Source organism: Lygodium microphyllum, chromosome 13, assembly GCF_053477565.2.
Source record: "Lygodium microphyllum isolate KBCC chromosome 13, Lygodium_microphyllum_v1.1.10, whole genome shotgun sequence".
Classification (NCBI taxonomy): Eukaryota; Viridiplantae; Streptophyta; class Polypodiopsida; order Schizaeales; family Lygodiaceae; genus Lygodium; species Lygodium microphyllum.
Window position 1 is genome coordinate 89,957,159 of NC_141147.1, and position 72,089 is coordinate 90,029,247.

A 72,089-nucleotide genomic window follows, 5' to 3' on the forward strand; every position below is an offset into this window, starting at 1 on the left:
GTCCTTATCAGAGGACATAAACCAACTTCCTTTTGGTCCCTAGAAACCCTAGATCCGAAAACCACCACTTATAAGAAGTACAAACGGTGCAACTAAGTGTACAATCACGAACATTCCAGTGGTCCTTTGTACAGCCAACTGCTAAGGTGTGATTCCTTCTCCCCGAATGCTTCGAGCATTCGATCTTGGATCCATCGTGACTTGGCAAGATCCCAAGGGTTTCGTAAGCTGAGTTGCTTGTTTACCTCTTTTTCCTTGGGTTAGGGTTTATACCCTGTTGACCCAAATTGTCTCTACCTTAGGTTTCCTTAATTTATAGACAATAAATCATGGGCACGCGCACCGCCCTAACTTGGTTGGTCAATTGCTTTCTTGGAAATTCATTACTACCCTGGCTTCGCAAATCAGTCTTCAAGGAAGAGTGTTGAAGCATGACGACTACTCAATTTCTAGAAAATTAGACTTGTAATTAGAACTCATCAACTTGGTCTAAGGTGTAGCACTGCTAACTTGTGATTTAGTCGCAAGAGCATATGACGTTGCAGCTTTGTTGCACGAGATAGGTGTTAGTACCTAACTTGTGCGATTATCTCTCTCATCATACAGTATTTCTTGGTCAAGAATACCTTTGATCAAGATAAAGGGTTTGGGAGTCTTATTGGCCCAATCCAAAACCTTGACCCGACTAGGCCGATAATCGTTTTGGCCCTAGGGTCCCTAAATTCCTTGTGAAGGTCTAGTATTTGGTCAATTGATCCTTAGGATGAGAACCCTAGATCATTCTTGCACGGCGTTTAAATAATCCTAACATTTCATGGATGTGGGTAGGACCTTTAAGATCAGAAGTATTAAATCAGCATCCAAGTGCGGTACTAAGTAGAATTTTGTCATAGCTTAACCCTACCTAGCACATTGAGGTCATCGTCATATGCTAACTAATCATACCTTAATGATTTTCATGTAAGCTACTCAATTAAATGCGAATTACTTAGTTGATCTATCCAACCCACGATTAAAGATGATCTTCCCTTTAAAGATGCAAATACTTTCTTTTAAATTTACAAGTACTTTCCCCTAAAAGATGTAAGTAACTACAAGATGAGTGAGATATATCATTCCATGCAATTTCGAGACCATAGACCCTTTTGCCTTTATGGAATTAAAGGATCTACAGAGATCATTCTTTTCCTCACCCTATATTATAATGATTGACATTCAGAGCTAACTCTTATAAACCCTACGTTGATACATCGAATTCAAAGCTTTAATATTTTAATGAAGATGCATCCTTTCCCAAATTCAAGCTTTGATAAAAGAACTCCATGCATGAGCAAATGCCATGAGTCTATCATTGATTTAATCCTTCCTTTAGCACTTAACCCAACCTAGAATGTAACTATCATCGCATGCGATTTGCAAAGTTCATAAATCCTTTCCATGCATTGCAACTATTCAGACATCATTTAATGACCGTCTACGATTATCTTTGATGGGATCTGAAATGGGCCGGCACTGGTTATAGCACTAGCCGGACCTCATGCTCATGACACACAAACACCCTCACGGCCTCGCGGACCAGGAGCGACAATCTAATGCTGAAGGAAAAACTGCCCTAAAGCTTAATTCCTGCGTTTATAGTTCATAGTCCAATGTTTCCCTAAAATTCCTCAGAGGGAGATCCCAAATACATAAGCATAATGCCTTGTCACACACACATAGGAGGCACTCCACTGACTAGTAGTCGGAGCCCCACTGTAGCTCTCCTACATCTCAGGGATTGGCCCTTTGATGCGCTGCTAGACATATAACACATACGAGCACAAACTCCTCTCTTTTATATTTCTCATATTTCCAGGAGATATACCATGCTTCCTCACTTCACAGTCCCTTAGGAAACCGACCCTCTACCCTATGGCAAGGGATAACCTCACACTCTCAAACGTGGGTCAAAGTCCTAAGAAAACAATTGCTATGCAGTCAAGGAGATTTTTCCTTTGATACCATGAACTATGTATAGTGCATAATGTGAATGGTTTAGTGCACAAACAATAGAAAATCAACATTGTGTATCGTGCGAAACCAATCTTTTCATTATTTCCATGCTATCGTTTATGTACTGAAATGAGGAGACACACCGAGCCTTACGCTCATGCTGCCTTTTCATTTATTTTAAAACAAAGTCCTATAGCCATGATGCAACACATAAATCAGATTTAAGATTGTACTTTAATGCTTAAACTCCCCTCTCACCCTACCGTTTAATGTTTTGCAATCGTTGATAGGTGTAAGAGTCATTTTATGTGTATTTCTTTGTAGATAAAGCAATAAATACGGACAAAAATATAGAAATGAGGGTAAACCGAGGCTAACCTCGTGCTCTACCTTCATTATACATTGCAAAAACACTTATGTAATTTTTTGGAATTTTGCTTTTATCGTTTCCTAATTTTCTCCCATTTAAAACCCATTTTCACCATTTTTTGGTATTTTTCCTCTATTATTTTCAATAAAAAATAACTAAAAATTGAAATTGATTGTGGGCTGTGGCCCTTAGGTTTTTTGACAGCAAAATTTCAAGTTTTATTGATGTTATATCTCATGTTTCCCCTTTATTTTGCAAAAATACCCCATTTTGCCTCTTAAACGCATGTTTTACGGGTTTTATACCATTAATTTCAGTCATAACACTTATAATTTTCTGATTTTCTGAGCATAAACTGATCAAACTCATAGCAAACAACAACATAATGCATAATCAGCCCATCGGAACAAATATTCATGAAGCAAATTGCATAAAACATCAAATCCCTTTGTAAAAATAAAATTACCGTTCTTTGCAGGTAGCGGGTTTTTACTTGCCATGTTTCGGGACTGATTTCCAGTAGCCATTAATGTCCATGACAGTCCGGAATTAGCAATCTACCCTCCTCTTGCATCACGGAGCAATCCCCTCTCGGTTGGACAAGCATCCGTCGATCCTTCTTCTTTCCACATGAATCTGCCTCTAGAGGAGAGAGAGGGAGGAGAGAGAAAGACTGAAATTAGGGATTTCCATTGAGGCCACCATTGCACGAGCGAAGGGTGGCGAAATGATCAGCAGGCAGAGGGGAATCAATGTCAATGATCATGGGGGGGGGGGGGGGTTTGCTCATAGGCAGAAGATTGCATCTCAAAGATCCAAGCGCAAAAATCGGCGCCATATTGTCACGTTTTCTTCATCCCCTTCTCTCTCCACGATTTGCATGCCACATTTCATGTGGCATAAGTTGTCCAATGCCCAAAGGTCACCACTCATTTGGCCAAACTTTTGTCCACCTCTTCGCATCTTGACCGGTTCCTTGGCCATTTCCTCGTCCGGACTCCGAATTGAGCTCTGAAAAATCTTGGGTGTCCGACTTGACATCCCGCATTGGCCAGTAACTCTTGACAACCCGCACGACAGTCTGAAAAATTATCAAAAATCAACAAGTGTCGCTCGGGCGCCTTTAAAGCACATTGATGTTTAAAATCGTCCTAGATCGAGCCGTCGCCTTCGATGTTGAATATTTTTCCCTTGATATTTGTAAATTTTAGCTATTTTTAAGCACTTCTTGGCATCAAAATTCGACACTCAATCTTACAACCAAGAAATTATTACATAAGTGCATTATGTGTTATATGCCCTGTCCTTTGCGTGATGCAACAAGGACGCCTTTGCACAATTCCATCTTTTAACTTATGCATCATATGTTCAGAAATGCAACTACCCTTGACCATGGAAGTGCAAGCAATGCAAGTGCTCGTCATGCAACTGAACTTCGTAAATCAAACGAGTATATAAATTTTCCAATGCATGTAAGTTTCCTATGTGAATTAAAACATGCTTTATGCAACCTTTCCATGCGAAAATATTATTTGGAACTTGGGAATTCAATATCGGGGCGTTGTCCACTCTCACACTTTGGGTGGAAGCTCTCACGTGTGCTCCTCTCGACTTTTGCTTAGGAGCCATTGATGCAGTAGGTTTTGACTCAGCGAACTCTCCTTGGTCCCCTTTTTCAATTTCAGAAATTGCCTTGAGTCCGGGATCTCCCTCGCGGCACGGGAAATAGGCCTTGGGGAACACGGATTAAAAATCCGGGAGGCACGGGTGAACAAGGCCTAGAGAAGCTTCAATAGAAGCTTCTCAAGCTTTTGGAATACAGGGAGATGACGTGGAGAAAATGATTGGAGATGATGATGATGGTGAAGATGATGATGAGGGAGATGACGACGACGACGACGACGATGATGATGAAGATGAAGACGATGGGGGCGGCGGCAGCAGCTTGATGGCGCGACAGTATGGTGGTGCCAGGCAGAAGGCAACGGGCAGCTCCATGATCAATCCCCCCTCACGAAGCTTGGGAGGGGGGGTTTATATGAAAGGAAGGTGGGGGGGGAGGGGGGGGGGGGGGGGTGGCCACACAAGTGGCAGGGTGCATGCTTCCCTCCCCCATGCCCCTCCATACACCTACTCCCTCTCTCTCTCCCCGCCATGCAACGGGTGAAGGAGAGGGAGTTATTAAAAAAATTTGCAAACAATTCATTATCTTTTTTTCCCATGAACGGGTGTTCCCGCGGTGGGCTACGTTTTTTAGCCACGGTCTCCTATGTACAACACGGGTTGGTGTTTGTTAGTGCACGAAGATGAGCACCCGCGAAGCGTGTTTATTGAAAAAGGGAAAAAAGAAAGTGCAGTGAGGGGAATTATTTTAGTGAAGGGTTTGTTTTAATAAATGATTAAAAATGGGTGAAATTTTATTAGATTTTAAACCTTAGAAAAGAAAACGATGGTTCATTTTTAAATTATTATTTACAATTTATTAAGGTGGAATGGTGCTTTTAACGAATCCCGGACTCTGATACCTAGATTGGGTCTCTAAATGCAGATTCATGAATTAAGAATTTAATGTGTTTGAAGTGCTCTTCTTTTGCAAGCGCGTGAATTTTTATGACGACTGGTTCATTTGATTTAAAATTAAGGTGCCTCTGAAGCGCAAGTAGCGCGTGCAAAGTGAATGATAGGTTGAGTTTTATTTTAATATAAAAAAAATATAATGAGCATGAATGTGCGTGCCATGGTGGTGATTAGGGTTCATTTTAGGAATTAATATGTGAATTTTGGGGTAATGGAAAAAATAAACGAGAAGGAGAAAAGAATTACTTGAGAGAGAGAGAGTGTGTAAGGATACTAAATGTGCACATATCAATCCCATGATGCAAATGAGTCTCAAAAGAGAAAAGTCAACAACTGAAAAGATTTGAACATGGTAAGCGCATAAAAAACCAAACCAACACCTCATTAAGAAAAATCAAGAAACATGTAGTGTTTGGTTAGATTTTTGGCAAGACAATACTTTTACCAACAAGATTAGGGTGGGTATATTTAATTTGATTGGGGTTAGTGTTTCAGTAGTGTGTTGACTTTTGTTTTGTTGTTTTTAATGAACAAACCCCCCAGGTTGAAATGTTTAGGTGTGAATCCAATTTAAAAGCATGGGAAGCTTGCTTTTTTTTTTCAAAACCTGTTAGGTTAGACACATAAAAAAGGTTTCGAGTTTTAAGTATGATGTTTCAACCATCCAACATGAGGGAAAATTGAACCAACAAATTTCAGCAAGGTGTCTAGATTTTTCCAATATTTTTTCACTTATGTTTGGCATTTAACATCTTTTTTTAATTTTTTTCCCAAAAATAAAAATTTGACCATTTTGTAAAGCATATTCAGCTTTGAAGAAATTTCAAAATTAAAGTAAAAGATGGATGGAATTTTTTTTTGAAATTTTTTTATTTGATTTATTTTTAAACGATTTTTACTAAATTTTAATGGATTTTAAATGAATTTTGAAGTTTTTGAAATTTTTACAATTAATTTTTGAAATTTTAACTTTGAAAAATAATTCAAAAATTGTCTAGTTGGTCAAAGGAAATTTCAGCTATTTTTGGTAAATTTTTATGAATTTCTTGATTTTTATATGTTTTATAAGGGTTTTGACAGTTTTTAAATGAAAAATGGGGTAGCCGATTGCGTGTGAACAGCAATTGTCCACACCCACTAATGAGTCCTTGTGCGTGAACACCTGTTCGAAAAACCACAAAGACTCGCGCGCGAAAGCATGCATGCGCATATACAAACACACTACCACGTTTACTGGGGGGTGGGTTTAGGCCAGGTGGGGGGGGGGTTAAGGGTTTAGGTAAGGGGGTTAGTGAGAATAGGGTTTAAAGGGGGTTAGGTTAGTGGATTGAGTTGGGGGGGGGGTTGGTGGGAATGGGGTGGGGGTTAGTTAGGGTGGGGTTAGGGGTAATGGGAGGGTAGTGGGTTAATGGGAATTAGGGGGGGACGGGTGGGCAGGGGAGGGTACGAGGGTAGTGAGGGCGGGTGGGGGAGGGGGGTTATGTGTAGGTGGCAGGCACGAGGACCAGCGGTGGGGAGTGGCGGGCGAAATGGTGGTGCGGTGAACTAAGGCACACGACGGCGGTGTGGTGGTCTGAGTGACGGGCACAACGTTTGCAACCGGCGGCGGCTAGGCACCAGGAGGCCACTAGTGATGCGGGAGGGGGACCCGGTGGGGTAGGTGGCTGGAGAAGGGGTGGAGGCAAGGAGGTAGAGAATGGAGGGGAGAAGGAGGAAAGGAAGGGGAAGAGGGGGGAGGAGGAGGAGGGGGAAGGAGGAGATGGGGAGAGGGAGAGGGAGGGAGAAGAAGAAGGGCGGGGGAGGAGGAGTAGGGGGGAGGAGAAGATGGAGTTGGGGAGAGAGAAAGAGGAGAGAGAGAGAAGGAAAGAAAGAGAGAGGGGAGAAGGGGGGGTTAAAAATGTTTTTTAAATAAATAAAAAGAAAGAAAAAAAGAAAGAAAAATGGGGTGCCGCTCCCTTCCCGCGCGTGTGCGTGGGGCGGGGGTAAAAAAATTTGCATGGACAGAAAGCAATGGGGGTCAGGACGGTGGCAGGGTGCGGGATGACACGATGGACGTGATGTTATGATTAAAAATAAAAAAAAAAGGGTGGTCACACACGACGTGAGAGGCACGACAGGTGCAAACAGACGGAAAAATTCATAAAACCCAAACCGTGTGTCGTAATGAAATGCCATAAAAAGGAAAACTGTGCCAAAAGGCGAGGGAAAGACTGTGGAAAAGTGCAATGGGATGGCCGAGAACAATTCAGGGCGTTCACATTGGAAAAACACAAAAATCTTGAAAACGTATATGAAAATTAATTTTGGAAAATCCATTCATCGAAATGAAGTGCGAGAAAAAGGAAAAATGTACAAAAAGTCATGTCGAACAGGTCTAATAGGTCAAAACACAGTTTTGATGAAGATAAGACCCATTCACATGGAAAAAACAAAAAAAACACTAGCGAAACGTGACACAAATTAATATAAGAAGATCTGAGCACTGGAATGAAGGGTAGTAAAAAGGAAAAATGTCAGGACACAGATGATCTTTAGGGATGTCACATTGGAACACAATTTTGATGGGGTTAGGAGGCGTTCACATAGAAAAAACAAGAAAATGGAGCTAAAAAATACTAATAAAAATTAATAACAAAAAATCCAGAGGTTGAAACAGGACAGAGGACAATGGAGAAATGTGCAAGAAGGGTGGCTAGACAAGGCTATCCAGTCATAATTGAATTTCGAGGAGAATAGGGTAGGTTCCTATGGAAAAATGACAAAAATATGCACGAAAAAGACACAAAAACCCACAAAAATTAATAATTGACAAATTGTACAGCAGAATAACAGGTGAGTAAAAGAGAAAACGTCCAGGGGAAGGTGTAGGATAGGACTGGTATGTCAGATCACTATTATGAAGCGATAAGGGCACGTTCACATGAAAATACATCCAATTGTGCGAGAAAAGCTTAAAAAATTAACAATGCAAAAACAGTAAGCCAAAACAGGGGTTGTAAAAAGAAAAAGTGTGTCATTCGAAGGGACAAATGGGGCTATAAGGTTGGATTAGGATTTTGGTGAACGTAGGGGATGTTCACATAGAAAAGGAAAAAAATTACGCAATAAAAGCAGCCACAAGGGAAACGACCGCGATGACAGGGGAGACAAGGGTGGGCGGGTGGGGAAGGGACCCCATCAGGGCACAACTAGTATGTGGTAGACACACATGATTGGTTAATGACATATGAAGGCGAGTATGCACATTCGACGTGCAGGGACGCGTCCCCATACTTAAGACCTTATCGGGTAGGGTAGATTAATCGATATGGCCTAGGACTTGTCAATCGACTGGATGCTGACGTCCCCATACTTAAGACATAACATGCACTTGCAAACAGAAAGGTAGGGTTAGAAACACTTGGCCCATTTGGTAGATGGTTGAAGGGAACTATCGTTGTTGATACATGAAGATCGGAGCCGTCGACAGGAGGTACCAAGGCTCGCCATAGAACACGTCCAGCATGGCAAGGACCATGCAACAACACCCAGGGAGGTAGCTTTGTCAGTAAAGTCCATCGATTCAAGTGTCGATGATGAAGAATAGAACTCTCAGCTCTTGGGCACTTAGGAGGATGATAGAATAGTCACTCGCCCCATGATGCACATTGCTCAATGAATAAGCATGAAATCCCATAACTCACGCCTGGTTTAGAATTGAACAAGGGGAAAATGATTTTGAGGGAGTATGCCAATGTGCACAATTGATGGTGCATTTGTGCATTCCACTCGGTGTCGGCATACGGTGCGAAAAGGAAGACCAAGGAGGCTTGTCGTGTAGTGTACAGAACACGGTGACGTGGCCTGTGATGGCGGCAAAGACCCATCCCTTGGGTGTATAGGGAAGTGAGAATGTACCTGACTCCAATGGTCGTAATGTCCCTCAATCCTCACCTCTTAGTGATTGTTTGGAGGACACAATAGTCACACTCTAACCCCCCTCTATCACACGCTGTTTGAGCATACAAGAGGGCAACCCGTTCCTTACATCAATCTGTAATCCTCACTTGCACTTGTGCAAAATTTTGGTATGAATTGTGTGCATTTGATGGTGCAACTGTGCATCCCGCGACATACGGTGTGAGAAGAAAGGCTAGGGAGTCTTATAGTGCAGTGGACAGGAATAGATAGTGCTTTGTGTATTGAAAGGCCCAACCCGTGCGTGCAACACTCCATTCCACATAACTCACCTCTCATTTGAATTGAAGGAAAAGGACTGGTCACTTGGCCCACCCTTTTTCTTGCACTCATTGATAGATACAGAGGGCAGACCGTGCTCACATCCCCATCCAGTTAGAATGAAAGCTCACATCACTCAATGGGTTGTCGATGAAGATCGCTAGTTGGTTGTCGACAAGATACCGATGAAGAGGCATACCCAGTGAGGTAGCCAACAGATCTGGTACTTGATTTTATCTATAGAGCATGTTGTCTTTGGAAAAGATAGTCTGTTGTAGGGAATCAGTACTTTGAATGGGACTACTGATACAATGCACCAAGGGAGGTGGCTTTGGAAAGTTGTGTTTGAAAAGGTTCCGGCTAGTGATTCAATTGTTCTGGACTGCGGGGTGTTTCCACTTTTTCCACAGCCAGCTTCTCGCACAAGGGTTTTTAACACCTTTTCTTGGAACGCGGCGCTTGTTATGATAGGGAATTGTTTCCGTTTCTCCCATAGCAGTTTGTTTGTGTGGTTTTTTTTCTTTTGTTTTTTTTGTTTTGTTTTTCTTTACTACTCAAACTCTAGAGGGTGTTTCCACATTTTCTCAAAGAATCGGTCCACATGACAGGGACCTAAGTCCTTTTCTCCCATATCTATATTTGTTATTTTTTTCCAAAATAAATGGAATGGTTGAACTGCCAAGTTTTAGAACCATCCTCACCCAAATTGTTGGTTGAAAATGGAAGAGAGGAGAACAGGGGTGGGAGGTGGAGTTGAGGGGACAAAGGGATCATGCCACATCATCAGCAGGAACAGAATGGCTATCAGAAATAATATCAGGAACAAAAAGTGACATACCAGAGGGGGAGGGATTGTCAACTATGATTGTCAAGATCCCCAAGGAGGGAAGTACTTATTCAGGTGATAGCCATTAATCAGAAAGGGATTCTCAGAAGAGTTGACGGCTTCTTGCACTTGGATAGAGCCATTAGGATTGGCAGCAAGTATCTTATAGGGACCCATCCAACGTTGTTGAAGCTTGCCAGGAAACTTTCCAAATCATGAATCATAGGCCAGGACAAGATCACCCTCCTTGAACTCCTTGTGCTTGATGAAATTGTCATTATAGGACTTGCGTCACACTTGAGTGGTGTCCATGCATTGTAGGGCCATCCTGCAGATCTCATCAAGACACTTCACGTGCAAAAGATGCAAGGACTTGCCATCTCCCAAGTGTTCGTTGATGGCCACATGTAGAGAGGGTAGCTTGAGTTCAATAGGAAAGATGACTTGTGTTCCATACACCAACTGGAAAGAAGTTTGTCCTGTAGCTGCCTTATGGGAAGTTTTGTACGCCTAGAGGGCCTCTATAAGTTGATCATCCCAATCACGGCGATATTCGGCAATGGTCCTTGTCAGGATCAAGCAGAGGATGCGATTGGTGACTTCAACTTGGCTATTGCCTCTGGGGTAATAGGGGGTGGACTCGTGATGGCAGATCTTATATAGTTATGCCAACTCTTCCATAATCTTGTTACGGAAGTGTGTACGTTGGTCACTTATGAGCTCTAGGGGACAGCCAGAACGGGTGATGATATTCTCGTATAGAAACAAGGCCACAATATTACCATCATCCCGCTTTAGAGCTTTAGCTTCACATCACTTGGTGACATAATCCGTACATACCAGGATGTATCTTCTCTACTTCCGTTTGGTGGGTGGATCAATGGGACCCACGAAATCAATTCCCCACTTCTCAAATGACTTTAGGGGAAGAATAGGCTACAGTGGCATGGCACTTGTTTTGGTGGATTTCCCCATTCGTTGACAAGCATCGCATCTCTTGCATTGGTCATAGGCATCCATTTGGAGGGTCGGCCACCAGTATCTTGTGAGTAGAGCCTTTTTGGCTGTTGCTTCTCCTGCAAAGTGTCCACCACATGGCTCATCATGACAAGCCTTAAGAACAATCCCGATCTCGTCTCCTACAACACATCTTCACAACACTTCATCTTTGCCCTTCTTGTACAGTGCACCACCTAGCAAAGTGTAGGGGGCGGATTCCAACAAAAGATTCTTCTTCTGATGGCTCGAGATGCCAGGGGGATATTTTTGGGTTGTCAGGAGGTTAGCTATGTCTGCTACCATGGGGTAACTATTTTGACTAGAAATAAGGAAGCATCAAGAAGGTTTGGATCATCTTGCGCTTCTTCATCACCACTTTGAGGGATTCGCGAAAGGTGATTAGCCAGGACATGAGAGAGACAGGGTTTGATAATCACTTTAAAGTTAAAATCTTGAAACAAAAGGAGCCATCTCATCATTCTTCCCTTTACATCGGCCTTGTTCATCAGGAAAGACATGGCTTCATGGTCCACATAAAACTTGAAATGGGTTGACAGTAGATAGTGTTGAAACTTCTCCAATGCAAACACCATTGCTAAGCACTCAAGCTCTGTCACTATATAGTTCCGCTATCTATCGATTACTTTCTGACTTGCATAATAGATTGGTTGATCTAATTTAGAGGGGCCCTTTTGGCATAAAACTACACATGGGCCTTCAATTGATGCATCAGTGTGAACATGGAATCCCTTCGTCCAATCAGGAGGCTGTAGGATGGCTGCTTCAATCAAACACTGCTTTAGGATATTAAATGCCTCGTCACAATTAGTGGTCCACGTAAACTCAACATCTTTTCTTAGGAGTTTATGCAAAGGAGCTGCCTTCATCACAAAGTGTGCCATGAACCTTTTGTAGTAGCCCACAAGGCCAAGAAATCCCCTCAATTGCTTAAGGTTAGTTGGGGCTGTCAAGTTGGCAATCTTCTCAATCTTTGACGGGTCTGTGGCTATCCCTTGTGCAGAGACGATGTGGCCCAAAAGAAATCTTGATGAGACACCAAAAACACATTTTTTGAGGTTGAGAGAAATCCCATACTCTGGGCATTTGTCAAAACATTGCTCCAGGTGTCCCCAATGCTCACAAATTAGGCTATATACATCGAAGTCATCGAGATACACCTCAATGAAATCATGCAGATGGTTCTGGAAGGCAGCCATCATTACTTGTTGGAAGGTAGCAAGAGCATTACAGAGCCCGAAACGACATCTTTTTGCAAGCATAGGTTCCCCATTCTGTGGTGAAGGCTGTTTTGGATTAGTCCTCTTCTGCGATTTGGACTTGGTTGTATCTAGTGAATCCATCCAAGAGGGAATAGAGCTCATGACCTGCCTATTAGAATATCAAACACCCCTTACTCTTCAGTCAGTCTATCTTTATGTGTGTGACCAACATTAGTTGGATACAATTGTACATGTGTGTGACATTCAATAAGTCGGTGTAGTCAGTGACTTAACCATAGTTAGTCTTGGTTAGTTATATCTATGTGTGTAAGTCTCTTTCAGTTAGTATGATGGAAGAATAATGAAAGAAGAACAACAATGAATTGAGGCTCATCTTCTGCTCCACTCTATCTCTCTCCCTCTCTCTCTCTTCCAACATGGTATCAGAGCCTGAACGCATGAATCCTGAAGGCTTGGCAGTGGCCATTTGACATCAAGACATCAGATTTGAAGAAAACATCATCAAAGGAGGCTGTGCATGCAACTCATTTTTTTGCAGAAGAAATGGTTTTTGGAGAAATGGCTCGCGATATTTGATTGTTTCGATGTGGTCTACAACTTTGTAGAAGAAAGTTCTTTCAAATTTCTCACAGATTTGAGATATTCAGCACAAACCTGTGCAGACTGACTGTTTACTGCAATAAATAGTAGGTGATTCTAGGGAATTGGTGGCTTTCATCCTAACAATGTATATGCCCTTATTATCATGCATTTGAGCATGATATTGGAGTGTTAAATGCTTAGTTTTGGAGCTTATTTCTAGATTGGAAACAGTGAACTAGTTGCGATTCTGAATTTGGAAACAATAAACCTATAGGATTGAAGTATTTGCGATGCTTATTTGCTACTGAAAAGTACTTGGATCATACCACTTGAGTGGTAGATGCTTTTTGGGATATTGTGAGTGCTAAAAGTCCAAATTTTGGACTGATTTGTTGCTGGTTATACCAAGGTATTGATTGGTTATTGTTTGCAGGAAGGATACCTATTATCTTCACTTGACATACATGCAATATATTTTGACCGATTGGAGATGTATCAACTCTTGCATAGAGTGGAAACTAAATGAGATGTTTTGGGACTATTTTGAGGTCTGAATACTCTTGTTTTAATAGAGAAGATACTGCTGGTTATAGCAGTGAGCTGACTGTATTTGGTACTGCTACTTGCATACAGTACAAACATTGATACTTGTATGGACATAGTTTGTTGCTGGGATGTTTTGCCACTACCATGGAATGTTTTGAATTGATTTGAGCTTGGTTTATGCTCAGTTAACTGTGTTTTTTCATTGTTGGAATACAGTTTACAGCAAGTAGGTTGTTAGGAAAACTATCCTAAATTGCAAGAAGTTGTCCTGAATAGCAAGAAAGTGGTCCTAAACTGTAGGAAAAGGAGTCAGATACTTACAGGTTATATATATCACTGAATACCTAAGATGCAACTATGGCAAATACTCAAGGCACTCACAATATCACTCAAATTGTGGAAGAAAAGCTGGACAACAAAAATTTTGCTTTATGGAAGTTTTGTATGAAGAATTTTTTGGTTGGTAGAGGTTATTGGGACTTATGTACAGGTGATGAAGTTGAACTTGAAATGCATGAAAGGTATCAGACAAATGATTAGAAAAGGGCTCACAAGCTATGGACTGAGAGAGCATGCAAGGTGTTACATTGGTTTTTCTTATGTATATCAGATGCTATGGTTATACAGATTACTGGATGCAGTTCTCCAAAGGATGCATGGGACATACTCATGAAGAATTATGGAAATGTAACACATGCAAGAAAGATTCAGCTAAAGCAATAGTTCAATAACATGTCTAGGAATGACAGAAGCATTCAGGCCTACACTACAGAGATCAAGAACATAGTGGATCAGCTTGCCACCATTGGATCTTCAGTGTCTGAGGATGATATGATTGCAATGACATTGAATGGACTTGGCAAAGAGTATAAAGCATTTGATATATCTATTTGTGTGAGAGGTGAATCCCCTAATTGGGATGAGCTGATTACTTTGCTGTTGCATGAGGAAGTTAAGCTTGGGCTGAATACAGGTTCTAGTACATCTCAAAGCAGAGACACTATTCTTTACTCTAGCCAACGTAGTAGAGGCGGCAGAGGCCATGGGTCTTTTCGAGGTTGAGGAGACACTTGAAATGCTTATGGACAACATCAAAAAAATGCATGGTATGGCACAAATACACAGGGCCAGCATGGCGGCTTTAGAGGCAGGGGAGATCACCCCATGGTAGAGGTGGTGGATTTGGTTCATGATAGTCAAATGATTAGTCAATTAGAGATAGGGACTGCCATTACTACAATAGATATGGACACATTGCAAAGGATTGTTACAAGAAGCAAGGAGATATGAAGGAAAAGGGCAAACAAATGGGCACTATGCATCTTCTAGCAGTGCTTATGATGAGTAGGTTGACAGATTTTTTGCCATGTAGCATGTGTCCAAGAATGCATCTAGGCAGAATAGAGATGAGAGATGGTACATTGATTCAGGGGCTTCAAATCATATGATACCCCATGAAGAATGGTTTGATGAGATGGTTGGAGACTCACATGGTTATGTGTGTACTAGGGATGACACCCAACATGACATTCATCACAGAGGAATTATTCCGTTGTTGATGCTTGATGGCAAGAAAAAGAGCCTACATGATGTACTACATGTACCTATAATAACCAAGAATATTTTTTCAGTTGGACACATGGCAGAACAGAATCTGCAGGTGAGATTTAACAGAGATGGATGCTTTGTTGAAGAATATGGTAATGGCTACAAATTGATTGCTAGAGGTCGAAGATATGGCAGAATGTTTACTCTTGATGTGTCAATTCCAGAATTGAAAGCAGCCATGTTTGCACATGATGATGGTGCTATACAGGATGTTGAGATATGGCATAAGCGGATTGGCCATGTGAATGTACAAAAGCTGAAATCTATGCAACAGAAGGAGATTGTGCTTGGACTGCCTAAGTTCAAGTATCATGACTTTGGACATGTATGTGATGCATGTTAGTTTGGAAAGAAAGTACAGTTTCCATTTATGAGACATGTACATAATAGCTCACGACCCTTGTAGTTGGTACATCCAGATGTATGGGGTCTCATAATGCTTCATTTGGTGGTGATCATTACTATGTATCCTTCATTGATGATTTCAGCAGGTATACTTGGCTTTACATACTAAAACATAAGGATGATGTGTTTGATGCATTCAAGGACTTCAAGAAGCATGTTGAAAATGAGTTGAGCTATAAAATTTCATGTCTTAGATCAGATGGAGGTGGAGAATATATCTCTAATTACTTTGACAGGCACGTGCTAAACATGGGATCAGAAGACAGTTAACTTGTAGCTATACACCACAACAAAATGGTGTAACATAAAGGAAAAATAGGGTACTGATGGAATCAACAAGAGCTATGTTGAATGAGAAGAGTTTGCCAAATGGTTATTGGACTGAAGCAATAGTGACTATTGTCTATGTGCTGAATAGAACCCCTATAGTAGGGATTCATGTGATGTAACTCCATATGAGAGGTTGTATGGTCATAAGCCTGACATTTCACACTTGAAGGTATTTGGCAGCATTGCATACGTGCATGTTCCTGATGAAAATAGAAAGAAATTGGATCCTAAAGCTGTCAAGAGTGTGTTCCTTGGTTATGCACAAGACCGAAAAGCTTAAAGTGTTATGTATCGGGTACACATGAGACATTGATTAGCAAAGCTGTTGTTTTTTATGAGCTGGCATCATGGTATGGAAATCCTGTTGCAGTGGCTACTGATGGATTAGCGAGCACTAGTAATACTTAAAATACACCTACATTGAGTACATCTATGAGTGGTCCTACAGGTGATGGGTCACTTATAGTAAGTCCTTGGTCAGGACGCTTGCAGAGTCATACTCCCACGTCCACTGATACGGATATGTCAATGAGGGTGATTGGATAAGGGAAAAGAAAAGATGCTTGAGGATGTGACAGGTCCACTTACAGTAGGTTATGAGTCATCTAACAATGACAGTTTGGATAGTGAGTTGGGCATTCCGTCTATTATGATGCCTGGTGCAAGGTAGAGTCGTTATGTACCACCTTATGAGAGGTAAGCTTAGAGTGAGCCATAGTTATGGAGATCTGAGAGAGTCAAAAAACTAGTTGAAAGGTTTATATACACTGGTTATTCAACCCACCATGATTCATATATGACTAGCGTGACAGGTTACAAAGAACCCACAAAGTTTGATGATGCAGTTACAGATGATAACTGGTGTACTACCATGGATGAGGAGTATGCAACCCTAACTGAAAATGAGACATGGGAATTAGTTGAATTTCCTGAAGGAAAGGTCCCCATTGGTTGTGAATGGGTGTACAAGGTTAAGTGTAAGCCAGATGGTTCGTTAGAACGCTATAAGACCAAGCTGGTTGCAAAAGGGTATGCATAGCAATATGGCCTTGACTATGAGGAGACTTTCAGTCTAGTGGCTAAAATGGCAACAGCTAGAACTATTGTCATTGATTTGTCAACATGCAAAGGATGGAAATTATGGCAAATGTACGTCAAGAATGCTTTCTCAATTGAGGAAGTATATATGGAGCAGCATGAAGGCTATGTTCACCCGAACTTTCCTACACATGTATGTAAGCTGAAAAAGGCTTTATATGGATTGAAATAGGAACCTAGAGCATGGAATGCTCGAATCGCGAGTTATTTATAGCAACATGGATTTAGATTGGGTGATGCAGATCACAGTCTGTTCACGAAGAAGATAGATCATGGATATGTGTTTCTAGTGGTTTATGTAGATGATCTTATCATCACTGGAGATGATAAAGAGGGCACTGCTGAAATTAAATCATGTTTACAGGCTGAATTCAGAGTCAAAGACCTTGGTGAACTAAAGTATTTTCTTCAGATTGAGGTAGTCTCTATGCCTCAAGTTATATGGCTGTTACAGAAGCAATATGCTCATGACATGTTACACAAGTATGGTATGGCTGAATGCAAGCCTATGGAGACACCTCTTGATCAGAATGTCAAGCTATAGATTGATTTTGGGAATGACATAGAGAATGTGACCATGCATCGACAGATGGTGGGCAACTTGATATACTTGACTATTACTTGCCCTGACTCATTATGTAGTGGGGCTGATTAGTCAATTCATGCAGAAGCCTCGCAAACCACATTTAGATGCAGTCAAGAGGATCATGAGATATGTAAAGGGTACTACAGATTATGGGCTATTTTATGCATATGGAAAATCCCTTGACTTAACAGGGTTTACTGATGCTGATTGGCCTAGTTGTGCCTATGACTGGAGGTCAACCAATGGTTATGCATTTGGATTGGGCAACAATATGATTAGTTGGCAGAGTAAGAAACAACCTACTGTTGCATTGTCTAGTATAGAAGCTGAGTATAGAGAAGCTGCCTTAGTGGCTTGCGAAGCAGTTTGGTTGATGAAATTGTTGAAAGACTTGGGAATATAGCTGGAAAGCAGAGTGAGATTGCATTGTGATAACCTCAGTAGTGTTATGTTGGCTAGCAATCTTGTCTACCATGCTAGGTCGAAACATATTGGGGTTCACTACCATTTCATCAGAGAAATGGTTCTTACAGGGCAGATTGACTTGATTCATGTGAAGATTGAAGACTAGGTAGCAGACATATTTACCAAGTCTCTTGGTAAAAAAAAGTTCATATACTTCAGATAGCTACTTGGAGTTTATCAGATGGTTTGAGCTTGAGGGGGAGTGTTAGAATATCAAGCTCCCGTTACTCTTCAGTCAGTCTATCTTTATGTGTGTGACTGACATTAGCTAGATACAACTATACAAATGTGTGACATTCAATGTGTTGGTGTAGTCAGTGACTTAACCACAGTTAGTCTTGGTTAGTCATACCTATGTGTGTAAGTCTCTTTCAGTTAGTATGATGGAAGAATAATGGAAGAAGAAAAACAATGAGCTGATGCTCATCTTCCGCTCCACTCTGTCTCTGTCTCTGTCTCTGTCTCTCTCTCTCTCTCTCTTCCAACACTACCATTGTGTCCAATAGTTGGTCTGTGAAAGGGATAGGGAAATGATCCTTCTTCCTCTTTGAGTTCAGCTTTTGAAAGTCCACACATATTCGAAGTTTCCCGTTCTCCTTGGGTACTACCACAATGGGTGAAACCCATTCATTGTTTGCAACTGGGTAGATGAACTCGACCTCTAGAAGCTTTAGCAAACAACTCTGTCTTTACCAAGGTTGAGTAGTTTAGGCTCATTTGCCTCTGACATTGCCTTACTGGTTTGACATCTGGTTCAAGGTCAATGTGATGTTGACAGACTGTAGGGTCAATCCCCTTTAGGTCTTTGTACGACCAAGAAAACACGTGTAAGTTCTCCTTTAGTAGGTCTCGCAGGACCACTAGTTCTTCTTCTAGAAGATTTAGACCCACTTTCAGGCGACGTTCAATACCATCAATATCCAGGAACGTCAATTCCCTTTCACCTTGCACTTCACAGATAAATGTTCCATGGATTGCTTCTGGGTAGAGATCCGATTCCTTCAAGGGAGTGGTCTCATCTTCTGATGATGCACTAGAACTACTGTTGTCTTTTAATGGAGGCCTAGCTTGCTCTTTGGGAGGTTGAAAGGGTATCATTAAGGTTTCGAGTTTGGGTTGGGGATGAGTTACTTCTTGGCTCAAGAATTGGTCTTCTGAAGATGCATCCAAGAATGTCACATAATAGAAACTTCCTGCATTCTGTTTAAATTGCAAGACTAGGGGTTGTTGGCAGGGTGCATCGTCATCATTTTCTTTAAGGAAGGGTAACTTTGGATGACAAGAGCCACTGCCGAAGGAAGGCCTATTCTTCTTAATCCATTTCTTATAAAGGCTTTGCATATGACATGATTCCTGGATCAGTCCAAAGGGCATCACAATCATTCTGTCAAACATAAAGGGATCTTCTGCTTCTAAGGCTTCAGGAACATCTTCCTCATCTCTGTCTTTTGTGAGTAGGATAGATCCTTCTAGCTCGCTTTCATAATCTTCGTCTGCATTATCATTTTCATCCTCTTCAAGTGCTGTTTCAACATCTGTGGGTGTTCTGTAAGAGAAGAACAAGCTCTCTCATGTCCTCTACTTCTACTTGTACTTCTGCCTCTGCTTCTATCTTTGCCTTTGCTTTTGTCTCTGTCTCTGACTCTACGACTACCATGTAATAGGGAGAACAATACATCCATGCTTCTATTTCATTGTCAAAGGTGATTTCAGAAGTCAATTTGAGTCTAGGCAGGGGGCATTCTCCTATGGACAAAGACTTTGCTTCACTCGGTAGTTGGCTTACAGTGCCCACTGTTAGGGACTGTGCCTCTGTTTTCTTGGGAAAGATCTATTTGACAGTCTCTTTGTCTGCTCCTGATGTACCATTTGTTACTTCATTGGAGGAGTATGTTATGACTTTGATAGATGTAGATTCATTATCTTTTTGCGATCCATACAACTTCAACACCACTTTATTAGGTCCTCTGCCTAGGGTTAGGGTTACTTTGAACCAGTCCATCCTTGATCTTGCTTCAAAAAGCCAAGGCCTTCCCAATAGTAGAGGGTATGAGGTCCCGTAGAAATTTGGTTTGCCCACCAAATATATCAGCCAATAGTCTCTTCATGCAAGGGTTGTTTTACATATGGGAGGATGCCCAATGGTTTGATTCTGCTTTGATATGCCAATTTGATAAGCCATTGCGTAGGTTGCATTCCTATCCATACTCCAATCTCTGGGGTTCTAGGATCTAAGAAGGCGTTAGCCACATCTACTTTGTTCATGGGTTTTGAGGCTCTATTGGACTTTGTTGTTATTGGGGGAGCAATCCTTAGGCCGTGTCTTCTTGTCAAGAAGCTTTTGAATCTTTTTCGGCAACTAGGAGACAACATCAACAACTGTCAGAAGGTTAGGTTAGGTTTAAAGGTGTCTAGGTCTTTGACCAAATTATACTCTTTAAAAGGATCCACAAGCTTTTCCAATCGACTAGGAAATGGGGCCATGCCCACTTTTATCTACCCTTTTTCTTCTAGGAGTGGTAACATTTGCACTTCTTCTTCATGAAGAGGTACTTCTATATCCTCTATTTCCTGGACCTCAGGTCTTGTCTCTACAACTATCTCTATAGCTCTCTATGTCTCTGTAGTGCTATGTACTACATTGTTCTGGACTGCATTGTTCTGTTTTTCCCAAGGGAGGTTGAACTTCACAGTCTTGGCAGAAGGAACGTTCTCTTTTGGAACTATGGGTTCTCCTTTCTTTGCTCGCGTTATTGTTAGAAATCAAGCTCCACCTGTCAGTTTGTCTTGGTGTGTAACTGACATCTGTGACAGCTACTGTGTACAGCTGTCTCCATGTGACTACATTAAATAAGTCATGTTAGTAGTTAGTCAGTGACTTGACTAGAGTTAGTTAGTCTCTAGTTTACTTTACATTTGTATTGTGTGGTGGTGTGTCATTCTGAAGAATGAAGAAAAGACTTTGAGAGCCTGAAGGCTCATGGATATGGTGTTTCCCTATCTCTCTCTCTCTCTCATCTTTGAACATGATATCAGAGCATCCACAAGATTGGGCTCTATGGAGTAGAGCATTGTAGAAGAAGACTTCAAGACTGACTTGAAGGGCTGGAAAAAGAAGAGGACTGACTGTCATTTTCACTATTTTGGTCACACAGAAGTATGCATTGTTGAAGGAGAGTAGCCATTGGTCAAGAGGCTGCTGGAGACCCTGCTAGAGCATCTGAAAGGCTCTATTGAGCCTATGCAAGACTTGTATAGGCTTAGATCAGCAATTGTATATAGCAGCAACCCCCGCTGAATCAGCGTGAACTACGCTTATTGAGCTGGATGGATTGCAACCTATCAAACATCAAATGGGGTACTTGGACAAGACTCATAAGGCATGTATGCTCACTCTTGAAGGTATCTGAAGAGTACAAGAGGTAAATGCTTGTGTGGGAGCTCTGTTATGAGCTGGAGTAACAGACACATATTTGTAATCAGTTTTGAACTGCTGTGAAAATGAATGGACAGCATGCACAGAAGCCTTGTACTACACTCAGAAGGCATCTTTGAAGCACAAGAATGTGTCAAAGCATGTATACATTGGATCAAATGTCTTGGAGTTGAGATTTCTTGCTCAGAACACTCAGATTTGAAAATCATTGACAGGATGAAAACTATCATACACAGTGAATAGCAAGCATTGTATCTTGCTGAAGCAATACATGTCACCTTGGAGCTTCTATCACCTATATGAACTGACATATGCATGCTGAATGTATGGAGGATTGTGGAAAGCATTGGATGTTGCTGAATAATCAGATCTAGACCTAAAATAATTGCTTTGACAGTGCTTGGGCTGGTTATGAACAGTCATGTATTCCTTGACAGTGATTAATGAAGACAGGTTGTCTATGGCTACCCAAATGCTCATGTATTGAACCCATCACTTCAAAGTGAAAGTATGACATGATTTGAAGACTTTTTGGAGCTTCTTAAAGCTTGTTATGTTGATTTTTGGTTGGCTGCAACCTGGAACCAAACTAGTTGACATTTGTACTTGCTGGTTATGCACTGTTTTGTGCTTCTATGCCTATGTATGGCTTGACACATGTACTAGCAGCCATCTGGGAAGTTCTGGGACATATATGACATGTATGCATGTTGGTTTTAGACTTGAATTTGTTGCTAGTTATACATAGTCTATAGTTTTCAAATTGCATCTTTGGTCCCTGGCAGTGAGGTTGCAGGAGTTTAAACTGAAGCAAATACATAGCATATGTATTGATTGTTTTACCTACGGGTTAGACCATCTATTTTGGGACTTTTTTGGGTTATCAGTGGGCTGAAATACCCTGGTTTTTTTCTGCAAATAGTTGCAGAAAACTGTCATAAACTATTGTGGACAGTCATACTTATTGGTTTGCAGGTAGTTGAACATCTGACAGATAGTCTATTGCATCATGGCTAATGCACATGGGACTGATAATATCACTCAGATAGTTGGAGAGAAGTTAGACAACAAGAACTTTGCATTATGGAATTTCAGAATGAAGAACTTTCTAGTTGGCAGGGGTTATTGGGATCTATGTACAAGAGATGAAGCTGCTCCTAAATTGCCTGCAATGAATCCAACTAATGAACAGAAAATAGCTCATAGGCTATGGAATGAGAGAGCATGCAAGGTGCTGCATTGATTTTCTCTATGTATATCTGATGCTATGGTAATTCAAATAACTGGATGTGAGACTTCGAAGGTTGCTTGGGACATACTGATAAAAAATTATGGAGCCATGACACATGCATGAAAGATCCAGTTGAAACAGTAGTTCAACAACATGTCTAGGAATGGCAGGAGCATCCAGGTGTATACCACAGAGATTAAGACCATAGCTGATCAACTTGCTACCATTGGCTCAAGTGTATCAGAAGATGATATGATTGTTGTTACCTTGAACGGATTAGGAAAAGAGTACAAAGCTTTTGACACATCCATTTTTGTTAGAGAAGAGCCCCCTACCTGGGAAGAGCTAGTTGCTTTATTGCTGCATGAGGAGATCAAGCTTGGTTTGAATACAGGTTCTAGTGTATCTCAGAGTAGAGACACTGTGTTATACTCTAGCCAGCTTGACAGAGGATTTAGAGGTCATGGTTCATTTCGAGGTCGTGGTGACACTCGTAATGCTTATGGACAGCAGCAACAGCAGGGTAATTGGCATGGTGCAAATACACAAGGCCAGCATGGATCTGGTGGGTTTAGAGGTTGGGGGAGATCACCCTGAGGTAGAGGTGGTGGATCTGGTTCATGGCAGTCATTTGATTAGTCCAATAGGGACAAGGATTGCCATTATTGTGGCAAGTATGGGCACATTGCAAAGGATTGCTACAAGAAGCAGGGAGATATGAAAGCAAAGGGCAGACAACATGGGCACTATGCATCTTTCAGTGGTACTCATGATGAGCAAGTTGATAGACTATTTGCCATGCAGCATGTATCCAAAAATGCATCGAGACATAATAGAGATGATAGATGGTACATTGACTCTGGAGCGTCGAACCACATGACACCACATGGAGAGTGGTTTGATGAGATGGTTGTAGGTACACATGGTCATGTATGTACTGGGGATGACACTCAACATGACATAAATCATAAAGGGATTTTTCCTCTCATAATGCCTGATGGCAAGAAGAAAGACCTGCATGATGTATTACATGTACCGACCATAACAAAGAATCTTTTGTCTGTGGGTCAAATGGCAGAACAGAATCTGCAAGTAAGATTTAACAAAGATGGATGTTTCATTGAGGAGTATGGAAATGGATGCAAGCTGATTGCCAAGGGCAAAAGAGATGGCAGGATGTTTACTTTGGATGCGACCATTCCGGGACTTAAGGCAGCCATGTTTTCTCATGATGAGAATGCCATTCGGGATGTAGAGATTTGGCACAAGCGGATTGGACATGTCAATGTACAAAAGCTAAAATCTATGCAGCAGAAGGAAGTATACTTGGATTACCTAAATTCAAGTATAATGACTTTGGTCATGTATGCCCTGCATGTCAGTTTGGGAAGTAGGCACGGTTTCTGTTCATGAGACATGTAAAAAACAACATTAGGCCTTTACAATTGGTGCACTCTGATATGTGGGGTCCTTCACATAATGCTTCATTTGGAGGTGCACGGTATTATGTCTCATTTATCGATGATTTCAGTAGGTACACTTGGCTTTATATTTTGAAGCATAAAGATGATGTGTTTGCATTCAAAGATTTCAAGAAGCATGCAGAGAATGAGTTGGGCTGCTACATATGATGTTTGAGATCAGATGGAGGAGGTGAATATGTCTCTAATTACTTTGACAGGAATCTTGCTAAATATGGGATTAGAAGACAACTTGCTTGCAGCTATACACCATAGTAAAACGGTGTTGCAGAGAGAAAAAATAGGGTCCTGATGGAATCAGCTAGAGCTATGCTGAATGAGAAATGTCTGCCAAATGGTTATTGGGCTGAAGTAGTGATGAGTGTTGTCTATGTACTGAATCGAACCCCTACAGCAGGGATTCATGATGTCACTCCATATGAGAGGCTGTATGGTCATAAATCTGATATTTTGCACTTGAAGGTATTTGGTAGCATTGCATATGTGCATATACCGGATGAAAAGAGGAAGAAATTGGATCCTAAGGTAGTGAAGAGTGTGTTTCTGGGATATGCACATGAACAGAAAGCTTATAAGTGTTATGTACCTTCTACGCATGAGACATTCATAAGCAGAGATGTGGTATTTGATGAGTTAGCATCCTGGTATGGGAATCCTGTTGTTGTAGTGCCTACTGATGGCTCACCTAGTATGAGTCATGCTGAAAATACTCATGCTAAGAGTACTTCCATGAGTGGTCAAACAGGTGATGTATCATCTACAGTGAGTCCTTGGACATGAAGATTGCGTAGTCACACTACTGCATCCACTGACACAGATATGTCAATGAGGGGGAGAACAGATAAGGGAAAAGAAAAGGTTTTTGAAGATGTAACAGGTCCACTCACTGCAGGTTATGAGTCATCTAGCAGTGACAACTTAGACAATGAATTGGGGATTCCATTTGTTATGATGCCAGGTGCTAGGCAGAGTCGTTATGTGCCGCCTCATGAGAGGCAAGCTCATAGTGAGCCATAGCTCAGGAGATCAGAGAGGGTCAGATGACCTGTTAATAGATACACTTACGCTGGATATTCAGCCCGTCATTATGCTTATATGACGAAAGTAACAGGTTTTAGAGAACCAAGTAAATTTGATGAGGCAGTTGTTGCAGATGAGGATTGGCATGCTGCTATGGATGATGAATATTCAGCTTTGGCTGAAAATGGCACATGGGATTTAGTACAGTTACCTGAGGGCAAAACACCTATTGGCTGCAAGTGGGTGTATAAGGTAAAATGTAAATCAAATGGATCATTGGAAAGATACAAGGCTAGGCTGGTTGCAAAAGGGTATGCGTAACAGTATGGTCTTGACTATGAGGAGACTTTCAGCTCTGTAGCAAAGATGGCTATAGTTAGAACTGTGATTGCTTTGGCAGCAGCTAGAGGCTGGAAACTATGGCAGATGGACATAAAGAATGCTTTTTTGAATGGAGAGTTACAGGAAGAAGTTTACATGGAACAACTAGAAGGCTATGTGCATCCAAAATTTCCAGCACATGTATGCCGGCTGAAAAATGCATTATATGGGCTGAAACAGGCACCCAGAGCATGGAATGCTCGCATTAGCAATTATTTGTAGCAACATGGTTTCCGATTGGGTGATGCTGATCATATTTTGTTTGTGAAGAAGACAGATCATGGTTGTGTATTCCTAGTTATCTATGTTGATGAATTGATCATTACAGGAGGTGATGAAAGCGGGATTGCTGAGGTAAAGACATGTTTACAGGCTGAGTTTAAGGTCAAGGACCTAGGAGAGCTGAAATATTTTTTGGGGATTGAGGTTGTCTCTACACCTCAAGGCATATGGCTGCTACAGAAGCAGTATGCTCAGGACATGTTACAGAAATATGGTATGGCTGATTGCAAGCCTATGGATACGCCTTTAGAGCAGAATGTCAAGCTCCAGATTGATGTTGGGATAGAGATTGAGAATGTTACCATGTAGAGACAGATGGTAGGCAGCTTGATCTATCTCATGATCACTAGACCTGACTTGAGTTATGTTGTGGGGCTGATCAGTCAGTTCATGCAGAAGCCTCGTAAACCACACTTTGATGTAGTCAGGAGAATTCTGAGATATGTAAAGAGTAACACAGATCATGGGCTGTTTTATGCATATGGGAAACCCCTTGACTTGATGGGGTATACTGATACTGACTGGGCTGGTTGCACTTATGAGAAGAGGTCAACCAGTAGCTATGCATTTGGATTGGGTAATAGCATGATCAATTGGCAGAGTAAGAAACAACCTACAGTTGCACTGTCCAGTACGGAAGCAGAGTATCGTGGTGCGGCCTTAGCAGCCTGTGAAGCTATGTGGTTACAGAAGTTGCTGAATGACTTGGGGATACACTTGGACAACAAAGTAAGGATGTACTGTGACAATTTAAGCAGTGTCATGTTAGCAAGCAATCCTGTTTATCATGCAAGATCGAAACACATTGAGGTCCACTACCATTTCATCAGGGAAATGGTTTTAGCAGATCAGATTGACTTGGAGCATGTGAAGACTGAAGACCATGTAGCATACATCTTTACCAAATCACTTGGTAAAGATAAGTTCATTCACTTTAGATAGCTACTTGGAGTGATGCAGATGGTTTGAGTTTTTGGTTTGAGCTTGAGGGGGAGTGTTAGAAATCAAGCTCCACCCGTCAGTTTGTCTTGGTGTGTAACCGACATCTGTGATAGCTACTGTGTACATCTGTCTCCATGTGACTACATTAAATAAGTCGGGTTAGTAGTCAGTGACTTGACTAGAGTTAGTTAGTCTCTAGTTTACTTTACATTTGTATTGTGTGGTGGTGTGTCATTCTGAAGAATGAAGAAAAGACTTTGAGAGCCTGAAGGCTCATGGATATGGTGTTTCCCTGTCTCTCTCTCTCCCTCTCTCTCTCTCATCTTTGAATAGTTATTGGGTTCACTTTCAATTCCACCAAATTGGAAGCAGGTTCTCGGGTCTTCTGTTGGGTATCAGAAGTAGATTTCACAGGGGCTAGACTTGGACAATATTTTGTAGTATGGCCTTCTCCTTTGCATCGACTGCATAAGGGCTTGTAATCCACAGATCTTCTAGGGTTTGGACAATTTGGTGAGATACGACCCTTTTTTCCACATCTGTAACATTCCACCTTTGATCTCTGACCACCGCCAGTAGACTGTCATCCTCTGTAACTTTGAGAGGGAAACATCCTTGGATCAAAATTAGGACCAAATTCCCTAGGCTTTGGTCCAATGTCCCGCGTTGTTATTTTGGATTCCAGCAAGTTGAATCTTGCATCTTCATCTTTCTTTCTTCGTTCTTGCATCTCTTTTAGAGAGTAGATATCCTCTGTATGGTTCTTCCTCAAATAATATGAATAGAAGGCTCTAGGAATGGTTGGTTTTTAGGTACATTCAGTGGCTAAATGTCTTGCTTCATCACATCTCTCCCACCTCCCATATGAGTAGATATATTGGTGGTATTCACCTTTAGCATCTATAGCTGCTCTGTAATCACATCCATAAGCTGTTTCTTGATACTTGCCACTGAATTGGACAGGTAGTCCTTCAAATTTTCACCTCCTGAAGTACTTGTGGTAGGGTTTTGGGAACTTCTGCGATCACTGCATACATTGGTTGGGTTGATCCAGGAGGTCCTCTATTCTAGTTCTAATTCAGAGCTCCTCTTGAGACTTGGGGTTGTTGATTCCAGTTGGAAGGGTTCCACTGTTGTTGAGTTGCCATTGGAGGAATTGTTTGAGACCATTGCTGTTGTGGTTGAACCATCATTTGAGGCATTGTTGTTTATGGCCATTGTGGATTAGGTGCATTATACTGCGGCACTATTTACATGTGGGGGTAGGGGTAGGGAACTGTCCCTATAACAGCATTTGATGGGTATACCATTTTCGGCATGGGAGGAGGTAAGACTATTTTTCCTGAGGTCATTAACAACCTTGCTTCAACTTCGTCATATAGTCTTGAATCTTTCACTACAGCTTGCATATTGACTGGTCTTCTCAATTCCAAGAACTTGCAAACTTCTCATTGTAGGCCTCTGAGGAATACTCCTTTCTAGATGCCTTCATCCAAATGATGATTGGTCCATCTCTTCAGGATGGATTCCATTCGCAAGACATAAGCTTCTACTCTTTCTCCAGAGGAGTGACTTAGGTTCATGAACTCCTCTTACATCCACTCTTCAAAACCTTTATGCCTGAATTTAGTGAGGAAGGCCAAGTCCCATATGCCAAAAGTTCATGCTGCTTGTCTCTTATACCACTAAAACACTGCACCCTTGAAAGTGGTGGGGAATATTGCTAAACAATGCTCGGGGTTTTGGCATTATTAGCCACACATGCTACCATAAACTATGCTACATGAAGATCAGGGTATTCATTATACTCTCCCTTCAAAATTGGCAATGGGACTACATTTGCTAGCCTATCATCAATATTTCCAGGACGAATTTGACTAGGAAGGGGATCTTGAGTCGCCATGGGGGATTCTGTAAAGAGTGCTTTTAAGGCATCAAAGGAGGCTTGTGCTGCAAGCTCGTTCTCGGCCTTGATTTTTGCCTTCTCTCTTCTCACGTACCTCTGGACTCATTCTAGTGCTTGTCTCCTTATGGCATAATTCATGAGGGGGTTGGCTCCACTAAGTTGTTGGTGCTCCACAAAAGGATAACATAAGGCTTTAGTCTCTGGAGGACTCTCTTGCCAACATTTCTTCTACTTCTTTCTTTTCAATATCTTTGAATTCTGCTTTCATGCCACTACAAAGGGGGAGATATTTCATTTTGAAGGTATCAAAACTCATTCATTTGAGGATCTTGTCGTGTCATCATCATAATAATGCCAGCTTTTGATGGTTTCAATAGTGTATGTTGTAAAGAACACTCTATCTACCAACTTCAAGTGGGTTGCCAATTGAACAAATAGAATATTATCAGAACACCAAGCATTCCACGTGTCCTGCTGTTGAGCATCCACGAACAAATTCCAACTCTTTTATTTCTTATTTTCGTGAACCTCCACTGACCACGACTCCTGAAGCTTCTTCATGATATCCCACTTGATGATGTTTGGAAACTTCTAAATGAATGCCAAATCTTCCATGGATGGTCATTCTCTCTGTTTTTGCACTTCAATTTGTTCCCAAACAATTTGCCACCAAGATGCACATCTTTGTTGCTTCAACAGGAAGAGGAAATAGTCCGCCACATAGAGCTTGCCTCATGATGGTAATATGTTTCCGCCATTGTGGGATGAAATTCTTGTGGAAAGTGGCTTTGGTAATAAGAATCTCCAATTCTTCAGTGGAAGAAGGAGCTTTGCAAACATCCATTGAATTCTTCTCTTCTTGGCAATGCCATTTCCTTCATTTTCAGCCTCTTTTGATGCTTGGTGATGGCAAGTTTCCTCGGCTGCACACAAAAAACATGGAGCCCCAAGAGAGACACCAAGGAAAAAGGGTTTCTGCTGCAATAAAATATATCTTGTAACATCAACAATATTTTGTTTCATTCTTTTGAGAACCACAACAAGGAAAAGAACAAATCTTCACGCAACATCATAGTAGATATCTCCCATAGATTTGATAGAATCAACCATAATCTTCAACATTTTCATAGAACCCATCAATAGAACAAGAAACAAAAAAGAAAGACACCACTTTTGAATGGAATTAATCACATAGTATTCATCTTCATTGTCTTCATAGTTTTCTCTCATAGTCTCTCATATATAGACACATTGCTTTGATAGAATTGGCTATCTCTGACTGTGTGTGTGTGTGTGTGTGTGTGTGTGTGTGTGTGTGTGTGTGAATCAATAATACATCATATCCTTGCTACAATACTCAATAATCACTCACAATAATCCTCTTCTTGGTCGTGGATGCCCCTTCCAAAAGGCATGGGAGGTATGAAAGGGCACCAGAGCCACTACAGTGTCTCTTCATAGCTCACTACTGTCACTTCACTTCAGTCCTTCAATAGCTACTTCTTCCATTTGTTTTAGCTCTTTTGAACTTAGATTCATCCTTTCCAAAAGTTAAAAAACTTTCCCAAAGTACACCCTCATATCACAAAACACTTATAGAAGATCTACAGAGGATTTACAGAACAGAAATAGAGCAGGAATATCGGCTCTACAAAAAGTCTACAGAGGTTCAACGTCAACTAAACAACAAACATTTAGCTCAACTAAAACCAAATAATCCCATCATAAGTTACTCAATAAGATATCATACAACCTCAAAAATAATCATTCAATATCCCAACCTCACTTACTCAAACAAAACAGAGCAAAACAGAAGAAAATAGAAGCTCAACAGGCTCAAACAGGATTATATAAAAGCTATCAAAACATCATCAAAACCTATCACATCAATATATCTTCTTTAAAAAATATCATGAGCTATCAAAATCAATCCAAACCTATCCAAATCATTCTAAAATAAATAAAAAATCATACCAAATCAATCATTCAGTCCACAAAAAATAACAAAAATCAATTAAAAATTTAGTCTTTTTTCACTCTCAACATCAGGCTTGCATAGCTAAGTGGATTGTGGTGGTTCGGGACATTGGGGTCCCCAACCCAATGCTCCCTAACACTCTGTGGAGTGTGGAAAAACTCACATGTGGGTAGGGGTTCTATGCTTCCGAGGGAGATAGGTGTTTTTGGTTTTTGATTACTCGAGCACCTGAGAGAGCAAAGGACCAAGTGAAAAGTGCCCCTATTATGTAGGACAATTCTGGAGGCTTAGGGAAGCTTAGAGGGGCTCTGATCCAGTAAATTCCTATTAACCGCAGATGGAGTGTGATCACATACAGCCCAATCCTGAGGGATTGGAAAGTCCTAGAATGGTGTCTTTCTGCGAAAAAACGGTTCTGTATCACTCTGGAGAGTGATGGTGAAATACAGTATTTGATTTCCAAATTGTTTGTCATGTGCTAAAGATTGAGTTTAACGAACCTAGTTTAATGGAGTAATAAAAGAAGACTGATTGTATATGTCCAAACAGTGTGGTAGTATGGTTTGCTAATTAGAAAACTAAGTAAACCCCATTGAAGAAAGTGGGAGGCTTTGATCTTGATGATTGGACGCATGTGGCTAGGTGGACTCGATAAGTCGGGTAAATTTCTAACACTAGATAGAGCTAATTAAATCGTAACCCTCCCAATACCGATAGGATTAGTTACCAGGTTTAACACCATTTTAGGGGGGACCAGAGCTGAGATTTTACCTTATGGGTAGGGGGATCGAGTTACACTCTCCCCCTCTCTCACTCTCTTTGGACCAAGTGCACTATTAACCTCACTCCTCCCTTTGATTGATTACAAAGTGGTCTTTCTTAGGTGGGCGTTAAATTGCTATTAGCGGTGACTTGTCCACACTTCCCCTATGAAGTAGAACTGAGATTCGCATGTTCAACTAAGTCCAAGGTTTCCCATGGGGAGATAGGATGGTGATGTGCATGGATATGAATTTTGGCCGACTACTAAGATGAATCCTCTGGGTCTATTGTAGGATGAACCTCATAGATAATATGATCCTTACTACATTAGTCCCCAAAGGAAATGACAATACTAGACCTATAGCTTAGGGAGCCTCACACTCAACATAGGTCAATTGTTCAAAATCAAGTGCTATGCATTCAGGAGATAATTCTCTTGATACCATCCATAAAAATATGGATGCAAAGTGAATGACATATGTGCTCAAAGAAGCAAATTAGTGTGGATGTGCACAAACATCCCTTTCATGATTTCACTCTAGTGTATTGCTTCATTGCTAAGGCAACATCGGATTTAATATATGCTACTGCCCTTTTTAAGACTTAAATAAAACGAATCCTATATGCTAGAATATGCATAAAAGAAAAATTCAATTGATAACTCCCACAATCTCCTTCTCCCTATCGTTTAAGAGTTTGCATTCAATGGGTAGGTTAAAAAGATATTTCATGTAAATTTTCTTTATGTAGAAAGTGATAAACACACACTATGACAAACAAATAGGAATAAACTAAGGTTGATCCTCATGCTTTACCTTTGTTATACTTGCACAAATATAATTCTCATTTTGTATAATTTTTCGAACAAAAAATTTATTTCTCCATATTTTTAATTCCAAAATCATATTTTTTTTAATTTTCTTAATATAAGATGATGTATTTTTCTGATTCTTCTGAGTCAAGAAATTAATTGACACTCTAATCCATCATCACATCTAATTTTATCCTATATGAACATGATTTGATTCCTCGAAACCAAGAAAAATATTATTTTTCCACTTAAAACATGCATTTCAGGATTTTAAAAATTAATAACTCACATGCACGGATATGGATTCTATGTTTTATGATACACAATCATTGAACACATCAAAAATAAGCTTGAAACCAATTTTCATTGCATATGAACAAGATTTGTACCATGAATTATAAAAAAGAATTCAAATTTCTATTAAAAAGAGGGTTACCACCATTTTTAGGTTTCGGGTCTCAAGCATTGATTTTAGGATGGCAATTGGCCCCAACATTGGTCTCCAAATAGTGCTAGTCATCACTCTTCAACGTTGGCAAGGCATCGGCATGATCCCACATCAATCTGGTTGTTCAAGCTAGACAATCGATCTTCATCCTGATCTTTTCGAGATAATTCTCACATGAATTGCCTTAAGAGGAGAGAGAAAGATTGAAATTGTATGTTCATGCTTAGGCTATCGATTGCACATTTGAGATTGCTGAAATGGAGTGAGAAAATCGAGAAGCAGCCTGGTATCATCAGATTATGTGGTCTCCCTCCCGCCCTTCAAAATTTTTTTGGGCTTTTGGCCCCAAGGGTTACAACCACACACAATTAAAGTCTCTCTTACACTTCATTTGGACCCTCCGCCTGCCGGCCTTTTACTATCACATGCATCCGGTGACTGAATTACAAACTAAAAAATTTTGCATGTTTGTCTTAGAGTCTTGCACTGCCTAGGGCTTGTTTCACCTCATTTCGACACCTGAAAAAATTGTTAAAAAACCAAAATTGCTGCAAGATTAATCTTTAGAAGTGATTTTAAATCCCGCCATCCATGACCACTTAAAATTGTCGAATCCACATCCGTCGCTTTAACAAGCTTTAAGTTTGAGCTCAAATTGAAAAAAATTAGCATATTTTTGGCTTTCTTTGGGTCATAAAATCTGGCTCTCATTGGCAACCATGGGATAGAGTGATGTAGTCTATCAAATCCTCGAATTGATCTCCACATATACAAAAACCATAAAGAGCATCAAGCTACTTCAAAGAAGAATACACAACAAAACACAAACACGGCTCTCACCTTGAAGGAAGAAGCCCAAGTGGAAGTACAAGCAAGCAAAAGCAAGAGAGGTTTGAGCTTGCAGATGGAGTAAGAGAGAGAGAGAGAGAGAGAGAGAGAGAGAGAGAGAGAGAGAGAGAGAGAGAGAGAGAGAGAGAGAGAGAGAGAGAGAGAGAGAGAGAGAGAGAGAGAGAGAGAGAGAGAGAGAGAGAGAGAGAGAGAGAGACTCAAGATGTGGGAATTTCAATAGTCACAATGTGTGACTGGCCTTTCCTTTATTCAAATGTCACTGAAAGAATAAAGAATGAAGTGATAGTGATGGGTGTCTATTAGCATGTAGTGTACATGTGCACGTACTCTAAGTGTAGTAATACACGAGCGATTGGGTATAGGTGACTTTACACCCAACAACCTCCCACTTAAAGGAAAATGTGCCTCAAGTGAAGAGAGAACAAGAAAAAAGTGAGTTGGCTAGGAACCCTGTGTTCCATGCCAGGACAAAATATATTGAGGTACACTACCACTTTGTGAGAGAGAAGGTACTAGCAGGTGAGGTTGACTTGGTGTATGTCAGCACACAGGATCAGATAGCTGACATCTTCACGAAGGTGTTGGGTATAGAGAAGCTTCAAAAGTTTCGAAGCTTACTTGGAGTTGCAGAGATGCAGTTGAGCTTGAGGGGGAGTGTTGAGATGACAAGCTCAACACATGCGGACATTGATGATGGACCGCCTGGTTAGATGGGTCCACACATCTACACTTAGCACGTCGGTAGCCATTATGAATCTCACATCACCACTGACTCATTACTTATTATATTCAGGTTGTTACACCTATTTACAGCTGGCATAGTTATAGTGCCAGTCAACTAGTGTAGTTGGTTATGCATTGTTTGACTTAGTGGGCCACTTTCCTTTATGTTGTATCTTATCTATACCTTGTGTACATTGTAAAGTGTGTGAAAGAAGAAGAAGAAACCAGCAAGAAAACGTTTTGGCCTCCATCTCTCTTCTTGTCTCTTGAGTGAGCTTCTCCTTGTGCATTCTGTGTGTGTTCGGCGCAGCATCTTGAGCAAGTCCCCCCACCACGCGATTCTTGGCATAGGGAACTCTTCTTTGGATGTATGAAAATGAAGACCAAATCACCTTCAACAAAGGATCTATCTTGCCGTTTTAGGTCCACGTAGGCCTTTTGTCTGTCCTTGGCGGCTTGGATGTCTTGTCTTATTGACTTGATTTGGTCATCCATGTCTTACAGCATTTGCTTTGAGGCTTCAACCCTCAAGGTTGGATCCGAAAAGTTTAAAGGACTACGACAATTGTGCCCATACAATGCTTAGAAAGGGGTCATCTGAATGCTTTGTTGGTAGGAAGCATTGTAGGCAAACTCAACCAGTGGCAAATATTGAATCCACTTTTTGGGTTCGCAACAGCAGTGTGCCCTTAGCATATCCTCAATGACTTGGTTGACTGGCTTTGTTTGACCACCATCGGTTTGGGGATGGTAAGCTAACTGAAACAGAGTTGAGTCCCAATGGCCTCGAAGATAGCCCTCCAAAAGTGTGATGTGAAGAGAGAGTCACGATCACTAATGATTCTTCTGGGAAACCCATGTAGTTTGAATATCTCCTTGATGAACAACCTTGCAATGTCTGAGGCTTTATAGTTTGTCTTAACAGGAATGAGATATGCAACCTTGGTGAGTATATCCACCATGACCATAATGGAGTTGTATCCTCCCTGAACTTGGGGCAGGCCAACAACAAAGTCCATACTAATGAATTCCCATTTCATTTGGGGAATGTTGAGTGGTTGCAATTTTCCTGGCATTTTGACATGTTTGGCCTCAATGCATTGACAAGACAAACATTCCGTGACATATTTGAGAATGTCACCTTTAAGCCTATCCCAATAATAGCTCTTTCTGATTGCATTAAGGGTCTTGGCATAGCCAGGATGTCCTGAAAAAGGGGAGTCATGAGCTTCCCAAAGTATCTTCTGCTTGAGTGATTGGCTTGCCAGTATACATAATCTTGTTCTATAGTAGACAAGTTCATTATTGATAGAGAATTCTTGATACTTTGCCTGTAGCTTCGGGTCTTGATCTTTGATAGGGATCTCCCTTAGCAATTTCTAATAGGTTGGGTCATGGCATGCCTATTCTCTAGCTAGCTCAAGGATTGGGTTATTTGGCATGGATACCTTTGTGGCTAGAGATATTGCTGTTGATGGATCTTGAAAAATCAGAGAATTCAGGAATGCCTTGTGATTGAGTGCATCAGCAACTACATTCTCCTTTCCAGGCTGGTATTTGATTTCAAAATCATATTCCTCCAGTACTTCAATCCATCGACATTGCCTCATATTGAGGTCATTCTGGGTAAAAATCCATTTAAGACTTTTATGATTCGTCACTAGGGTAAACTTGTTACCCAACAAGTAGTGTCTCCAAAGCTTGAGAGCATGGATGACAGCCAATAGCTCTAGATCGTGGGTAGCATAGTTCCTTTCATGGCTCTTCAATTTCCTTGAAGAGTATGCTACAGGATGACCTTCTTGCATAAGCACACATCCTAAGGCAAGTGTGCTAGTATCAGTTATCACTTCAAACTCCTTACTAAGGTCTGCAAGTTTCAGGATGGGTGCTGATACCAAGCTTTGCTTTAGTTTGTCAAAGGTGGATTGTTTAGCATGTGACCATACAATTGATGCTTGCTTCTTCAGTAGATCGGTCAGAGGTGCTGCAATCAAAGCATAGTTTTTGATAAAGACCCTGTACCATCCTGTCAATCCAAGAAACTACGTATTTCTTTGACAGTTGTTGGTGTTGGCCATTCTAGAACGTCTCTAACCTTGGCCGGATCTACTAAAATTCCTTCTGCTAATACAATGAATCCCAGATATTCAATCTGTTGCTTGAAAAATGCACACTTCTTCTTCTTGGCATAAAGCTTGTGTGCCCTCATTGTTTCAAGAACAATGTGAAGCTGGGGTTCATGATCTTCTTCCTGCTTGGAGTAGACTAGGGTATCGTCGAAGAAAACGAGTACGAAATCATCGAGATAGGGCCTAAAGCTAACATGCATTAGCCTGTTGAAGGTAGTAGGAGCATTTGTCAGCCCGAATGACATGACTAGGAACTCAAAGTGTCCATATCTTGTGCTGAATGTCATCTTTGGGATATCTTCTTCCTTGATCCTTATCTGATAATATCCAGACCTGAAATCGATCTTGGAGAAGATCTTCGCACCTTGAAGATAGTCAAGAAGTTCATCTATTCTTGGAATGGGATATTTGTTCTTAATGGTTGATTGATTCAACCCTCTGTAGTCAATGCATAACCGAAGCATTCCATCTTTCTTCTTCTGGAACAGCACTGGAGCTCCCCATGGTGAACTGCTAGGACGGATGTAGCCTCGGTCTAATAGTTTCTTGAGTTGCTCCTTCAGCTCAATCGCTTCTGGGATGGACATTCTATATGGCCTCTTTGCAATTGGTGCAGCTCCTGGTGCTAGCTTGATTTCGTGTTCGACTTCCCTTTGAGGAGGAAGTTCTGTAAGCTCTTCAGGAAATACGTCTGCGTATTCCTTTAGCCATGAAGGATCTTCCCTAGACTCCTGATTCTGATCTAGCTTATTTAGCTTAATCAAATAGACAGGTGGCCCCTTTTTAACTCCTTTTATTATCCGAGATGCTTTGGCTAGTTGAATTTTTGGCTTCCTAGCCTCTCCTTGAGTTGTGACCAATTCCCCTTCAGGATTTTGAAAGGAGACTTGCCCTTTCCACAGTGAATGTGGGCATCATTAGGTTTAAGCCAATTCATTTCGAGCAAAAACTCGTGGACACCTAGGTTCATAACCCTAAATCTGACTTTCCACCTAGTAGGAATTTCACCTTAGCAGTTTTCTTGGTACAAGTGACCTCACGACCATTTGCTAATTCCACAAGTAAGGTAGGTGCATCTTTTGTGGCTATTCCTAACCTTCTTGCATAGACTGGTGAAATGAAGGAATGTGTACTACCACAATCAATCAAGGTTTTAAAGCTTTTACCTTGATAATCCGACGGTGTTTGAATCAGCAAGAATTGGCGATTCGGGCCTTTCTTGTGAAGAGTGGCATGAACTGTTGCCCTCTCAATGTCTGCTTCCATGGATGGGTCTTCTTCATCACACAGCTCCTTGTTGGCAACACGGGAGGTTCTTCCTTTGGCCATCACGGCGGCTCCTTGGCCACAGATGGTTCCTTGGGATGGCCCTTGACGTTGTCCTTTGCTAAGCTTGGGACACTGCCTTTTAAAGTGGCCGGGCTCGTTGCAATGGAAACAACGGAGATTGCGGCCATTACCTTGTGTAGGAACGAAATTATTAACAGTGTTGGTCCTAGCTTACTTCCTTTGTCCCTGATTTTGGCCTTGCGCTCTCTTAGCCTGGGACCTATACACTCCCTTGTTCTGATCCTTGTATGACCAAGTTCTATTATTCCTTGGCTTGGTCTGCACCTCCTGTATTATCAGTGCAGCGTGAATGAGTGCATCCTGAAGGTCTGTTGGGCGCATTGATTCTAGGCGGATGTTTATGGGTGGGTTTAATCCGACACAAAACTTTGACACCTATTGTGTCATATCTATTTGTGGCGCGTACTTTAAAAGAGAGACGAATTTTGAATAGTACGCATCAAGAGATAGACCAAGCTGCTTCAGTCCATAGAACTCATTCATCTTCTGCATGTGGTAGGCAAGTGGTAGATATCTCCCTCGCACAACACTTTTAAGCTTCTCCCAAGTAACTGACCCTTCCGAGATCCCTTGGTATCTGCACCATTGCTTCCACCAAAGTCTTGCTTCACCGGTAAGCTTCAGCTTGGCGAGCATTGCTTGGTTGGTGGGCGCAGTACCTGCTGCTTCGAAGTAATCCTCCATGGATTTGATCCAGATCTCGACATCAGTTTGGATGGTCCTTCCCTTACCATCGAATTCTGGTGGCTTGATTTGTTTGAGAAGAAACTTCTTCTCTTGAATTACAGTTGTACTTGGTGTAGGGGTCGAACTAGGAATCTACACTTGAGGTTGTGCCTGGCATTAAGATTCTTTACGTTTAAAACTTGCTAAGTGTTCCTCACATCACATTACATGCCCAGTTGAGCTTTTAGCCAAGTGACCTAATGACTTAACTACGTACCAACACTTACAGCCAAGACAGTCATTGATAAAAAGTCTATTTCATTCATATGGGCATAGCCCTTTCGAATACAATTATTTTTGGGAAGATGGAACAAGCTACTACATTAATTTGGGGAAAATAAGATTGTGTTACATTCAGCTACGGGAACTGAGTAATAATATGGATTGGGGTCATGGATTTTCAGGAATCGATAGCCCGTTCTTCTCGTAACGTCCCAACACCTTGATTCTGTCTGCAGGGATTATTCGAGTCACTTCCTCGTACACATACTTGTTCTGCTTAACCTTTCAACCACCAACATGTAGGGTTGTGTTTGCATGAGCCTCAACAAAGATAAACACCTTCACAATCTTTAGGTCCTCCATCCACTTGATTCTCTTCAAGTTGATCCGAAGGTACGCAAGTCGATGGGCAGCTACGTAATAAATTCCTGAATCACCTGTCCATCTCCGTTCCACGTACAGGGGTGAAGGATTGTAGATGCGGTCTAGGATATTCATCATATCTATCTGTCGATAATTTGAAGCACGCATTGCAGTCATAAACATAACCTGGAATACCAAGAATTTGTTCCATGCTTCATGACTCTACAGGCCAATATCAATAAATAAGTAAGGAAATGTTCTTAACAGCAACATTTGCTCTACTTCACCTCAATAAGTTTCCTTGTAAGTATTAGATCCTCGTTGGTTGGCTCTGATACCAACTACAATGTGTCCACCTGTCCACTTGTAGGACACGTCTTAGTAGTCCATCGAGAAGAGAGTCTAGAAAGCGCCGCTCGACACTCCCATGGAATGTCACGGGGTTTACAATCTAGGTCTTCCCGAGTCTTCCATGAAGCGGAAGCATTCCGGCCGTTCCTACTAAGGACCGATCGGAATCAGGGTTCTCCTATTGGTTAAGTTCCTAGAAGGTAACTAGCGTTGAGCCCCAGACGAACTACTTTACGCAGAAACATCAGGGTTGAAGCGGATTTATACTGCACTTGGTTCAAGGAGAATGGGAAACAAGAGGGATGCAAAGCTTGACCTCTCTACCCATAAGGCATGGTCCCATTCCGCCCCTAACACAGCATAAGTCGGGACTCTAGGTTCCTAGATTCTAGGTCATCGTTACCTTGCTGTCAATTCCATTGAAAAAAGTCCCTGACCAACCGAGACTACCCTTCCATAGGACGGACCCATGGTCACATCCACCGCACTTTCCTCAGAGTGCTTTAGTTGTCTAATTACCTACAATGTTGAGTTTGACAAGCAAAAACAGCTTCCTTAATTAACCAAGTAGTCACTGGTTCCTTCACATAACTTAGGCATTGACATAGAAAAACAATGTCAAACAAGTTCCTTTTCAACATTTGATCTTTATTTATCAGTCTTTGGAATACATCATATAATCCAGCCCGAAGGCTATTCCATAATCCGCCCGAAGGCAATTCCATAATCCACCCGAAGGCAATTCCATAATCCGCTCGAAGGCAATTCCATAATCTGCCCGAAGGCAATTCCAACAATCTTAGGGATTGCTATTCCAAGTTTCCGCCCGTAGACTAGTATGCGGGCCTCGAGATCGAATCTCGAGTCACGTTGGCCTCTTGTGCAGGACCCGGAGGCAAGGGATTTACGGCCAGAGCCCCCCATGGCACCTAAGCATCCTCCTGCTCCAAGTAGCACCCACGGAGAGACCTCTCGCAGTGGGTTCGGTCCACGTACTTGGCATGGCTAACAACCCCCTTGGATAGGGTCAGGCAGACAGTCGGTGGTAACTGATGCTGCCTCTCCCTCCAGGCTTTCAACCTGAAGCATTAGTTATTTTCCAGCATTAATTCCTTGAGCAAAGAAGAAAAAATAATGCTCCTAAGTATACAATCACAAGCATTCCAGTGGTTGTTTGTACGGCCAACTATTAAGGTGTGAATCCTTCTCTTTGAATGCATCCAGCATTCGATCCGGGATCAGTTGCGACTTGGCAAGATCCCCAAGGGTTTCGTAAGCTGTGTTGCTAGTTTACCCTATTTCCTTGGGTTAGGGTTTATACCCTGTTAACCCAAATTGACAAACACCTTAGGTTCCTTATATTAAGGTCAATAAATCCTGGACAACCCCGTTGTCCTCACTTGATTGGTCAATTGCTTGCTAGGCAATTCATGATTATCCTAACTTGGAAAATTAGCCTCAAAGAAGGGTGATATAGCAGGATGCCCACTCATCCTCTAGAAAATTAGACTTGTACTTAGAACCTGCCAACCCTTGATCTAAGGAGTGGCAATACTATTTTGTGGTTTAGACACAGAACCATGCGACATTGCAACTTGTTGCACGAGATAAGTGTCACACCTATCTCGAGGGATTATTTCTCCCGTCACATGGTATTCCTTGGTCAAGAATACCTTTGGTCGAGATGTAGCGTTTGGGAGTTCCCTCGACCCAATCCAACCCTAACCTTACTAGGGCGACAATGTTTGGCCCTAGGGTTTCTAAATTCAACGGAAGTCTAGTATTTGGCCAATTGATCCTTAGGATGAGGACCCTAGATCGTTCTTACATGGGCGTTTAGCTAACCCTAACATTCTGTGAATGTGGGTAGGACCTTTGAGGTTGGAAATATTAAGTTGGTTTCCCGAGTGCGATACTAGGCATAATTTTATCGCGGCTTATCTCTACCTATTGTATTGAGTTGATCATCATTTGAGTCACACCATTACAAGCGATTTATCTAATTGATCTAATTGTCTTGCGACAAGAGGTGATCTTTCCTTAGAGATGCAAATACTTTTCCTAGAAGATGTAAATAATTGCAAGACATAACATTCCATGCAAATATGCGATTCATAGACTTTTTCCTTCTATGCAGCTATAAGTTTTAGAATGATCGTTACTTTTCCTTGCCTAAACTATAATGATTGACAATATAGAGCTAACTCGTATAAACCCTACGTTGATTTAAATCAAGAACTAAGCCTATAAATCCTTTGTTTAATGCATTGAATTCAAGCTTTAATATGAAAATGCATCCTTTCCTAAATACAAACTTCGATAAAAGAACTCCATGCATGAGCGAATGCCATGAGACCATTAATGATTTAACCCGTCCTTTAGTACTTAAACGACCTAAAATGTAACCATCCTCACATGCAATTTGCAAGTTCACAATTGCTTTCCATGCATTGCAACGATTTGGACATCATTTAATGGGCGTCTAAGATTATCCTCTATATGAACCACAACCATGAATTTACTTCATAAGTGCATCATATGACATAAGCTCTATCCTTCTTAGCATGATATCATCTTCTAAGTTATGCATTATATGTTCAAGACGATTGCAACTTGACCATGGAAGTGCAAGCAATTTCAAATGCATGACATGCAACTAAAATCTTGTATATCGGCGAGCAATTAAATTTTCCAAATGCATTTAAACTTGCCTACGAGAATTAGACATGCTAGTGCATTCTTTTCATGCGGAATCAAATTTTAAGAACCTGGGCATTAAGGTTCGGAGTGTTGTCCACACGTGTACTCAGGTTGGAAGCTCCCGCGTGTGCGCCTTGTGTCTTTTGCTTGGGAGCCATTAAATCTCAGTTCAACAACTTCCTCTTGGATCTCTTTACGTGTTATGAAGCTCTTTCAACCCTGGGTTCTCTTCTTCTGCACAGGAATGAGCCTTACAATCGCGGTTTTTGAAAAACCCGAGGGCACGGGTGAATAAGGCTTAAGGAGGCCTTTAATGGAAGCTTCCAAAAACGAAGCTTCTAAGCTTTTGAGACAGAAAATGATGTGGAGAGAGAAGATGAGGATGATTGGGAGAGGACGATGACGAGGATGGTGATGATGATGTTGTTGATGATGGGGGTGGTGAGGTGGTAGCGAGCTAGGCGCGGCGGCAGGCGGGCGACGTGAAGGCGGATGGCGGCAGCCTGGGGCAGCACGACATCTTCTTCTCCCTCCTGCAGTAGCACGGCTCCACGACCTCTCTTCCCTCTTGTGGAGGGGAGTCATATAGAATAAAGGGGGGGGGGGGGGGGAAATAGCCACCCACGTGGCTTACTTGCATGCCTCCTCCCCCCATGCTCTTCCAACACCACACCCACTCCTCTCACACTCCCTCTCCCTCGCCATGCATTGGCTGAGGGGGAGGAGTTTATAATAAAAAAATTTGCACTAAATTATCCATTATCCTTTTGCTTTTCCCGTGAAGGGTATTCCCATGTGGGCTTGCGGTTTCAAGCCACGGTCTTGCATACACGACACGGAGCTGGAGTTTATTAATGCGCGCAGAGGGAGCACTTAGCCACCAACATTTATTGATGTGGGAGATTATTTTGAACTGTTTTTTGCGCATGGCGTGTGGGGTCTAGAGACACTTAATATTTCATTGCGGAAATATTATAGGGGGTAGTTCTAATTTAAATGCATTGTCATTGATTTTGTGAATGATCTTGAAAGGTCCATAAAATCTAGGGGCTAACTTAACAACAGGGCGTTTCTCAACACTTTGTAATCTTCTCTTTTCAATGCATAACCAAACATAATCATCAACTTTGAAACTCATAGCTTTTCTTTTCTTGTTAGCTTGTTTTGTGTGTAATTGCTGGGCTTTCACAATCATGTTTTTAACTTCAAAAAAAATAGTAGCGTGCATATTGGCAATATCATCAGCAGCTTTAACTTTGTCTGACAATGATGTAACATGCATAGGCAATCTATGTCCATAAATGATTTGAAAAGGTGCTTTCTGTGTAGTTGTATGTGGTGTATTATTGTATGCAAATTGAAGTAAATGCAAATGTGTATTCCATGTTTGTGGTTTTGAAATTGTGTATGTACGCAAAATATCTAAAATTGTACTATTAGTAGCTTCTATTTGCCCATTTGTTTTAGGATGAAATGCAGATGAGAAATCAATCTTTGTACCTAACATAGCAAACAAAGTTGTCCAAAAGTTATTGCAAAATCTAGAATCACGATAAGAAATAATAACTTGTGTCAAACCATGGTTAGTGAAAACAATCTTCAAAAATAATTATGCAGCTTGAGATGCATTTAATGTTTTCTTGCATGGAAGGAAATATGCTTGTTTGCTAAATCGATCTACAATAGTCCAAATCATATTACGATTAGCTTGGGTGTTAGGCAAACCAGTTATAAAATCCATTGAAATATGTTCCCATGGTCGTTCAGGGATTGGTAAAGGCATTAATAAACTATATTGCTTACCATGGTGTCACTTAACTCTTTGACAAATTAAACACTCAGATACAAAGTTAGAAACATTAGATTCCATCTGTGACCAGTAAAAATCTTCAACCAATGTATGCAAAGCAAAAATAATATCTCTATGGCCTTGATATGGGGGATAATAAATTTTGTGCAACACAAATGATCTAAATGGAATAGTTACACACAACCTTTTCTCATAAAACATAAATCCATCAAAATAATACAATGAATCAATTGGAATCCAGTTATTAGCAACTAATTTATTCCAATCAGCTTGAAAATTAGGGTCTTGATCATAGGTATCTTTCATAGGGATACGGGAATCAAAAGATATAACAGAGATATTACGGATACTTGGTCTTCTACTACTTAACCCATCGGCGACAACATTCTCTTTTCCAAGTCGATATTGGATAAGTGGGTGAAAACTTTGAATGAAAGTAGCCCATTTAATATGACAGTCAGAGATTTGTGGCTGACTAAGGAGATGTTTGATACTTTGTTGGTCAGTTTTGATTATGAATTCAGATCCCATTAAATAGTGTTTCCATTGACGTAAAGCTTGTACTAGAGCTAGCAATTCCTTATCATAGGTAGAATACTTGAGTTCAGATGGTTTAAGTTTGCAGCTAGAGTAGGCTATGAGATGTGAATCTTGCATAAGGACAACTCCTATTCCAGATGGGTTCCAGATCCACTAGCATTAGTGACTACTAGGAAGAATGGTCTATTAAAGTCAGATAGATGCAAAATAGAGGCATGGGTTAAAGCATGTTTTAGTAAATAAAAAGACTTTTGTTGATTATCAGACCAATGATATACAATACCTTTCTTTAGCAATTTTGTCAAAGGCAATGCAAGAAATGAAAAATTTCTCACAAAAATTCTCTAAAAGCTAGCAAGACCTAAGAAAGAACTTAATTCATGCACATTTTTAGGGATCGGCCAATTCAGAATTGCTTCTATCTTTTTAGGATCAACTTTAATACCATAAGAAGAAATAATATGTCCTAAGTATTCAATGTGGGTTTGGAAAAATTCACTCTTTTCAGGATTAACATATAATTGATTCTCTTTCAATAATTTGAAAACCAGAGATAAGTGTTCATAATGTTCATTCTCATTTTGATTGAAAACCAATATGTCATCAAAGAAATTAATTACACAATTGTGATGCTTCAAAAATATGTGATTCATCATACAACTGAATGCAACTGGTGCATTAGTTAAACCAAAAGGCATAACAAGGAATTCATAATGACCAAATTGAGTTCTAAATGCTGTTTTGAAAGTATCAAGTGTATCCAATCGTACTTGATGATATCCAAATTTAAGATCTATCTTGCTAAATATTGTGGCCCCTTGTAGTTTATCCATGAGGTCATGTATCCTAGGGATCGGATATCTATTCTTGACAGTAATCTTATTTAGGGCACGATAATCAATGCACATCCTATAGGTGTTATTTTTCTTCTTAATTAACAGGACAAGTGCACCAAAAGGAGAACTACTGGGCCTAATGAGTCCTTAGGTTAACAATTCTTCAACTTGGATTTGAATTTCTTTCTATTCAATTTGATTATGTCTATAAGGTGCTTTACATGGTGGTTGTGAACCTGGAATTAAGTCTATTTTATGATCTTCAAGATGTATAGGTGGTAAGTCAGCAACAAAACAATCTTTAAATTGTGAAAGAAATTGTGCGTGCCTAGGATGCATCTGATTTTCCTTAGCTTTAATTTTATTCACCCATACTAAATATGATTTGCTACATTTTCTTAATGCATGTTTAGCATGTGTGTGACTAAGCAATGGAAAATTATCTAAAGTGTGCGTACCATGTAATGCGATTTGTTTCCCATTAGAATGAATCTTCATTGAATGCGTGGAATAGTCTATATCGGGATTATATTTATGACACCAAGGCATTCCTAAAATAATATCACTAAATTGCAAAGGCACAACTAAGAAATTTCTGCGCTCAACATAATCACCAAAACACTGTAGCAATTTAAATCAGCACAATGCTCCTACGTGCAAGGAATGATAGTAGCCAAAATTAGAATCATGTATAAACAATATGTAAATTCAATTCTTTGACCAATTTTGCAAAAATAAAATCATGTGTACTCCCATCATCATCTAAAATAATCTTTTCTTTTCCATGCACAGTACATTTCATCATTAATAAAGAATGAGGATTTGGCATACCTGGTAAAGTATCTGAAGTAGTACCGATATCGTCATCGTCTTCCGTGAAATCTAGCATTTCTTCATGGTCTTCATCTTCAATCGCTACCAAGTAGTTAATGTGAAGAGTTGGCTTTTTGGATTGACAATTCACCGCTAGATGTCCAAGTTGATGGCACTTGTAGCAGATTATGGGGTTGGCTTTGGAAATATTATTGGTAATGGCTGGGAGTTTAGGTATGTTGGGATTTGACCGGAAAGATGGCTTAGGATTTGGATTTGTGTTTGATGGTAAAACAAGGGGTCATGTGTCTAGGATTTACAGAAAGAAGATGGAACAAAGCGATCTTGATTGAATCTTTGAAAGTTAGAATTGAATTGCTTTGTATAGAAGTTCCATTAGTTGGGAATTGTTTAGTCGCTTCTCTCATCCTCTAATTTTGTCTTTAACATCATGGGCCAAAGAAATCGTATCCTCGAGAGTCGTTGGCTTGAATATGTTCACCTCTGCATAGAAGTGATCAAGAAAACTAGACATAAACTTGCGCTTGTGGATCACCTCAGGTACATCTTCAAACATTCAAAGTTGTAATAAGGCGTTCCAGAAACGCTCAGTATATTGTGAAATAGGCTCACGATCTCTTTGTTGTAGAAGATCCCAGTGTTTGATTGCTTTTTCGTGGAATTGAGGTGGAAGAAAAATCTGCAAAAATTTCTTTTGAAAAGCCTCCCAAGTAGTAGGGCAATCAATACTTTTGTGGATAACAGTCCACCATAACGATGCTCTGTCCACTAAATGGTTAGTGACACACTTGAGTTTGTCTTTTTCGATATACAGTTCTTCATGGAGATAATCATCAAACTCACTGATAAAAGCAAGAAAAGTCTTTCCATCACATAGCCCATTAAAAGAATAAAAGTTGAAATTTATTTTACTTATCTTGGCTTCTTTCATGATAGACTGTGCTTCGAGTATCGCATCGATCGTACATCGTATAACATCTTCAGGTTGTGGTCCATCTTGTTCGACAATAGATTGTTGAAGAGTAGCCAGTTGAGCTTGCAAAGTTTGACGTGCTCTTTGTTCCTCTTGAAGTTGCATCATAATTAGGTCTAGTTTTTACTCCATCGCTCGTTCTGGTAAATTACCTTCATCCATAAAATCTTCCATATTTTGATCGGACATCTTGCTAAATTTCAAACAACCTCACACACTCAAAATCTTGTTAGTGGGATGAGTGTAGCTCAAATTTGGGTGTACAAGGCTTGTTAAAAAAAAAAAAAGAATTTTTGCGATCTTTCTTATTTGTGGATACGAAAATTGATGAATATCTTCTTCAAGCGGAAAATAGGTTGTGTGTGTCAGTTTGCTTGTTGGAAGCTGTCTATGTGAGAGTGCAGGTACGAACAAGGACTTGCTGGAGTTGTAAAATCGATTCGGGGTTGGTTCAATGTGAACAGCCACTATGGGAAAGATTGACAATTGAATTTTAAGCCTTAGTAAACTTAAAGGGTTTAAGCTTTAAGTTTAAAAGCTTAAAATCAATCGTTTTTTCAATCACTAGGACATCAGGATGTCGTCACCTGAATTGGCACCGTCAAAGACATGCTGACAATGCAATCATTGAAATTTAAGGCTTAAGATTTATTATAAAGCTTATTAAGCTTTTAACTCCAAGCTTAATCTTCTATGTTCTCTGTTAAAACCAAAGAGACTTACAAAGGATCTTCAGAGATATTCCTTTGCTTCGTGGGAGAGGTCCTTTGAGATTTGATAGCACAGTAGGGGGTTCTTCACCACCAAGAACACGCTGGTATTGACACAAGACTAAATGTACAACCCATTTGTTCCAGGAGCTTTGTCTTTGCGCAAGATGGTAAGCGATTGGAAGCTCTTGATCTCAACTTCACTCTGATACCACTAATGCACAAATTGGATGCTCGATGTGTATGTAGCGAGCGCCGAAAGGTCCCCAAGAACAAAAAACTCTAATTAAGCTCAAAAAGCAAGAAAGAAGATTTGCACGACATGAGGCAAAAAGACAAATTGGGTACAATCTCCCCCCATGCCTTGTGTGAGCACTTCACAAGGCATGTATTTATAATTTATTCATCTCAAAACTCAAAAATAGCCCAATTTTACAATAAGCATGCTTTAGCTTTTGTGTTCTCTTTTGTCCAAATAAAGAATAAAGCGGTTGGGCTGCCCAAAAGTCGGGTTGTGCCCAAATACAATGTCCCATAATGAAAGATTTAAACCGTGCGCCCATACAAAATAATAAGTATTTGTCAAGCGCTTGAATAAATAAGCTCGCCTAGATAAATATTAGTGCCACGCCTTTAATGATAATACGCACACTCATAAAATGATAATTTGTTCTAGGTAATTTGAATACACGCTATCACCCTGTGCTTCCCAATGCCATCGCCGCCTGCCCTACACATCAAGCATTCATAATTATTAGAAAATAATAAAATAAAATTGACAAAAGTGAATACCTAGTAGTCTTTAGCTACAAATTAAATAAATAGGTTTGTCCTAACCTTAATTTAATACAAGTGCACTCTAAACCCATAAACGTCCATTAATTTCAATATGTATTTTGCGGAATCACCCACTGTGGAGTCACCCACGTGCACAATAAATTAATGTGATGCCCAAAAAGGACAGATGTCCCCATCAACTTCTTGCACAAAGGAATCCACCTTGTGTACGAGCCCTGACAAATAAATATAGTTTTATGGAATGCACTACAAAACCTCATGGAATCCACCATGGAATAAAAACTCAAGGAATCCATCATGGTCTCACAGAATCCATTGTGAAATATGCCTCCTGGCATCAGCGTCCATAAAAAAATAAGATGATGATCAATCGCTACCTATGGATCATCACCCATACTAACCATCGATGGCCATAAAACACAATACTAGTAAGTTTGGGAATCTCCCAATTTCCATTTTTTGAATACTAAAAAGGTGGCACCCGGATAACATGCCCTTAAGTTTCTCAAAACCATATGATGTGACCTATCATTGGAAAGCGCTTGAAAAATAGAATCTATTGAGCTATAGAGCGCTCCATTTGGAGTTATAGTGTTCAAGTTATGACAAATCCAAAGATTTGACCACGTGTCCCAAACTTATGGGAAATTCCCATATTTTCCAATATGGTGTTATAACAAGATATGTCAAGTAGTCCCCACAGTAGTCCTAGGCTAATAAGATTGGGCAATTCTAATAATCCCTCAAGACCATAGTTGAGAAATACATTCTCAACAAAGGCATAATTTTCCAATGAGTCTGCTACGAGAAACTAGCTAACAAGTCACCCTAAAATATCATAAGTATATCCAAGGCTATACAATGATACATTCGTAGAATGGGATCACTCACTTAATAAGGTCCATTCAATTGGTTGATCACTAACTATGAGTCATCTTTCACTAATAAATGATGGATACCACCATGTTGGGCTAGCTCCATGATTAAGGCCTTGTATTCTGCCATATTATTGATAAAAGCGGTGCCTAAATCAACTCCATTTTCATAAAGACTCTACATCATGGGTCTTTAATAACCATACTGATACTTGCATGCTTGGTGAATCCTCATGAAGCTTCGTCAAAACACAAAGTATAGACCCATGCTTCATTAACATGCCACACCAAATTGATTAGCCTGCTCGTACTTATGGTAGTCAAAGTCAAGCCAAGAGAGAGGGTGTATGAAAGGTACAATACCTTCTTTCTCATTAAACTCAATAGGAATGCTAATAAGAACCCTATGACAATGGTGGCAGTAAACCTTGATTTTCCATGTGAAAGATCCGTCTTGCCACTTAGTAATATGATAAGCCTTACTCCACCAGATCACTCGACCTTGGTGGTAACGTTGCTCTAAATACATATGTTCAAGATAAAAAATGATTTTGCTTATCTGAATGCCTTGACACCTACTGAAAATTTAAGTTGGATCTTGGAAGACATGCAAAGGTACCAAGTCCAACATCAATCCCTACACATAATAGGGCTTCAACTTATTGAATTTTACTTTATTTTTAAACTGTACCATCTCTGTAAATCTACTAAAAGGGCTATAGATCCATGCTTTGCTATATGATCAATCTTATTAGGGCCATCCCATTTGGGTTCTAGCTTGCCAAGAAATAACTCATGACATGCATCATAATATATGACTAATTGAACCTTCACAAATATATATCTTTTAGCATGAAGGTCATGAAATTCTTTCATCCTCTTTTTCCCTACCTCTTGATGTAACAAAGCCTGCAATTGAACCTCATCTAGATGTGCTAGGGAGGTCAACCTTTCCTGAAATGATTCCTCTTCACCCAAAGAATGGTTCAACATAAACCTCATGGTGGGTAACTCAATTTCCAAGGGCAAGACACAATATTCCTCATATACCAACTTAAATGGGGCGTGGGTTGTTGCTCTCTTGAATGTTGTATTATAAGCCCAAATAGCCATATGAAGTTTCTTGTCCCAGTTGCGCTTACCCTTACATATAGTCTTAGATAAAATCCCTACAAGCTTCTTGTTAGTACTTTCTACTTGTCCATTCACTTGGGGATTATATGGGATGGTTTTATTATGTTTAATTTTCAAAGCTTCAGCCAAGGCTTCTATGACCTTAGAAAAGGTGTGTCCCATGGTCAAACGCCATTTCCTTAGGTGGACCGCAACTGTAGACAATTTGTTCCATAATAAAGCTAGCCATTTCCTTGGCATTGTCCTTCATCATAGCTTAAGCTTCAGGCCATTTTGTAAAGTAGTCCATCATCACAATGATATAACGCTTTTCTGTAGTAGATGAAGGATGCATAGGTCCAACAAAATCAATGCCCCACTTCTCAAAGGGAAAATTCACCAAAACGGGATTAAGCGGCCGCTTACAATTTTCCTTTGCATCATATTTGACAAACATCACAACAACTAACACATGCAAAACATCTTAAAAATTTGTCAGCCACCACCAATAGCCAGCACATAAATCTTTTTGGGTGGTGAGCTATCTAGCAAAATGGCCTCCACATGCTGAATCATGACATTCCTCTAGAATAAAGGGTACCTCATTAGGCACCACACAACGATGATAAATATCATCCACACTTTTCTATATAAGACACCCGTTATTATTAAAAAGTGAAGTGCTTTCTGCTTAATCTTCCTCTTCTTGGATTTAGAAAGAGTTTTCACTAGGTTGCTTGTTGATAGATAATGTGTGATAGATGCATACCATGATAGAATAGAGGCCATATCAAATTTGCATAAATCATCGCTGTCATTAATATCAGTCCACTCTTCGTTAGACTCACCAAAATCTAATAGACACTCTACAATACCTTGTAGCTTTGGTGACTTCCTCTTAATCTTATAGTCAAACTCTTGCAAAGAAATCAATCACTTGGCTAGGCGATTAGGGGGTTGAAGCTTGTTTAGTGATAAGTGCAATCCCTTTGCCTTAGTGAAGTGAAGAACACCACCTTCTCATAAAGAATATAGTGTCTGAACTTCTTAGTGGTGAATACCATAGCCAAGAAAACCTTCTCCAAATAGTTGTAATAAAACTCTAAAATTTCCAACTTTCAGCTTGCAAATGTAATAGGATGATAAAGTTGTGCACCCAAATTTAAAAAATAGGAAACAACTAATACTACACCTTGTTGTAGTCATGAATATATAGAAAACCTCACTCCTTTTTGGAGCTTTTAAAACTAGTACTTTAGATAATTCCATTTTAATATCTTCAAATGCCACTTTACATGCTTCTATCCATTAAAAAACATGGATGTGAGATAAAAGATTTATCAGGGGTAATGAACATTCTCAGGCATTGCATTAATAAATTCATGGTAGTACTCCACGGATGAATCAAGACTGTGAACTTCCCCAGCACAAGTGGATGGGCTTAGGGCCACAATAAGAACCATCTTTTTTAAGATCTTTGGCAATACTAGTTGCACTCACAACATGACCCAATAATAAACCATAAGGCACCCCGAATACACATTTCTAAGGATTCAATGCTATGCAATACTCACAACATTACTCAAAGCATGCATGTAGAATAACCAACTGTCTATGATGGGTCATGGTAGTTTCCCCCAAATCATTTATGAAAGCCCTCAGCTCTTTAGGAGTGGATATATAAGCAAACATATTGTCAGGTGTTCTTTGCCAAGACCCAAGAGCATTACATAGACCAAAATCCATCACATGGTATGAAAAAGTACAAAAAATTGTAATAAATGTTATCTTTAACTTATCCTCTTTAGCAATGGCCATCCGGCTATAACCTATAAAATAGTCCATGAAAGAGTATAACTCTCACCTTGCCAACTAATCTAAAATCTAATCAATAAAGGGTAGAGGATAAGAGTCCTTCACCATCTATTTGTTCAATTCCTTAAAATCAACACACATGTAGATTGGATTTTTCTTTTTCTTTTTTATTACTATTAGTGAGTACCAATTCGTATGTTCAATAGGAAAGATCAGACCAACCTTTCTTAAATGCTTCAATTCTTCAAAAAGAGGCTCTCTTAGCTCAAAAGGCATATGTCCAAACTTCTACCTCACTAACTTACTACCTTGTTTCAATGGGATCATATGCATGGCAATAGAGGGGGGAATCCCTTTCAGTTCATCATAACTCCATGCAAATATATCCCTAAACTCTTGTATGAGTGCTATATAATCTGCATGCTCATTAATGGATAACATAGTTCCGAGTTTAATGGGGCATGGATCACTGGGAGTCCCAAGATCCAGCTCTATCATATTAGCATCACGAATCCTATTCTTTGCCTCTATTGGCTCATTTAGACATATTTGATAAACCTCCTCAGTGGTAGAACCCTCTTTAGAATCATTAGAACTTGAGGTTCCAACAGCTGAACTTCCCTCGAGCGTCTCTCATTTTATAGTGGGAGGTGATGTCCTTTCATCCAATGAGTGCTTAGGGTATGCATCCAGAATTATTCTTTTAAACTAATATCCACCACACAAGATTGTGTTTATGAGTCCAAGCTTCCATCTTGGACTCATAAACACAATCTTGTGTAGTGGATTGATATCCAAAAATCGATATCCACAAAAAAATTGGAATGTAATATCCCTAAGCAACAACTGGTAGCTTGTCCTCCCAACAATGAATCACCTAGAAGTCAGGGACACACTAAATATTAGTAATCATCACATGTACTTGCGTTATCATTCCTTTCTGTTGCCTTAAGCTATAATTAGCTATCTTTAAAACTGTTGTGACATCCCTTTGGATTAGTAGACCTAGCCTCTCTAATAAATCCATACTCATAATGTTTATAGATGAGTTGGGATCCACCACTAAATTGTATATCAAAATTCCATCCACATATGCATGTACCCTAGGGTAGTGCTTCTCTACATGATCCCATCATTCACTATCACTTGATACACCAAAAGGTTTTATGACATAACCCTTTCATAGGATTTTTTTGAACTCCTTATGAATGTTTGGTGGATAGTTGGATTATTTGTAGCAGATTCACATTCCGTTTGACTTCACATAGTGTGTTTGCTAGTTCAAACTCTTCAAAGTTTGCCACTACTCTCTTCTTTTTCCACATTAGCCGCTCTTTTGGCTTCTTGATAATCTTACTATCCTCTTTTTCTTTTAATTTTTGTTTTCTTTTAGCCATAAGCTCCTCTAAAACACCATTATTTTTAAGAGGACTTTCTTGGGCATCCAATACCTTCTTATCATCCATACTAGGTTTAGGATTGAGTTTACTTTTACTTGTTGAGATATTGGCAATCACATTCAGCTTAGCCTCTTTGTATGGAGCAGTGTGGGCTCAGAATGCAAAATCCCATATGCATAACGGTCCAAAGTTCAGCCTAGTCTATTCCTATAAATCATTGTACTTGCTCTCTTTTTGAATGCAATGTCATGGTACTTTTTTACTTCTAGCAAAGTGCATGTGTCATTGTCAGTCCACTACACAAGATTGTGTTTATGAGTCCAAGCTTCCATCTTGGAACCTAATTCACTTGTGTGACATTTGATCTTGATGTCTATTACCTCATGAGCTCACTCTTCCTCTTTCAACCTCCATAGCCATGCTCTAGATTTGACATTTTCTACATGGTATCAAAGCAAAACCTTTGGAAAGCTTTTGAAGATTTGAAGCTTTCACTAAATTACAAGCATCAAGCATAGTGAAATTTTATGATACCATTGCTTGTTTTTTTCAACACACTGCAAGTCAACTTAGTTATTGATCAACATCAATCAAGTGAAGCCACTTTGAAGCTGTTTCCAACAAGCATGTCCCACCAAATCAACAAAGGAGGGGAGAAATCCAAGCATCAAAGCATCAAACTCAAGTTCCTGAAAGCATAGTGTCTATTGATACTTATCAAGTGTTATTTAACACTCTATTGATACTTATCAAGTGTTATTTAACACTACATTCCTTGCTTTTGCTGCTCAAATTTGAGTGTTTTGGTGTTGATTTGCTGCTCCAACATGGACAAAGACTCTACAACTATTGGGTTCAAAGGGGTTGGGTTTCACACCTGGCAAACCCGCATCAAGCTCATTCTAATGAAGAAGGGTTTTTGGGCCATTACCAATGGCAAGGAGAAGAAGCCTCAAGATGCAGACCTTGCAGTTACTTGGTAGCATGTAAACACCCCGAACAACGTAGTATGCTTAACAATAATGATATTCGCTTGTTTTCAAAATTTAATATAAAAGGGAATGAACACTTAAAGCTGAAAATGAAAATTACTCACAAAATTACAGCCATGAAAATGTAAAAGTAATGGAGACAAGATTGAGGGTTGAAGATGGGCAACCCCCCCCCCCCCCCCCTCTGAAGGAATGTATTTCTCCTCAACCCAAGTCCCTTAGGGAAGAGCTCAGTTACAATCAATGTGAGAGTGAGGAGAAGTAATTCTCACTCTCACAAGATCATGCAAAGATGTACAAACACACATGCATTATCTATTATGCAATGATAAGAACTGATTTCTTTACAGTATGAGAGAAGAAAGAGGGAAAATCAGCCTTTCTCCATCGTTGATCAGCAGTACATGGATAGGGCTTGCTTCTTGTTGCTAAAATGGAAGAAAGAGCTCGAGAAGGAGGTGCTGTAATGAATTTACAGGCTTGCTGTCCTGTAAAACAACAGTGATAGAAGAGGGAATATGGAGGAATTTGATAATGGAGAAGTGGGGGATGATGATGGGGATGGATGGGGCCAGTTTCTGGCTATCTGTGGGTGCTGTACATGAGTTTACAGCAAAGAAAAATGATGTTGAATGAAGAAAAACGAGCTCTTATTTATAGGAGAGGGAAGAGCTAGTACAAAAGGGGAAAGTAGAATAGCACAAGACAAGTGTCCAACCACATGTCATGAGATGTGACAAGTGGTGGGACACTTGGAAACTTGTGTGACAAGTGTCTTGACACTTGTCTCTTCTCTATGGTCTTCCTTTTTGGGTTGAATACTGTCAAGAATAGAAACAACCAAATTTAGTAAGCACAGTCAGAGTACAAAACTTACTATTTTTAAAATGACATCCCTATTTTTTAGGACTAGCATTTTTAGGCTAATTCGAGGCTCCTAAAATTTAGGGACCTCCTAAAATTTAGGGATCTCCTAAAATTTAGGGACCCCCCCAATATGGGTGTCATATGAAATCTTTTTTCGTGTACATCGCAAAAACGGTATCAGAATCTTCATGTGACTTTCCTATGCAAAGAAATGTGCATTTCAAGCTTTCAGCCCACACATGCACATTATACAAGCATTTCATGATCATGCCATCTTGTTGATTGTAACTGTCTGTTCTGGTGGATCTAGCCCACACTTCAAGGCATCAATCCTTTCTGTGTGCGAGTCTAACCCTGATATGCGTGAGTTCTGGTCAAAGGCGCCCAATCGGGCCATATAGGTGGAAGTGTGAACTATCTTTTCTCTAAACCACCGTGTGGGTCCACCATAACCTGTGACCACTCATCAGTGACCAGCTCCAATGCACTTTTCCTTATATCTAATTAGTGCAAAGGAAATAAATTTAATAAATCATTATATAGACAAATTAATGAAAAAGGATACAAATTCTGTTTCTATAGAGTTGTGACATAGCAAAAGAATGATGACAAAGCACATGCCACCATCAAGCTGGAATTGGATGGCAGCTACATCCACCATGTGGATACGTGTGAAACCTCTAATGATACATGGAAGAGATTAGATACTTTGTTTGGTACACAATCAAAGTCATCTAAGTATGGATTACTAATTGAATTTTCAAGTAAATATGAAATCAAACACATCTCTTACAACTCACTTAAACTACATGTAATGTCTCTTAACTCAACTTGCAGGAATTGATCTCAAGATGGATGAATATATTTTTATTGGTGTGTTGTTAAAAAGCCTACCTCTTGACTATAGTAATGTGTCAACTACATTGATCAACATGCCTAGTCCTAAACTGCTTGACATTAAGGCCTCCTTGCTAGAAGAAGAAAAGAAGGTAAAATCCAAAGAAGAACCAATTATATCTAAAGATAAAAAAATGTTATATGTAAGTACTAGGTATAAGGGCAAGAAAGATCAACTGGTGTGTGACTTCTACAAAAGGATTGGGCACACGAAGAAATTCTGTCATGCTAGGAAGAGGTCCCAAAAGGCCTATCTAGTTGTTATTAAAGAAGAAGAAGAAGAAGAAGAAGAAGAAGAAGAAGAAGAAGAAGAAGATCACCAAGAGAAGGACAAACCTCATTAGTCCTTTGACTTTTTTATCCTTGTATTGCCTAACCCTAATGCTTTTGACATAAGCTTATAAACTCCTCATCTAACCTTGTACTACAGCCTTTGTACACTTTGTGAGGCCCATGTTACAGTCTCTGGATATCCACTACGTCTTTGGTACCCACACTTAGCCTTTTCTACGACAGCCTCTTGTGTTTACCATGTTTGTGGTGTGCCCACACTTTTCAAGTGGTTTCTCACTAAAGCCTTTACACACTTTGTACTTCTCTAGTTGTGATTGAGGAGGGGTGTTGAGATATTGGTAATCACACTCAGCTTATCCTCTTTGTATGGTTTGGTGTGGGCTCAGGATATGAAAAATCCCATATGCATAGTGGTGGAAAGTGCAGCCTAGCCTATTCCTATAAAGCATTGTGCTTGCTCTCTTTTTGAATGCAATGTCATAGTACTTTTGTACTTCCAGCAAAGTGTCTGTGTCATTGTTAGTCCAGTACACAAGATTGTGTTTATGAGTCCAAGCTTCCATCTTGGAACCTAATTCACTTGTGCGACATTTGGTCTTGATTTTTGTTACCTCATGATCTCACTCTTCCTCTTTCAACCTCCATAACCATGCTCTAGATCTGACATTTCTACAATACTAGGGTCATCTTTTGGAGAGTATTTCAATTTTTGACCCGTAAACACCATTTTGGGGAATATGGGAATTTCCCATAAGTTTGAGACACGTGGTCAAATCTTTGGATTTGTCATTACTTGAACAATATAACTCCAAATCAAGGGCTCTATAGCTCAATAGATTCTATTTTTCAAGTGATTTCCAATAATAGGTCACATCATATGGTTTTGAGAAACTTATGGGCATGTTATCTGGGTGCCACCTTTTTAGTATTCAAATAATTGGAATTGGGAGATTCCCAAACTCACTAATATTGTGTTTGTAGTTACTACCCTAACATTGTTAGAAGATAGACTCTCATTGATTGGAAAATTTTTAACAAGACTTGTTCCATTGGGAATTTCCTTGAGTGTGGCTTTACCCCGTTGCAAAATTTTCTTAGGGCCCTCACCTTTAGTATTCTCGTTATTCGCACGACGGTTCACAAGCCCAAGTTGTTGACTACCTTGCTAGAGAGAACTAACCCTACTCTAACACATAGTGGCTAAGCAACCAGACTTCTTGCATATATCGCATTTGACATTAGGAAAATTATAAGGGAAGTGTTACCCAATAATACACCACTTATAGCAATTGAATCATGATGGGCCCCCATCATTAGGCTATCTAGTACCCATTAAATATTGTTGATGCTTTAAGAAATTGACATCTATGGAAATTTGGAAGTATTGCTAAGTGATCATATCTATATAATGTTTCATCACATCCTTTACTTCCTCTACAATATTAGATGTAGAGGATTCATAACTAGTGGCTTCACAAGCTACCCTCTCACTAGGTTACACAACTTGTAGAGGGGTTGCTACCTGGACTAATCATTGCTTTAGAAAAGGAGTTCTTTGGCTCACTATTGGCTTAATGATATTTGGAGGTGCTAGCAACAAAGGCACATTTTTCATTAGGCTTCCTCTACCATTTGGGTTGGTCATAGGGGTATTGATCACACCTTGATCTCCAGTAACCAATCTGTAATATCCCCCGTGCCCCCTCGTGCCTCCCCCATGCGAACCCCCCTTAATTTTTTAAAAAAATTAATTCAAATTTTTTTACTCCCTCTCTCTCTCCCCCTGCCACGACTGCATGAGAGAGAGAGAGAGAGAGAGAGAGAGAGAGAGAGAGAGAGAGAGAGAGAGAGAGAGAGAGAGAGAGAGAGAGAGAGAGAGAGAGAGAGAGAGAGAGAGAGAGAGAGAGAGAGAGAGAGAGAGAGTGTGTGTGTGTGTGTGTGTGAGTAAAGAGAGGGGGGCATGCAGCCCCCCAGGTGGAGGGGTGGCGGCTGTTAACGGCCATCCCCCCCCCCAATAAGCCACCTCCTCCCCCCCTCTACAAAAGGAAGTGGCCTCCCCCCCATCATCCTGGAAAGAGTGCCCTCCCCTCCCTCGTGAACAGCACCCCCCCTCGTGATCATAAAGAGAGAGAGAGAGAGAGAGAGAGAGAGAGAGAGAGAGAGAGAGAGAGAGAGAGAGAGAGAGAGAGAGAGAGAGAGAGAGAGAGAGAGAGAGAGAGAGAGAGAAATAATAGAGGTGAATAGAGAGAGAAGAGGAAGAAGAAAAGAAGAAGAAGAGGGAGAGAGAGAAGGGAGGAAGAAGAAGAAGAAGAAGAAGAAGAAGAAGAAGAAGAAGAAGAGAGAGAGAGAGGAAAAGAAGAGAAGAAGAAGAAGAGAGAAGAAGAAGAAGAAAAGAAGAAGAAGAGGGAGAGAGATAAGGAGAAGAAGAAGAAGAAGAAGAAGAAGAAGAAGAAGGGAGAGAGAGAGAGAGGAGAAGAAGAAGAAGAAGAAGAAGAAGAAGAAGAAGAAGAAGAAGAAGAAGGGACAGAGAGAGGAGAAGAAGAGAAGAAGAAGAAGAAGAAGAAGAAGAAGAAGAAGAAGAGAGAAGGAGAATAAGAGAAGAAGAATTTCTGAAAATATGTCCCTCCCCCTTCATTAATTTTTTTCCACTGAAGGAGAGGCAGCGAGAATGTTGCATAAGAGAGTGTGAGAACTCTATCACTCGTACACGCGTCTTCGAGTATGGCCCCGAAGCGTAGTTCCACAAAGATGACCGAAAACCTTGCAAGTGTGGATGGAGGTTCGAAACAAGGTGGCATCACAACCGAGAACGGTTCATCAGGCATCAATACCAGTGGAATCACGGCATTACTCCAAACCCAGGTTACTCTATTATTAAATCATAGGTTATAATTATCACGGTGAAAAATCATATTCACATGCATCACATTAATTGCGTGTTTGATAATTTCCTAGATATAAACTTAGTTGTGATGTATGTAACGAGCAAGATAATTTCTGTTGTAAGATGATATCGTAATAGGTGAAATTGAACTAGATAGTTGCATCGTAAATTACCAAAAAATGTCTTGCATGAATTCCTGCATAAAGTGCATTGCTCCTTGCACAAGTTCTTGCTTAAAACACATTTCAGAGGACATTGAAAGAAAAAAAGTGCATGTCCATATCGCAAGAGGGATTCTAAGGTACATGTAATAATCTGTAGAAAAGATTAACGTGCAGCTAGACTCATATAATGATCACATAAAGTTAGATCAATCAAGAAGGTTATAGATCGTGTAAATAATTAGATAGAGGATAATGCTAATATTGCATGCATAGAAAGTACCTTCGCATGTGTGGCATAAAATACCATATGGATTATATCAAAATTGTAAGCCTTGAAATGAAGGCATGGCATTAGGATGCGTGCATTAAAGTTGTTGGGAAAATTCAACATTGTTTGTAATCTGCGAATTGGGACCAAGATCCATGAGTCCCTTGTCAAAGTCCTTGGTGACTTCAAGAGGGATAGGTAAAAGCTTAAGCGCCTGTGAGTATTATTAAGAGGGCTTAAGAAGATTACGCTTAAGATGGAGCAGGAACTGTTCTAAGCAGAATCATCTTGACCAACCATGGTCAAGGGGATAGACAATCTTGATCAATTAAGATCAAAGATAAAGGTACGTAGGTACTACAAGGGATCTAGGAAATAACCAACAAGTTGACCAACCGAGGATGATGCGGTTGTCCATGATCTATTTTACAAGGAGGCCTAAGGTAAGGATAATTAGGATCAGTAGGGTACAAACCCTAACCCAAAGGAAAAGGGGAAACAAGCAACCTAGCTTGCCAAGCCCTTGGAATCTCGCCAAGTCATGAACAATCTAGGATCGGATGCTGGGAGCATCCGAGAAAAAGGAATCATACCTTAGCAGTTGGTCGTACGAACAACCAGCGTAATGATCGTGATTGTACACTTAGGTACATTGTTTGAACTTTTTTGCTCAAGGAACTAATTCAGGCAAAACAGTTAATGCTTCAGGTTAAAATCTTGGAGGGAGAGGCATGTTTAGTTACCTCTGACTACGTGCCTGGCCCTATCCAAGGGGGTTGATTAGCCAGGCCGGGTGTATGGACTAAACCCACTGTGAGAGGTCTCTCTGTGGGTACTGCTTGGAGCGAGACGACGCTTGGGTGCTAGGGGAGGCTCTGGCTATAAATTCATTACCTCCGGATCCTGCATAAGAGGCCGACGTGACTCGAGATGGGATCTCGAGGCCCGTGTACTAGTCTACGGGTGGAACTTGGAGCAGCAATCCTGTTGATTGCTGGGATAGCCTTCGGGGATGATACTTGATGTATTCCAGGACTATGATAAATAAAGATTGGATATTTGAAAAAGAAACTTGCTTGACATTGTTTTTGTGTCAGTTCCTAAGTTACATGAAGGAACCTGTGTTCAAATTGATTAATTAAGGAAGCTGCTTTTGCATGTCAAACATAATGTGGTAGGTAATTAGATAACTAAGCAAACCAAGGAAAGTGCGATGGACATGATTTGGGTCCGTCCTACGGAAGGGTGGTCCCAGTTAACTGGGAACTTTTCTCAAATGACGTGATAACAAAACTGTGAGGACCTAGAGTCGGTAGAGTTAGAATCCTGATTTATGCTGTTTTAGGGGAGCGGAATGGGACTATGCCTTATGGGTAGAGAGGTTGAGCTTCGCATCCCTCTCATTTCCCATTCTCGATGAACCAAGTGCAGCACAAATCTGCTTTGACTCCATTGTCCTACGCAAAGTGGTTTATCTGGAGCTCATGCTAGCTACTTCCTACTAGAGACTTTGCTAATAGGAAAGAAACCCTGACTTCGGGTCGATTCTAAGTGGGAATGGTTGGATACTTCTGCTCGAGGCAGACTCGGGAAGACCTAGATCGCAAACCCTGTGACATTCCTTGCGAGTGCGCTTTCTAGACTCTCTTACCGATGGGCTGCTAAGACGTGTCCCACAGGTGGACGAGCGGACACGTTACACAATCCCAAATCATTTTCAAGACTAAGGCTCAAATTTTCCCTCGATGTATATGCCGCTTGTAAGTGGGACTCTACTTTCTTTACTTAGGTTATGGAACTATCTATATCCACTAGAGGGATACTACTCAATTGCACTTGGATATTGAAGCCCAATCCATGCAAGAAATATTGCAAGTAGGCAGCAAGTGGGATAGGAATAGGTGCTTGCAATTTGCAAAAGACCTCTTTCATCTTATTGGAATATGCTCGAGTATTGTCATGGGACTTTTGACGTGTCACATTTAGCATATGTAGCCAATACTAACCACCTCTCTCAGCAAGGGGAAAATTCCCTTTAAAAGGTTGCAAAGAATAAATCAATTATGGTTATGATATCAGCTTCTAAGTTGTGATACCACATTGCATACTACAAGGGAATGAGCAAATAGCGACGGTGGTTTGCGACATAAAATAGTGGCATCGCTATTTGCATCACAAACAATTCATAAAATTTATTTTGCGATGTTATTTGCAATGCAAATAGCAATGCTGGTATGAGAAAAAAAAAGGACCAAAAACTTGAGTATAGCATTTGCCACAAACATTTTCAAGAGAGAGGGAAAGAGAGAGTGAGAGAGATTGTCGCCTTGAGAGGGAGATAGAGAGGAAGAGGGAAAGAGAGAGAAGGAGAGCTTCTTATCATCGTCGCCAGTGCACCGCCGTACATGAATAAGAGGGAGAAGTGCCCAAGGGAGAATGAAGGGACGTTGTGAAGAGGAGACAAAGAATCCATCCTCAGGCCTTTGTGGTAGGTACATTGCCTCTTCTTGCCTTGTTCTTATGTTTTCTTCTTTTTTTTTTGTTTGTTTTTCTTTATAATGAGATACTTTGAGAGAGAGAGAGAAAGAGAGGAAAGATGAGAGGGAGAAGAAGGAAGGAAGAGGAAGAGAGAACAAGATAGAGAAAAAGAGGAAAGGTAACAAAGAAAGAGAGGAAGAGAGGAAGAGAGAGAGGAAGTGAGGGAGATTGAGAGGAGATCGAGAGGAGAATGAGAGAGAGAAACAATGAGGGGGAGAGAAACAAAGAGAGAAGCAACAAAGAAAGAGAAAGAGAGAGAAAGAAAAGGGGAGAGAAAAAGAAACGGAGAGTGACGGAAGAGGTGGATAAAAAGGTGAGGTAAAGAGAGAAAGGAGAGTAAAAAAAAAGAGAGAGCTAGAAAGAGAGGGGGAGAAAAAGAGAGATAGAGAGAACAACAAATAGAGAGCAAGAGAGAAGGAGAGAGAAAAACAGAAATGACATGATAAAAAAATAAAGGGAGAGGGGGGAGAGAGACACAAGAGGGATGGGGAGAGAGGGTATTTCAATGTCTTGTTTTATGAGTTTTGTATTTTTTATCTTTGATTTTGATTGTAATGAGATGCATCGAGTGCAACTGAAGAGGAAAAGAGAGAAATACATATAGAAAGGAAGGGAGGGAAATGAAAAGAAAGAAGAAGTGAGAGTGGGGAGGGAAGATGGGGGAGAGAAAGAAACATTGAGAGAGAGAGGGGGAGAGAGAGAGAAAAAGAAGGATGAAGGAAGGCAAATAAAAAAAGAAAAGAGAGAGAGAGAAAGAGGGGCGGGGAGAGAAACAAAAAGGGGTATAGATAAAGATAGAGAGACATGGAGAGAAAATGAATGGATAAAGAGAGATGGAGGGAGGCAAATAAATAAAGGGAAAGGGATAGAAAGAGGAGTAGAGATTAAAATAAAGGAAGATCATCAATGAGGGGAACAAAAGTCTATTGTTTGCCGTAGCATAGACCAAATGGAAAACGATGATGGTTGTGATATCCAAGATCATGAGGCGTATCTTAATCAGTGTGTCCCGCGTCCTTGCTCTCAATGCAAGTTGGCAATTAGATGAAAGTGTCACTTGTCCATAGAACATGTACAACACTTCTGCGAGTTTCAATTGGAGACCATTGATTAGGTGATCTCAGACTTTGAGTGAATGGTAAGAAAAGTGTGTATCCATCATGCTTTACATTCGCAAAGTAATTGAATATCATATACAAACATATTAGATGTGCCCATAAAATTTTTATAGAAAAGTGACGTCTAATCCCAAGGAATGCATCTATTGTGGCCAGTTAGAAGAGTTTGTGGGCATGTAATGGATGTAGTTCTTGAGCTGATACACCAATTGGAGGGCACAACTCAGTCTACAGCCTCGATACTAGCCAAGAGGAGATAGTCGGCCTTTTGGATCTTCCTCTAATCTTGGAGCCTAAGATGGAGGCAATGATTGATGCATTGATTCCCATGGATGTTGAGTCATCTAATCCAATGAGAGAGGAAGTGCCGATACCATTATATGATGGGTGTAGAGTATCTTACCTGAAGATGCTGCTTGTGCTCCTAAGTGTGCAGGCAAAGTACGGCTAGAGCGATGCAAGTGTGATCAAGTTGTTTTGGTATATTCTATGCTCCATTGATTTTTTTGACTCTATTATTAAAAAAACTTGTTGTTCTTTTTCAAGGCATCTTTTGATGTTTTTTAAGGTTGCTAAAGTATCATATATTACCATTTGGAAACACGATGGCTAAGTCCTGTGATGATGCATGACTGGTGTTACAAAAGCTTAGCATGGACTACAATAACATCCATGCATGTGTCAATGATTGTGTGTTGTTTCGAGGAGACTACGGGACTATGGAGACATGTCCAAAGTGTGGTTCTCACAGGTATTGATAGGACTTGGAAGGGCAAACCATCTCTCAAAAAGTTCTTAGACACTTTCCGCTTCTACCGCGTATATGTTACATGTTTTGTATGCCAGGCATGGCAAGCTTGACAACATGGCATGTGTAGAATAGATCCATAGATAGAGTCCAATGAATATCAAAAAATTCACACACATGGAGCCACATTGACTTTGTCTTTCTAGGCTTTGTACAAGAGCCAAGGAATCTTCGGCTTGGTCTTGCTATGGATGACAGAAATCCATTTGGTCTCTGCTCAACTTCTTACAATGTGTGGCTTGTAGTCCTTGTTAACTACAGTATCCCAACATGGCTTTCTACGAAGAAAAGACACCTGATCCTTAGCTTGATCATTCTTAGGTGGTGTTGCAAAGTCAAGAATATGGATATCTACCTTCATCCATTAGTTGATAAGTGTAATGGGCCATAGGAACCCTCCCCTAAAAATTTTAAAAGAAAAGGAAATTTTTTTTCACTAGTTCAAAATTTTTACTCCCCCCCTCTCTCCCCGTCGAAAGCAGTCGGGGGAGGGGGAGAGAGAGTGGAAGTGGTGGATGATGGGGGAGGAGGCATGCAACCTCCAGGTGGAGGGGTGGTCATGCCACCTACCTCCTCCCCTCCCCTTTTCAGGGGAGACTTCTCCCCTCCCCAGGCAGAGAGAGAGGAGGATATAGAGAGGCTATGTCCCCTTCGAGACATTGCCAACCTTTCCCCCCAGCTGCCGCACACGGCCCTTGGGCCTCCATTAAAGGTCGTTTCCCCCTCCCATCAGCAGTGACTACACCAACCCCCCTGGGCTCTCGGCCGTAGCCACCCCCCACCACCTGGACGATAGGCGCTGCTCCACCTCCCTGGGCCCTTTCAAACGCAATCTCTCCCCCCCTGTGACCTATTCTGGTCCAGCGTGTACTCCGCCACCCAGGCTCATGGCTCGGCCCCCCCATGTTACCTGGTATTGACAGAGGCTACGGGCCCCCTCCTTACGTCACCCCCTATTTACTAAAGGCTACGGGGCCCCCTGTTCCCCCCCCCCTCGGGCCCTCCAAACTAGTCGCCTCCCTCCCTGGTTGCCATCCTGACCGGCCATGAGGAGAGAAGGAGAAGGAGAGGATAAGAAGGAGTGAGGAGAGAGAAGGAGTGAGGGAAGAGAAGGGAAGAAGAGGGAAAGAAGGAGAAGGAGGGAAGAGAAAGAAGGAGGGAGAGAGAGAAGAGGAGGAGGAGGGAGAGAGAAGGAGAAGGAGAGGATAAGAAGGAGTAAGGAGAGGAAAAGGAGTGAGGACAAAAAAGAAAAGAGGAGAGAGATAGAAGGAGAAGGAGAGGATAAGAAGGAGTGAGAAGAGGAAAAGAAGGAGTGAGGAGAGAAAAGAAAAGAGGAGGGAGAGAGAAGGAGAAGGAGAGGATAAGAAGGAGTGAGGAGAGGATAAGAAGGAGTGAGGAGAGGAAAAGAAGGAGTGAGGAGAAAAAAGAAAAGAAGAGGGAGAGAAGGAGAAGGAGAGGATAAGAAGGAGTGAGGAGAGGAAAAGAAGGAGTGAGGAGAAAAAAAGAAAAGAAGAGGGAGAGAAGGAGGAGAGAGGAAAAGAAGGTGTGGGAGAGGGAAGTAGAGGGAGAGTAGTAGAAGAAGAGAAGGAGTAGGAGAGAGGTAGAGGAAGAGGAAGTAGAGGGAGAGAAGTAGGAGAAGAGGAAGGAGCAGAAGGAGAAAGAAGTGGGAGAAGGAGAAGAAGAGAGGGAGAAGGAGAAGAGAGGGAGAGAGAGAGAGAGAGTAGGAGATTAAGTGAAAAGAAGAAGAGAGAGAGGGAGAAAGAAAGAAGTGAGAGTTGGTAACTTCAAGAAGCCACGCCCAAACCACCCTCTCGGCGAAGGACCCCCATCCAGCAGTCTTTTCTACCAAAACTGTCAACCCGAAACCCATCAAGGTCCAGACTGCCCAATCTCCGCGAGAGAAATGGCTCCCAAGAAGAAAGTCACAGGAAGCATAGGTGCCCAAGCCACTGGTAATGCTGGAGGGGCGAGCGGAACGACCAATGCAACACACACGAATCAAACCCAAGTTTTAAGCTTTAAAATTAGTTAGGTATTATGTCTCGTGGAAAAGATGAAATGGTTTGCGACGTGCATAGAACAAGAACGAGTCTCAGGGTTTTGTTTACTCTAAGAACTAAGTTGCATGCGCAAATGGAAGAATTTGGAATTCACATAAAATGATAAGGTTATTGCCTTACCTCACATGAAATGATAGCTTTTACTCACATAAAATGATAGGGTTATCACCTTACTTCACATAAAATGATAGCTTTTTAACCAATTTAGTGCATGAATAGTCATTTGGAATTCATGTTTCGCAATCATGGTTAAAAGAAACACATGAAATGTTAATTTTTGTTCATGAGATGCACTTGCATCGTTAGACAAATCCCTAGACTTTCATAGATGCAAGTCACATGTGTTCCGGTGCATTAGAAATAAGTATTCGTTGCCAGGAATAAAGAGAGATAAAAGTTGTTTAGGAGGTACAACTATACTAAATGCACAATGTGCACGATAGTTAAGGTTGATTGGGAAATCTTGCATAGAACCGCACTAAGAAAATTGGAAGGATTGCATGCATCTAGATTGCATCTTGAAAGTCTAAATGAAAAATCATGTGTTGCCATGTGTCTTAACAGAGCTTGGTTGGAATTAGAGATTAAAAGACCCTTGGTTGGGTTGCGAATAAGGCATGTCCGTTGCCTTGAGTGCTTGAGTTAGGAACTAAGATACCCTAAGGTAAAACCCAAGGGAAAAGGGCAAGTATAAGTCAACTTGCCAAGACCATTTGCTTGCATACCTTGTTTGAAAGTATTGGGACCTTGCCAAGTTATGAAAAGACCAAGATCGGATGATGGGAGCATCTGGGAAAAAAAGGAGTCACACCTTAGCAGTTAGTCATACAAATGACCTCCAAAATGTTTGTGCTTGTACTTAGGTACATTAATTGGTCTCTTTGCTCAAGGAACTAATTCAAGGAAATCACTTAATGCTTCAGGTTGAAAGCCTAGAGGGAGAGACAAGAATAGTTACCTCTGACTGTCTGCCTGGCCCTATCCAAGGGGGTTGTTAGTCATGCCGGGTATATGGACCTAACCCGCCATGAGAGGTCTCTCCGTGGGTGCTGCTTGGAGTGCGAGGACGCTTGGGTGCCAGGGTAGTCTCTGGCTGTAAATCCCTCACCTTCGAATCCCGTACAAGAGGCCGACGTGACTCAAGATGGGATCTCGAGGCTCGTGTACTAGTCAATAGGAGAAACTTGGAGCAACAATCCTGTAGATTGCTGGGATAGCCTTCGGGCGTGATATTGGATGTATTCCAAGATTTTGATAATTAAGAGCAGTTATTGGAGAAAAAGAACTTGCTTGGCATTGTTTTTGTGTCAGTGCCTAAGTTACGTGAAGGAACCCATGATTAATTTGTTTAATTAAGGAAGCTGATTTTGCATGTCAAAACGTAATGTGTTAGATAATTAGATAACTAAAGCAAACTGAGGAAAGTGAGGTGGACATGACTTAGGTCCGCCGTCCTATGGAAGGGTGGTCCCGATTAGCTAGGAACTTTTTTCAAAGCATGAGATAATAAGACAATGAAGACCTAATATCAGTAGATGTAGAATTTTCGGTTTATTCTATTTTAGGGAAAAGGAATGGGACTATACCGTTCGACAGAGAGGTTGAACTTCGCATCCCTCTCGTTTCCCATTCTCCATGAACCAAGTGCAGCATGGATTCACATCGACTCTATTTTTCCTACGCAAAGTGGGACAACTAGAGCTCAACGATAGCTCCTTCTTAGAGACTTTGCTGATAGAAAAGGAACCCTGACCTTAGGTCAATCCCAAGTGGAAACAGCTGGACACTTCTGCTCAGGGCACACTCGGGAAGACCTAGATCACAAACCCTATGTCATTCCATGAGAGTTCCAGGCGGAGCCTTCTAGACCCTCCTCCCGATGGGCTGCTAAGACATGTCCCGCAAGCGGACAAATGGGCACATTACAGTTGGTATCAGAGCAAACCAATAGGATCTAAGATTCACAAAGGAATTTAAAGGGAATAAGGGGACAGCCAGGGGAAGGTGAGTGGAATAGAGCAATGTTTTCTATTGAAAACATTTCCTTACTCACTTATGGATGCTAGGTTGTAGAGTCACGAAGCATGGAACAAATTCTTGGTGTTCCAGGTTATGTTTATGACTACAATGCGTGCTTTGGATTATTGACAGAGGCTAGGCATGATGAATATTCTAGATTTCATCTATAATCCTTCACCCCTATATGCGAAACGGAGATGGATGGGAGAATCAGAAATATACTACATTAGTAGCCCACCGACTTGCGTACCTTTAGACCAACTTGAAGAGAATCAAGTGGATGGAGGATTTAAAGATTGTGAAGCTGTTCATCTTTGTCAAAGCTCACGCAAATGCAACCCTGCATGTTGGCGGTCGGCAAGTCAAGCGGAACAAGTATGTGTATGAAGAAGTGACTCGGGTGATCCTTGCCGACAGAATCAAAGTGCTAGGATGCTATGAGAAGAATGGGTATCAAAGGAAGGGATACCCCAAGCTTCCTATGAATTATCGATTCCTAAAAATCCATGGCCCCACTCCATACTATTACTTAGTTCCTGTAGCCGATTGTAACACAATCCTATTTTCCCTAAACTGATGTACCAATCAGCTTGTTCTACTTCCCCAAAATAAATGTACTCAAAGGGCTATGCCCTCATGAATGAATAAGACTTATTACTATTGTCTATCCTGATTGTAAATGTTGGCAAAGGAGTTAAGAGATTAGGCCACTTGGCTAAAAGCTGTACTGGTCATATTAACGTAGTATGAGAAACATTTGATAAGTTTTTAATATAAAGAATCTTATTGCCCAGGAGCAACCCCAAGTGTAGGTTCCAAGTCCAACCCCTGCACTAAGTACAGCTGTGATTCAAGAGAAGAAGTTTCTTCTCAAACAAATCAAGCCACCTGAATTCGATGGCAAGGGAAGGACTGTTCAAGCCGACGCCAAGATCTGGATCGAGTCCATGGAGGACTATTTTGAGGCAGCAGGAACTGCACTTGCTAACCAAGCTATGCTCGCCAAACTTAAGCTTACAAGCAAAGAAATACTTTGGTGGAAACAATGGTGTAGAGACCAAGCAATCTCGGAAGGAACATTCACTTGGGAAAAGCTTAAGGAAGCTGTGCGAGGAAGGTTTCTGCCACCTGCCTACCGCACACAGAAGATGAACAAATTCTATGAATTGAAGCAGCTTGGATTATCCCTTGATACATATTATTCAAAGTTCGTTTCTCTCCTAAAGTACGCGCCTCCAATGGATATGACACAACAGGTGTCAAAGTTTTGTGTTGGGTTAAATCCACCCAAAAACACCCACTTGGAATCAATGCGCAAAATGGACCTACAAGACGCACTAATTTGAGCTGCACCAATAATACAGGAGATGCAGACCAAGCCAAGGAACAACAGGACTTGGCCTTATAGGGATCAGAACAAGGAAATATATAGGGCTCAGACTAAGAGAGCGCAAGGCCAGAATTAGGGACAAAAGAAGAAAGCTAGGACCAATGCTGTCAACAACTTTATTTCTACACGAGGTAAGGACCGCAATCTACGTTGCTTCCTGTAACATGTCCACCTGTTCCTTTCGGGACACGTCTTAGTAGCCCATTGGGAAGAGGGTCTAGAAAGCTCTACTCAATACTCCCATGGAATGTTATGTTGAGATATCGAGCTCCACTCGTGATACGCCAGGGTGACCGTTGAGTACTTATGTCACCGACTTGTCAGTTGCAGACCCGGTTGGTACACCGCCGATGAATAATAGCTACATGATAGCTATCCTTATCTACTCTAGTTCGTGGCCCAGTTAGTATGCCACCTTAGTTAGTTGAGTTTGGTTTTGAGACCCATATAGGGTTCTTCTATTTCTTTGTAAGAGAGTTCTTTTTTGGCTTACACAACTAAGAAGAGGAAAACTGTTTTCAGCCTCCACCCTTGTGTGTCTTCCCCCATTGTGCAAGCAAGAAAGCTACAAGTGAGACTCCTTCCTTCTCTCCCACAATCTTGACATGGTATCAAAGCCTTGTTCGTGGTAAGGAGCTCAAGAAAGCAAGCCAAGCTCGCGGTGGTCTGGTAAGAGGAGCAGTGTTGCTTTCATTTTCTGTTTTGGGAGCAGATCTCTGCAGGTAGCACAGCCGAAAATTGCAAGAGTGCATTGTCTCAGGTTGAGACGCCCTTCGCGTTGAAGCAAGAGGGCAGTATATGCTGCGGGTGCGAGCTTTAGCTCTCGGCGACCTTATTTTTTTGATTTGAGGCCATTTCGGGGCCTGTTTTGGAGGCGGAAGTTTTCTGCACGCACTCAAGAAAAGGCCTAGTTTTATGCTGTGCAGCCACTGTTCTACAGGTCGGTGAAAAGTTTATGTAGAAATTGCATCGTATGCTTGTGCACAGAGACATTGGGAGTTACAGAATCATCCTTGGTTCCTGTTTATGCAAAATCGTCACTAGGAAGTGACTGTGTGGTCAAATACCACTTTCGCCAGTTTTGCAGATTTGCCCTTGTGAGGGTGAAGCTGAGTTTTTGCAGTGATAGAATTTTTCACAGTGTTCTGTAATGGCGTCTGATTCTCTCTCACAGATTGTCACTGAAAAGCTTGACAAGAACAACTTCCAAGCATGGAAGTTTAGAATGACGAATTTCCTTATGGGAAAAGGATATTGGAAATTTGTTGCAGGAAATGAAGAAGAACCAGTTCTTCCTGATGTTCCCAATCAACAGCAAATGCAGGCATTCAAAGCATGGCATGAGAGAGCCATGAAAGTTATGTACTGGCTGTCTATCAACATTTCAGACTCTATGATTGTACATATTCAGGATGCAAGTATGCCAAAGGAGGCATGGGATACTCTGTCAAAGATGTATAGCACAAATATGCAAGCCAGGAAAATGCAGCTCAAGCAAGAGTTGCACAATGTGCAAAGAGAAAATATGAGCATCAATGACTATCACATGAAGGTGAAGAAGATTGCAGATGCACTTGCTTCCATTGGGTCACCAGTGGAAGATGATGATTTAGTTTCTGTGACCTTGAATGGTCTAGGAAAGGATTATGCGCAGTTTCGGACATCCATTTCCGTCCGTGAAAGATTTCCTGATTTTGAGGAGTTGATTGCTCTTCTAATTTCTGAGGAGCAGAGAAATGGTGGTGCATCTTCTTCAGGAGGAACTTCAAAAGAAACTGTCTTCTACTCAAATGCTGGAAGAGGTAGAGGCAGAGGTAGAGGAGGCCGATTTGGAGGCCATGGTAGAAATCAGAATATGCAGCAAACTCAAGAAAACCAGTCCTATGGAGGAGGACGTGGTAACTCTAGAGGTAGGGGGAGCCAAAGAGGTCGTGGTGGATGGCAAAGAGGCCAAAATGCAAACAGTAATGTTGAATGCTACTATTGTGGTAAAATGGGTCATATGGCTAAAGACTGCTATAAAAAGCAGAATGACATCATGAATAGAAAACTGCAACAAGGAAATTATGCATCTTCTAGTAGACAGGGTGATGACAGAAATGAGCATTTGTTTATGGTGCAGCATATGAATAATTCTGTGACAAGTGCA